The sequence below is a fragment of the Lagopus muta genome, chromosome 14 (assembly GCF_023343835.1).
Source record: "Lagopus muta isolate bLagMut1 chromosome 14, bLagMut1 primary, whole genome shotgun sequence".
NCBI lineage: Eukaryota > Metazoa > Chordata > Aves > Galliformes > Phasianidae > Lagopus > Lagopus muta.
The window spans coordinates 17,218,489-17,289,622 of record NC_064446.1 but is presented as its reverse complement, the minus strand read 5'-3'; the positions used below and the strand labels follow the sequence as shown (position 1 = coordinate 17,289,622).

At 49.8% G+C, this 71,134-nt stretch overlaps 2 protein-coding genes across 4 annotated transcripts in view; one reads left to right on the top strand and one right to left on the bottom strand.

The window, feature by feature from the left end:
• Positions 1-20,935: 20,935 nt before the first annotated feature.
• KCTD16 (potassium channel tetramerization domain containing 16) lies at positions 20,936-63,635 on the bottom strand. Of its 3 annotated transcripts, none has more exons than XM_048960910.1 (3): positions 63,564-63,635; positions 61,201-62,342; positions 20,936-26,911 (listed from the first exon to the last, which is right to left on the bottom strand). In XM_048960910.1, the coding sequence occupies exons 2-3, from the start codon at positions 62,030-62,032 to the stop codon at positions 26,460-26,462; spliced, it is 1,284 nt and encodes a 427-aa protein (XP_048816867.1). In that variant the 5' UTR covers positions 62,033-62,342; positions 63,564-63,635; the 3' UTR covers positions 20,936-26,459. The 3 variants fall into 3 exon arrangements, with proteins under 3 accessions (XP_048816867.1, XP_048816865.1, XP_048816866.1); XM_048960908.1 differs by lacking the exon at positions 63,564-63,635 and adding an exon at positions 62,609-63,556; XM_048960909.1 differs by lacking the exon at positions 63,564-63,635 and having other exon boundaries at positions 61,201-63,556.
• Positions 63,636-70,226: 6,591 nt separating this feature from the next.
• The window catches only part of YIPF5 (Yip1 domain family member 5), a 6,755-nt gene continuing 5,847 nt past the window's right edge, over positions 70,227-71,134 (top strand). Inside the window, exon 1 of the mRNA XM_048960911.1 lies at positions 70,227-70,556. Within this exon, the coding sequence (XP_048816868.1) occupies positions 70,453-70,556 (104 nt within the window). The 5' untranslated portion in view covers positions 70,227-70,452. The remainder of the gene's footprint in view (positions 70,557-71,134) is intronic.

Below are 71,134 nucleotides of genomic sequence, written 5' to 3'. Positions count from 1 at the left end.
TCATTTTCATTGTGCTATGCATACATTAACAAATAAATCTCTACAGTGTCCCAGTGAGAGTGGTAAGTGCTGTTATTTTTGTTTTATGGACAGCAAAATGAGATACAGAGAGGTTAAGCAAGTCTAATTGAACAATAATTGCCCACTTACACACTGGAAATTAAGAAATAATCCTCCCATTGTCATCACATCAGCAGAACAAGGAGAGAGCAGCACTCCCATCTCTCCTGTCCCACTGCTCAGCCAAACAGCCCACGTGCAATGAAAGCAGAGGGAGCACGAGAACAGATAAAAGCTGTTCTGTTTTGTTTAACGTGTATTCCCCACTGCTGAGTCACTTCAGGACAGAAAATAGTTGTGCAGTTTCCTTAGAAATGCATTAAGAGATGGTTTAAGTGAGTCCTGCCCATTTGTGAGATGTGTGCTTTGGAGAAATGGAAAGGAGGTCCTGCAGAGCTGCAGGGCCCCATCTCACACTGCTGCACTCACTGCCTTTTCCTCTTCTCTTGCTCATAGCAGCAAAGCCCAGTATCACTCTGGGGGTGGTGGTGTGATGTCAGCACTGGTTATCCTGAAAGAAATGCAGGTTGTGTGAGGAGGGCACTGATTGCAGCAGCAGAGTGCTCTCCTCAGGGCTGGTGATGCTCCTCACAGCACTGTCGCTGCAGGACCTGGTGTCAGCTTGGGGAATGGCAGCAGTTGTGTTTTGTGACACCTTGGCAATGAGATCCAGAACCTCTCCTGCCTTCTGCTGCTGCATGCTTCCCCTGTGCTGATCAGGGAACCGCGGGAGGATACAGGACCTGTGTGCAGCAGCAGGGTGCTGAGAAATGCCCCACTCTAAGCCTGATTTATCCCCCGGACATGAGGGGCTGTGAGCTCCCCACAGCTGCGTCCCCACTGGGATCAGTGTGAGCAGCAGTGCTGGGCACACCTCAGCGTGTCCCTGTCCCCAAAACTTGGCGTGGTGAAGGCAAACAGCACAGGTGTGCTCTGCGTGCTCCTGACCCGCTCCGTGGATGGCAGTGCTCACACCTTGCTGCAGGCTGCCCTTCTCCAAGGGGTTGTTCTCTGTGCTCTGTGCTTTGCTGCACACTGAAGGAGAAACTGTATCTCAGTAGTTCTAAAGGCTATAAAGTAGTCAGTGGTGAAGGAAGGCCCACGGTCTCTTGTTAGTCCTGATCTGTGAGCCGATGGCTGCAGGGGATGCAGGGGCTGCGTGGCGCTGGGTGTTTCCTGAGGGCATTCACTCCAGAGCTGAGTGTTCCTCTGCCACCCGTCTCCTTCCTAATTGCCTTCTGCTGGATGTGTGGGAATCCTGGGTTCTACATTAAACTGATTCACAGTTCATTTACTGCACGCTTCCATATGTCTGTGTATCTGCAAAGTGTGTGAGCGTGCAGTGAGACACCGGTGTTGAACCAATAAGTAAAGCACTTTGTATAACGTGGTAACTATCTGGGATCTGAAAAATGAAAAGGAATATAAATGGAAGTGTTTTATTTGTTCTGACCCCTCCAGCAGAGGAAAGCGGGGCAAAGCAGAATAGTTTAAAGGACCACAGCTACCCAAATACGAAAGCACACCTACCCTATGGTTAGTTTCCAATGGAAACACTATGCTAATTCATTTCTTCTGAACATTTAAGCTTTATTCTACCAAGTAAATAGGACTATTACACAAGTGACAGCCACTATATTAATGTAATGTTTTGAGTATTATTTCCCAAGTGGCCCGTTTCAAAACAAAATTTTTTCTTCCAAATCAGCATTTCAAAAGGTGTTTTGATACACAGCGGAACTCGACTTTCAGTGTTATAAATAAAAGAAGACCAGCAGATATATTGGAGATGTTATGCCTCTTTCTGGGTTAGCATTTGAAGTTGGCTTCATCTTGTTTCCAATTTTTAAAGCAAAATGCCCATTTGAAAGACGGCGCCTAACAATCCGCTGTATTGAAATCATCCATTTGAGTTTTCCCATAGGAAATGAGAAATCCAGCTTGAATTTGGGTTTCTGTGGGTGAGCGTAACTCTGCTGGACGGCTCTGCTGTCTGGGGCTGCGCTGTGGGATGAAATGCTGAGAAAAACTTCAGGGTGTTCCGTGTGATTTTCATTTCTTTCTGACATAAAAATGCTGCTCGTTCTTTGCCCATCCTCCAAAGGCATTCTTGCAGCATCCATCACGTTGCCACGTCTCCATTCAAAGAAAAGAAGTAAGGCTCACTTGTAATTGATTTTTTAATTCACAAAGGCAAAACAGCTGTAGCATTGTGCCCAGGTTATTCACTGTGCAGCTCTTTTTGATCGAAACTTTGCAGTACCCGATCCTCGCTTGGGGGCTGCTCCTGGTCTCATTTTTCCAGGTGTAATAATGTGGTTGTTGGAGTTAAGTCCTTAATTTGGATCCCTGGGCTCACGTGGTGCACTGCAATGGTGCGTGTCTGTGCAGTGCTGTGCAGTGCTGAGGCAGCTGCAGCAGCTCCTCCTCAATGCGTAGGAGCAGCATGGCAGCACTGCATTGCTTCACGTAGAACAGAACACGTGAAACTCAACAGAAACGTAACAGTGTTTTCCAGATCTGTATCAAAAATCGATACTGGACGATGTAAAATCCTCTTTGTCTGGAGGTGAATTGTGTAGCGCTAATGTAACTTTTGATTAAATTCTCTACAGGAGATAAATAAATCTACAGAAATCTATTATTTGCAATTAAGCTCCATAAAGCTGCTGTATAAAGTGCGTTCACAAACGGGGAGCTCAGACAGCTCGGCCTTTTGGTGCGCCCTGTTTGGATGGGAGAGCTCCTCCTGATAGAAAGTGATGACAGAAATAGATTTGCTGTCACGGATAGAACAGCCTTTTTTTAATGCACTCCGAAGATTTCCATGAGGCTTCTGCTCTTTAAATACGTGCTGCAGTACATCAGCGGAGCTCCATGAAAGTCAATACCCCTTGCCAATGAGTAACGTATTAAAACTGATGAGCTGCCCTGCTCCTCGCTGAGCTATCCGTCTCTCCGGCTTTGTTCTGCTGCTGGGTGCCCCACATCGGGGGGTTTCCTTGGGGCAGTGGCTGTGCTGTGCTGGGGGCGGTGCTGGGGGTGGGTGCTGCGCTCCCCCCTGCAGGCACTATCCCTTCCCCTCCCAAAGAGTGAATTGAAGTGCTCTGAAGTTGGCTTCTGTAAATCAATCTGTTCAGCCCGGCGCTGGAGGAACAGGGCTCCTGCTTCTTGCTTACACCGGTGATGCTCGGAGTGGGAAAAGCGTGTTTTTAGATTATAGATTTTAATTAAGACTGAAAATACCCTCTCAATTATATAAGTAAATTGGATGGAAAATTCAGTTCTGCATATGTCTGAATTGCTTGTTTCAGTGATTTGGGTGATTGAAAGTTGAATTGGAGATGGGAGATATTTGTTACAGGATATCTTAAGTCCTACTTAGTGCTGTTGTGAGTAAATAAATACAAGTGACTATCATAGGGTGAATGAAAGGAATTACCTGCAGCTCTGCCTCCTGAAAGCACTGCACCACCCAGTGACATAGCTCAGTTTTAAGCATTTTCTAAGTCACCATCAGTGCTGCTGAATCCTGGAAAGGGCACTGAGAGCTGTGTGCCAACTCCTGGAACGGAGGAGAGCTGAATCCGAGGGGTTCTGCCTGTCCCTGACCTACCAGCAGATCTCCTTCCTCCTGCTGTCTCCTGGGGTGCATCCAGAGGCCTCTGCAGCCCACCGACCTGCAGGGGAGGAGCAGGGTGCTCTGGGCTGCGCTGAGGCTGCCATCAGCTCAGATCCATCATATGCTGAGCATCAGGAACACATCTGCTGTTCTATGGGAGAAGGCAGTGTAGAGTCTGATCCACCTAAGAAGGCAGTGCCTTGTCTTCTCCATATTCCATAGTCCTTTTTTTTTATCCTCAAACTGTGCTTTCCTGTGTGTAACCGTGCTCCCGCTCAGCTCACCATGCCCATGCTGACAGCACCCGGATGGGCAGACAAGGTGCAGCTCTGCAGCAGAGGCTACAAATGAGGTCAAAATGCCCAGGTGACTGTTTCCCACCAACCAGAACTGACTGCACCATTTCTGTGTTTCACCCACAGAGTTTAGTGTTAGAGGTTGCATATAGCACTGTAGCAGAGGGATGTGCCAGCAGGGGCACTGGGTGGCACTTTGCCCCCTGCCCAGCAGCCAGGAAGGGAGCACTGCCATCACAGTGCTGTGCAGGGATTGGGTGCAGCTGGCAAAGTGCAGGCTTTTCAGGACTAGAAAGGAGCTGTAAGCCAAATTGCCAGCAGGGAAAACTGGGAAAGGATTGTTTTCTTTCAGATCAAGACAATTTAACCCACATTTCTCAAATAACTTGTGTGTTATGTTTTGTTCATCCTTGTTTCTCCTGGAGAAGGACAAGCTGCCATCCAGCACTATCTGCTCTGGCACAGGGAGCATTATCTTGCTCTGCAACCTGTTCTGCATTTCATAGAGCAGATAAATGAGAGAAGGTGGCTGACTCTCTGCTATTTACATGTGTACCAGCTTTGTTTCCGCACACATGCTCTGTCTTGAGGGCCAGCCATACAGGGGCTGCAGGTGCCAGCAGAAGCATAGGATCTTGCACTTCAGGAGAAGAGAAAAGAGGGGAAAAAGTCCATAGTCTGAATGTGTGGAAGGGATCATGGTTTTCCAGATGCATGGAGCATTGTTCAGAGTGCCACCTGCACTGCCAGGCTGGTACCTCAGGATCGTGCGGCTTCCCCGAGCTTGTATGGTACACAGAACATTTGATGGAGTCTGCAGTTTATGGATGCAGGAGGCTTAAGAACCAGAGAATGGTAGATGTGTGCCTGAAGGGATTCTTTGAGATAAAAAGAGGGAAAGGTATCTGCTTCATCAGAGTAACTATCAATTTTTATGACTTAGTGGATGGAATTCCCAAATGTGCCAAACCCCACTGGCTGCTTGCAGCCCCAGGATGGTGCTCTGGGCACTGGCTGGGTATCCCCATGTCATCTCCCATTTTCAGAGGTGCTCTGCAGAATGCAGGCTGGGGGTCTGGCAGCAGCCTGGGGCAGGGGAGGGCGAGCAGTTCTCCACACCTTTGGAGGTAGGGATGGGCTGCGCAGTCACTTAAATTGGGTTCAATTCTACTCTGTTCTCTGTAATCATTAACAGTGGTTTCTAATCACAGTGACATCTGCTGATGGATGATAATTGTCCCCCGGAATTGAAATGGATACCGACTGATATCTTCAGTTCAATCCTTATTAAAACATCAGTGAGCGCTGGTTTTAATACACATTTTCAGACGTGAAAATTGTAGCTATATGCATTACAGTCAAGCCCTAATGTGCTCAACTTGGGACAAAATATCGTGGAAAACGCATTTCAAGCTATTGCCTGGACTCTCACCTAATACATCTTACCTGTAATAATTGCTTTCCCTTAATAGATTGGGTCATACTAATATCACTGCTGAATTTTAGGAGAGAGAATTGGAAATAGAGAACAGGCATTTTTCCATGCTTGTACTCTGGCGTGCATCAAATCCTGCTTTTATAACTTACTAATGATAAATTGATCTCGGGAGGTACTACCTCTGTATTTACAGAGTGTTCAGACGCGCCAGAGGCTGTTTTCAACGTACCAGCATCTCGGTGCTGATTTAAGCACACAGCTGTTCCTATAGCACAGCATTCAGATCTGGTGCACCCCCAGCGTGCAGTGATGTGAGCAGAGCAGCACAGCAGCAGGCAGCCCATTGCCCCTGTGCTGCTCAGGCTGGGGGTTGAGGCCCGGCTCCAGGTCCCCAGGCAGTGGGGGTCTCCCAGTGCTGTTCCCCAGGTGTGGTGCAAGGGCAGGGCATGGGGCTCGATCCTGACTGCGTCCAGCCTGACTGGCACCAGCTCTGTGTGGTGTGGAGCTGCTGCTGTCCTTCGCTGTGTGCTTGCAGCTCTGTTCTGCCCTTGCTTTGTGTTTTCGAGGCACAAGCTGTAATGGGAGATAATGTTCAGTGGTCTTTGAACCAAAGGACTGTGTAGTAATGATGGCAAATTGGTGTCTGGCACAGTGAATTGCACGGCATGGAGATGTGTCTGAATCACTGCTTGGGGGGGCAGCTCCACACAGCTCCTGGTGTCTTGAGCCCCAGCCCAGGGTGACAGCCCTGAGCCTTCATTGCAGCACGAGGGCAAGGCTCTGCCCTCTCCACAAAGCAGCAGAGGCTGTCATGGCACTTGTGAACCAGCCCTGAATTCCCCCTGAAGTTTTAGTGTGTCTTCATTGGGGAAGAAAAGTCATTTAACTCTTCCTGCTCTATTGGCTACTTTAAAACAATCTTTCTGTTGTTAAGCGCAGTGAAAACTTTGATTAACAGTGAAAGAGCGGTCAGCACCGGCACAGCTGCCAGGGAGCGGGGCAGTCACTGCCCATAGGAGGGCTCCATAACACGGAGATGTGCTGCTGGGGTTCGGGGTCATTGGGCCTGGTGAGGGGCTGAGGCTGAGCCTGGGGATGTGAGAGGTCTTCTCCAACTGGAATGAATCAGTGACAAAGTCCTTCTGCAAAGGGGCTGCTTTCTGCAGGCTGGAGTGGGATGAATTATATAAGGTTTCACCAGCACATCTTCATTCCAGATCAGCCTCAATCCCACTGTGCTCCCATGGTCTGCATGGCACGGTCTGAATATTTTAGGCCAACATCTAATTTTTGCAGGGGGATTTATATGGCCTTCCACTTCTTGTTCTGACAGTGAAACCCCCGGATCCCACCCCCAGCCATTTCCTCACAGTGGTGGTTTATGTACATGTGCTTCCTCACATTTATTTTTGATCACCGTTCCTCCTGGCGGAGCAGTGAGCATGCTTGGAGCAGTTGATGTGTTTGAATACCTCCTGGGTTTGGGCTGCATGCTTTCAGCAGCCAGAAGAGATCAGGGCCGTGTGAGACCCACAGTGAGTGGTTTGCTGCTCCTACACCTCACAGCAGCCATCCAGCTGCCTGGGGAAACGGGAACTGAGGCCAACAGAAGGGCTGGAAATGACTCCAATCGGTATCTCGTCAACGATCTGGGAAATATCACAAAGAATAGAACAGGGGCTCAAGAAGGATTTTCCTAGACACGCTGTTATAGAAGCCTTTACCACCCCCTGCAGAGGTAATCAAGACTAATGGGAACATTAGTGCAGCAGAAGGCTGCATATCAAAGAGCCCCCGGAGCAATCACACCCAGCAACAGAGCATCGCTGGCGCTGCTCCGAGCCACCCTCCTGTCGCAGAAATGAGTAAAAGGGTCATAAACAGCAGAGACAAAATTTTTGCCTTGTGACTGCAAATAAGCACCCAACAGAGCTGTTAAAAGTTACTTGCTGAAGAGAAAAATACGATTCTTCCCATTTTATGGGCCATGTTCAGATAGCTCTTACTCCTATGCCATAAATCCCATTCTCACATAGATCCCACAGCAGAGCTGTCCCAGATCCTGCGGAGTGTCGCCTGGATTGCCACACATCCAGCATGCTGTGCAGCCAAGCTGAGCCCGGACTGCCACCCACATGTGGGGAATAAACACTGCAGGGGCCCCTACAGCACTGCTGGGAAAGCACAGTTCTTATGTCAAGGCCTGCTTGGATCCCTCTGTACTTTTTAAATCTGAATTTAATGAAAAGCAACACCAACAATTCCTGCAACCTCGTGATGGAGGTTAAGCTAAAACCACACCTCCAGAGGTGGCCTGGGGAGCACCTGCTGCCTCCAGAGCAACACGGAGCTGCAGGCGGAGCAAAGCCCTGGGCACAGGTACTGGAGCATCAACTGGGGTGTCCCTAAATGTCAGCAACAGATCCTGCATCCGAGTGGTCTTCAGTGTGTGGTGGGGTGTGCTGTGCTGCATGGTGTGTTGTGTTCCTTGCTTGATGCTGGATGGAAAGAAGCACCCATTGCTGACTGGTGATCTGAATAGCTGAGCAGGTGGTTGATGCAGCACGAGGCGTTCTGGGGGTCGTTTCCCACCATGTTTAGAACAAAGGAAGGGATAAATCTGCAGCTCACCAGGTTTTTTTGTGCCCTTTGGCAGTTTGGGAACCCTTAGAAAGATCTGTGCTGCTTGCACTGTGGTCAGCATGCTCCTGTCCCTGTGTTCAGCTCAGACCACGCTGGGCTGTTACCAGTGCTCAGGGTGTTGTTGCTTCTGCTCTGCACGTTGCATCCCTGCTGGCGGTGGTAACTCTGCAATCTGTTCTCACTGTGATTGCTGATCCTCTGCCGTGTTTGTTGGGTGCAAAGCCACCAGTGAGTGTGTTCTATACGGCTGCAGCATTTACAGGGCTTTAAGGGAGGGCTTAAAGACAACTTGACTTTCTAGCTGCATCTACTGAAGTGAAGAGCGAGATCCCTGGCATGATAAAATCAGTGGGGATGGGGTGTTCCTTCGCCGTGCTGTGCCCCATATCACCCAGGGGTGCTGAGCCCATGCCCTGGTGTTCCCCAGCTGCTGCACCCACCGGGAGCTGTGGGGGGGCTCTGGGCAAGGCGTCCTGCTGGAGCAGCGCAGTGTGGGTGCAGCGGTGCTGGCTGTGCCCACAGCTCAGCGCTGAGTGCGTTTCGTTCCCATGAGCCTGAAAGCTTTGGGCTTGAATCTCGTGTGAAAATGGGTGGCTAAAAATAAACGTGGCACGGTTCCTGGAAGCGGCGCTGGGTGTGGGTGGCAGAGATGGGGGATGTTTCTGAGATGTCACCTTTTTTCTCACTCAGAAAAATTCAAATTCAAACAAATTTACCGAAATTCAGCACTACGTGTTTGATTTTGCAGCAAGATCATCTCACTTCGGTGTTGGCGCATTGAGAGTGTGGGAATTGAAGGTTGTTTCTGCATCAGAACAAAATAAGCATTTTGTTAATTTCATGGCATCTGCTACCTTTATTAGAGCTAACAGTTCTTTTCAGGGGCCTTTCCACTTTATTGGGGTTCTCTGGTTAGTTTTCATTGCTAATCCCCTAGATAAATCTTTCCCAACAACACATACTCAGTACATAAGTAATATGCATGTGTATATATATATATATATATCCATAGAGATTAGGTAAGGTAAGTGAAATAAATTATAAGCACAAAAACTGAAGCTCCTGTCTGTCCAGCCATCTGAAAAACTTCTGGGCCTTCAGTTAAAGGGAAGCCAGATGTAATAAATATCTTTACAAATCAGAAGCCCCTTGATGTTGGAAAACTACTAGCTTTTGGTGCTGGATAGACAGGACCTGAGTAATAGAGAATTAAAGGGGGAGAAGTTAAATAATCAAAAGCATATATATAAGCTAGTAGCAACTTATGTATAGCCAGCGTTGAAAATGTATGTCACACACTGCAAGAGTATCCTGGGCAAATTAAAGGATAATTTGTTGCATGCCTCAGGGAGTGCCTGAAGAAGGTATTGAGGAAGATGGGGCAGCTCCCTTCTCTACTCCTTGTTTAACAAGGACTCTGAAGAAAGTCACCATATCAACAAGAAGAGTGTTGAGACATCTTGGGGACGACATCAGACAAAACAAATTAACAAGTAATTAACAAATGTAAACTTTCTGATAAGGTTGTGAACCTGGAGTACCCAGCCAGTGTGCAAACAGGGGAGGCAAGGGGGGAAAACAGGGTATGAAGACTGTCATGTTATGTCCATAGGTGCTCCTGCTTGCTTGCCCACCATTGCAATCACGATTAAAATCTGCTTTTATCAGAAATACCGTCCTGACAAAAATTATTTGGGTATTTCCAACATGAGGCGTTTGGGTTTGTCCTTGGAATGCTTTAAAGTCACAAATGAGCAACAGCTTCTAACACGTGAGGTCTCTTCACAACAGAAACCATTTATCCAAAGCATCTGAGGTGTGAGCAGCTCATCACTGCCCATCATTCACTGCCACAGCACAGCTCAAAATGTGGCTGACCAGCTCCAACGTGATGCCCAAACCCTGCGTGTTGTGCGGCCACACGTGGGGATGTGATCTGTGGGACAACGTCCACGTGTGTCCCCTGGCCCTGCTGCACTGCAGCTCCCACATGGAGTTCTGTGAGAGCTCTCTCAGCACAGCACCGATCCATTCGTGGTTTCCTCTGTCTCTGATGTGCAGGCGTTGCCTCCCCTGGGCTGCAGCCCATTTGCACACCAGTTGCATGCTGTGAACGGAGCTCTGCTTTGGGCTTGGACTGAAGGCTTACAGCTCTGATCAGATACTGAGTGCTGGTTGGTGCTCTGCCATGCACAGAGGGCTGCGTGGTGCCTGCAGGTGATGGGCAAAGCCAGAGCAGCAGAAGTTGTTTCCTTCTCCTTTCTGCTATCCTATGTGAGCAGCCTGTGATGTGAGCTGAAGAGCTGGGAGGATAACTTGGCACAGGGAATCTCCAAATACAATGCCTCACTCTAATAAAAAACTGATAAAAGAACAGTACAGACTGTTACTCATAATTAGCCCTATCTTGAACTGTGGAGGCCAACAACATCCAAAACAGCAATTTAACTCCAGAACAGCAAGCATCACAATAGGTGGCACAGCAGAGACAGAGCTGCTCGCTGCCTGGTGCTGGGCTTGGCATCATTGCTCTGTCCCAGCCTGCAGAGATCTGCCTGCGTTCCCCTCCTTCCACAGCTGGAAGTGCTGAGGAGCAGCAGCTCCAGGTATTTCCCTGCTGGGTTTGCAGCACTCACCCAGAAACCTGGATTTCAGCATTGCTGTAGCAGAGAAGGAACCGTGATCAAGGATCTTGCAGTGGAAGAGCTGTGATCTACTTTGAATTATTCTGCACCAAACGCAATCTTCAAAAACATCATTTTTGTCTCTACTTGAAAATTGCATTCTCTGCTTTTGAATTAAGCAGAAGAAACACGGAGCGGTGTTTGCGTGATGAATGAGAGATTTCTTTACAACATACAAAATGAAAATTCATTACAAACATAATGCAACAACAAAGAAGCAAACGTTCAGACATGGGTAAATGGAAAGTACCTTCAGCAGAAGTTATGCACTTAGTGGGAAATGACACAGCAGCGGGGTGCCTGCATGACTGAGGTGGGAGGCAGCGCATCCCCTCAGAGCAGGGCTGCAACTGGCAGCAGCACGCAGGAGGAGCAGAGCTGGGCCCTGTCTGCTGGCTGCGGGTCTGTGCTGCACTGATGGCCAGTGGTGCATCGGGGCTGCTGGGCCAGGCAGCCTGGCTGGGGAGCATCCTGTGCTGCAGGGCCTGGGATCATCAACCTGCACTTCTCCTCCTGCCCGCCCCGCTGCTGCCTGGCAGATCTGAAGTGAGCTGCATAAATCAGCACAGAATGGCTCTCATGCAATTGCTCTGCTAGAAATGATCCCTCGGAGGTTCGAGGAGGTTGGTTTCTCTTTGCCCCCTTTAACCTTTTTTCTTCTTACAAATGAAAAGAATTGTTCCAATCAGCTTCTCTTTCTTATTCAGGTGAGTATTCCCATGCTGGGAGATGGAGCCATGAACCAGCGGTGGCTCCGGGGCAGTGAGCGCTGCGGGACACGGCCATGTGTGGTTGGAGGGCTCTGCACCCCACACAAGGATGGCCCACAGCTCTGCAGCTCAGATCCCAGCTCGTTGGACTCCGAGGCGCTGATCCTCTGCTGACTGTCTCAGGAAAGCAACAGCCATAGGGGACATATGAGGTGCTGTGCTCAATTCAACAGCTATTTCAGTGTACTCCAGCTTTCCAAGCGCCAGAGAGGATCTCATGTAGGGCTATCTGACTGCCTGATAATGAATCTGGTGGAGAAAGCACTGCCATGTATCTCATGCATTTTTAGGGTAAAGGGACCATTATGTGAAGATGAACCATTCTGAAGCACCAACACAGCATGAAAAAGCATCAGCACATTCAGGAGTGCCTCTTGCTGCCAGCAGCAACCTGTTATATGGCTTCAGTTAGTTATTTTTGATATACCTGGGGACATTTTCATGAGTACATTTTGTCAGTGTTAACCTGGGGCTGAGAGGTGGTTCAGGGTCACTGCAGGACATTTTGCATTCATCGTATTTGGTGCTCATCACTCCATTCCCTTCTGCATGGAGCTGCTTTGCAGGGGCTGATCCCTGCTCCTGCGGGTCTGACAGCAGCAGGACCTGCTCCTTTATGAGTGGCACCTAGGAACAGGATAGGGAAAAGATCCAACTAATTGTCTGCCATATCTTGCAGCCACATTAGGATGAGATCATTGTGTTGACACAGAGGAAGTGTCTTCCATGGCCATGCATAGATCAGGGGAATATTCTGAGAGCTGTCACATCCCGATTCTGCTGTTCATTGCAGCTCAGGCTCGGGCTCCTGTCGTTCCCGTCCCTTCACTCCATTAATTCTTCTTCCTTACAGCAGCACTGAGCTCTTATCTCCCACACTGGCTCAGCACATCCATTTGTGCTCAACCTGCCTCGCGCCTGAGCCCATGTAAAAGCCTCCGCACTCAGGGGCTTGCTGCAAGGTTTTCCATTTCCTTTTCTTATTTACTGTAGAAAATTGCCGATGAAAGGAAAAAAAAAAAAAAGAAAGAAAAAGTAGTTCCTCTTTTGTTCACACAAATGTATCAGAAATCCAGCGTGGCTTCAGGGCAGAGCTGAGCTCCGTTTGGTACAGCAGGAGGGTGGCACCGAGGGGACGCAGGCACTGAGCTGGTGTAACACAGCACTGTGGGCACCCAAATGGAGGCACTGAGCTCCGTGTTGCAGCAGTTCCTGTGCCTCGAGGAACAGCTATGGAAGCTCTCTGAACTGATTTGATGGGAAATGCTGTATGGCTGCTCTCTGCTCTCTCCTCCCACATTCTCGTTCCTGATCTGTCACAGCACCTGGAGCCCCTTCCAGTCCTGGCTGGGGAGCTCTGCACTCCGGGACTCGGCAGTGGGGTGGATGGGTGCAGCTGCGTGTCCTGTTGGGTCATTCTTCTGGTGCAGATCAGCATCCATTAGGAGCTGTACCCAAATGGCTGCCGAGCACATTTGGCACTCTGTTCTGATGGGAACACAGCAGCATCTCCTGGGGTGCAGTAGGAGCACTAAATCCTGTACTGACACTGCACAATTCTCAGTATCTGTGAATTTTCTTCTATGTAGAAAGGCACTTTCTGCACAGCAACGTGCTGAACAATGCTGAATAATTCAAGTGGCCGCAGGTACTGCAGATACAGGCACATGTGCTTCAGCTCTGCGTGCCCCTGGGCTCCTCCCTGAGCACTGCTTTACCTTCAGCCCCAGATGAGTCTTCCTTTGCTCTCACCCCATTGCACACAGCCCCTGCAGTCCCATAGAAGAGCACGAAGGCAAACACAGAGGTGTGCTGCAAGGTGCTCCCTGGCTGTGTCCCCACATGCACTGCTGCAGCTGCTCCCGCAGTTCTGCAAAGTGGAACAAGCACTGGATTCATGTGTATAACTCTCACTGGAGCACCGCCGGCTCTGCCTGTGCCACGTGCTGCATGCAGAGCACTGCCATCAGCTGGGTCTCCCATGCTTGGAGCACACGTTCCAGGCATATTGATGGGATTCCATATGACTCAGCCCACTTTGTGCATCTCCTGTGTCTGGAGGCCACAGTCAGAGCCCCGGAGCCACCGAGGGAGCAGTGTTCCCTAAAGTGCTCTGCCCAAACCCCAGCCAGGCGCTCATGGCACCTCCCTGGGTGCTCACTGGGGACAGCGGTAGTTGAGCACGGCCAGCAGCAGTGCCCATTGAAGTGCAGGAGCAGGAGTGTAATGGGAAGTGAACAGTGTTGTGTGTAATGGCTTTTCACATGAATTCATACCAAATTCTGCAATGAACAATGAATACCTTTATGGATAGGTAGCAATAAACCATGCGCTCATTTCATAGGGAACAGCAGAGCCTGGTAAGCCTCAATTCCACAGCTCCCTCACTGCAAGGCCAACAAGCCAGGTGTTTAATTGCTTTTTTTCCTCTTGGCAGATTCAGAAAGCAGAAGAAGGTGCCGCAATGTCCCCAGCACAGGGCAGCTCCCACAGGCAAACCCAGAACTGTGATGGCACCTGCAGGCCCCAGCTGTGGTCTGTAGCACTTAATTTATGGGAAACCTGGGAAAGCAGAAACCTTTTTGTGCCTTTTCTTCAAAATAATTTTTTTTTGGGGGGGGGGGAGGGATGGGGGGGAGGAAGTATAGCTTTAATTTAATACTGCTATTTATTTTTCTCAAATTGCAGAGGGCTCAGAGGGGTGGTAGGACACAGACATCTAGGCAAAATAATTTAAAATAGTGGGCTTTTTTGTTTGTTTTTAATATAAAAATAATTTCAAATCCACCTCCCCTCCTGGTTTCTCTTGTAACACGTGGGGGGCCAGTGGTGTCTGTATGGAGCTGTGCTGGAGGTGGTTCTGAGATGAAGGGCTGCCTGGGCATAAAGGCTGCAGCTGGAAACAGCAGTTCCTGTCCCCACTCACTCTGCTCTTCTGGGCTCTCACTGGGGCCATGCCTGTGGTTTTCTCTCATGGCCGGCAGCAGCAGCAGCCAGAGATTCCTCCCTGCACCAAACAGTGCAGAGGTGCTGGGGATGGCTGCTGGGAGCAGGCAGTGCCTGCAGGCACAGAGCGCGGCACTGCGCCCTGCGGGGAGGAGGAAGGGACACTTCCCAGCATGGGGAGGACGATTCCAGTCCTTTCTTGGGCAATTTTTTAAGTATTAGCAACCATGGTAACTGAATAGAAATGTAACCCCTGCGCTGTGCATTCAGCTTGACACAATTATCTCTGCAGAACAGCCACGTTAAAAATAAACACAGCTTGCACCAGCATCCCCAGCCACTGCACAGGGCCCTGCCAGAAGAGCACAGCATGCTGCAGCCAGCAGAGCGAGTTTGGGAAGGAAAAAGGGGTTGGGGACTTCATTTTGTCACCAAACATACCGCCATGTAATATTCCGAGCTGTTTGGGTTTGAAATTCCTGCCTCACGTTGGTATATTCCCTATAAGAGACAGCAGAATGCGGGGGGCAATCACTACCAAGTTAGTTTGGAATCAGCAGTTCTTGGTTTGTGCATTTCAACCTGCACTCACCTGGTGTGTTTTTCTCATCTGTGAACTGGTGACGAAACCTTCCCCTGTCTTCAGCAGTGGATGGGATTGAAGCAAAGCACTCCATCTGTGAGCAGACCCTGGCTGCCGTGTATGCTTAGGAGGAGGTCACCAATAAAACCCCAGTGCCAAACATTTCAGAACACAGTGAAATATACCGAAACCTCTGCTGAGCTGTCGTGGGCTCAAGTGCAGTGCTGAGGGAGCGCTGCCCTGCATCCCTCAGGTGGGGACACCAGGACCGAGCGCTGTGCTGCCCGGCTCTGGGTCACAGCCGAAATGAAAGTGTTAGACAAAGACACACAGAAGAGGGAGAGCGTGGGCACGAGGAAGTAGGAAAAGGATCTTTTTTCCTGTGCTGTTTTAGTACATGCTGGGGAAATCGAGTGAGAGGCATAGATTGCCAGCTCTTAACTGCTAAAGATATTTGCAAGAGCCATTTCCGCAAATGTCTCCCGTTCCATATATAGATCCATAGAGCCTGTGCTTCTAATGGACTGACAAATGGACCATAACCCCCGATGACTGTTGCTTCATTGCTTGGCTATACAGATAAGAGGGATGCTTCCTTTTGATTGAGATCTTAAATCAATTGTTCCCTTACCCAGTGTCTAGTGGTCATTATCCAAGGAGAAGATAAAGTTTAGGTGGTAAATTGTTAATATTGTAAGAAAAATGCCTGTTGTGTCGTGCTTAAAGTTCCCTGTCTGGATGAAATACACCCTCCTGTAATATTTAAGACTGCACGTGATGCATCAGTGTGCACGCTGGCCCTGCTGCTCAGTGCTGCTGCCTGCTGTGAAGCACAGCACTGCAAGGCCTGCAGAGGGACCTTAAAACACTGCCTGGGATCACCATCCCTCCTCAAGTTCTGGGAGTGGAACAATCAGCAACACCTCTTGGGATGCTCCTCTACGACTTCTCCACATCCACGTTACCGCGTTCCAGGTTCCCTCTCAGGCAGAGGGCATACACAGTCCCACGTTTGTTTCCAAAATGAGCAACAGATGTAATCCTTCCTCTGCCCCTCTCTGAGTAGCTGTGGCCATCACATTTCATGCTAATTTGTTACTGAACTCTCACCCACATCACCAAAAGATGTCGTTCTGTGGTCTCCTGTTGGGGACTCCTGTTGCACCGAATGAACTTAACCCCTCCGGGTCACCCTCACTGATGAATGTCTGTGGGCTGCCCATGTGCTTACCAGTCCTTGGGCAGAGTGTGTCTTTTGCTGAAGAGTAAAACGATCCAAGCATTAAAATCTGTGCTCCGTCATAAGGAAGGTGAAGTCGTGACCCATCCCCAGTGCCGGGCAGCCTGGAGCTGCACTTTCACACAGCAGTGGGTGCTCACATGCTCCTGAGCAGAGAGCTGGACTGACCCGGGGGTGGGGGCTGCTCCCACGTGGGACACCCCCAGCAGTGCCCCATCCCTACGTGACGCCCCACTGCTTTCTTCCTTTCAGTACAGCGCTGGCAGAGCTTGCGCTGCTGTCTGTGCCTTTCCTGCCTGGGGAACACGCAGCTGCCTGTTGCCAGCCCAGGACACCTCACCACCATTAAACATGATTTTTTTTCCTTCAGAGACACTTTGGGGATTTTAAATGATCTGTTTGACCTACGTGCTATGCAGCTCCATTGCAGTCACTGCAAATATTCACCCGCAGCAAGTGGCTCTCCTGATTCTTTTCCTACTGACAGTAATCAATAGCAGCAGATATGAGGATGCAGATAAATGTACGTACAGTTGATGAGGGGTGAATGGCCCTTCAGAGCACGCTACTCTCACAGATTTCTGCTCCTCTCTGCCTTGTTACATGCTTTGGCTAAATGCTCTGCGCGTTATCTCGCTCACCTTGAGTGCCTGAGCTCTCCCATCCCTCTCCAACATGCTTTCAGCATTCTGCAATGTCAGATGTTGCTTCCAGCTGCAAGAGAAATTATCTTTTATTCTTTAAAGGGAAAGCAATTCAGAGCATTTCCATCTGCAGAGGCAGCAGCTCCTGCTGCAGCCCGGCCCTGAGAGGCGCTGCCCTTGCTGCGTGATCGGACTCCATCGGAGGCAGCGCTGTGCAGCGGTCATTCACCGCCTTCTCAGGGCCCTTCTCACATCCTTGCGTAGTGCCTTTATTATTCATACCAATCTGTCTTTCAGATCAGCTTCCAGAGACACTCCAGATTAAATTTTCTTCGTTATCATTATAGAGCTAGATGAGTAAGTGGCACATCTGTTCACGAAGTGCTTTATTATCTGTTCTGATGGGCTTCGGGATGAATAGCGGAATGGCTTAAATATGGAGCAGGCAAACGCATACAGGTTTGTGCACAGTCTGAGATGTGCAAACAGCACTGCTAACTCGAGGAATCTGACTCCATACTAAAGAGACAATCATTAACTAACGATCCAGGTCAATTTATCACAAGGGAAAGCTTAATGAAGGGACAAGAGGAGGCAGAACACAGACGTGCATGTGGAATTGCACTAATGAGGACCCACACATTGTGCAACTGGTTCTCATTCCATCACCATAGAGGAAAACGATAAATATTTTACAAACACAGCATTCCAGCCACGCAAAGCCAAATTGCACCAATAAATCTATTTATCCCGAAGTTATTTCCCAATTTCTTACAGCTGCACCGCTCACAAAGGAGGACAGGACCGTTTGTCTCTCAGGCAGAGGCGGCGCTCCCACTTTGCACCCACACATCCCTGCAGTCCCCAGGAGGACTCCGGGTGCAGTGAGGGCAGTGGGCACTGCTGGGGCAGAAGGGAAATGAGGCAGCAGGGAAACAAGGCAGCATGTCGCCTTCGTGTTGGGGAAGGGAAATGTCAGTGGATTGTGCATAAAGCATGGGCCCATGTAAGACGGAGGGCTGCATCATCTTGAGATCCAAGTGACAAATCACTCGAGCTGCAGGAGCTGTCACAGCATACAAGGTTGCCAGGAACAATCAATGAAATTATAGCCCTGTGCTACATGGTTGTTTATCTGCTATTATGGAAATAAGGTACCATCAAAACTGTTGAAAAAACTTCAAGATTACAGTAGGCACAATTTTGGGAGATGACAGCAACATTTTATCATGTTATTCTGACAGGTCCCGTTAAAAAAAAACCCTGACTTCTGCTGTTGTTGCCTGCATCAAGCCGGGAGGATAACAGGGAATGCTGTTTGTCAGCTGTCGTGCAAGAGCAGACCTGGTGTTCCACATGGGGTCTCAGAGCAGCACGGTGATGATGTCAGCAACACAGAGGTGCTCACGGCTGGTACAGTTCCTACCGAGCCCATGGGAGAGCTGAGGCACAGCACGGCCACAGAGCATCACATGTAGGTGTCACACAGCATCTTCTGAAATAACTGAGAGGCGTGGAGCAGCACGCCATCAGATGATGAATCCAGACCTCCCCATCCCTGCTTGGAGCCACACCTAATGGGTCATTGCAGGAGTCAGTGGCTGAAGACCCCCAGCGGGGATGTGGGGCAGCCTGAGCAACCCAGGGAGCATCCATTAAACACGACTCTATTGACTGAAGATACCAACAAGTGGATATCAACACTGTCAGAAGCAGTGCAGACAGATGATTTGTCCCAAGACTGTATCTCACCACACCGTTACCTGCATATTTTGAGATGTTTTTATTATCTATTCTCCAGCTTTTATGAATCACAGATCACAGAATCACCCGGGTTGGAAGGGACCCCAAGGATCATGTAGTTCCAACCCCCAATCAGAAAGTCAAGAATCAGAAAGTCTTGGCTCTGGCTTTTGTGAGGAGGTATGATTTATTATGATTTACACCTGGATTGCTGTTGTTGGAATTTTAAATATTAAAAGCTAATGTTCAGTCTGGATTAGCTCTACATCATCACTCCAATGGGGAGCTGCTGTGCTGAACATTTCTGTCTGTTTCTGAGCACAGCGTCAACCACCTCTGTCCTTGACAAGCCCTAAGGAAAGGAACATCTACCAGACTCTATGAGAATGATCTGAAAAATATCTGGAAATAACATTTTATGAGAGAGTGTGCTCTGGCTGGAAGATATCAGAAGGTTGGTGTCTTGCCTTAGAAGTTCTGTTTCCTCCCTATACAATCGCTGTCATCACAGCACCCCCACCTCACTGTGCTTATTTTAGGAGATGCTTTCTCTGTGCTCTCACGTCAGCCTCAGTGGGGAAGCTTCCAAAAGGGGCAGGCAGGAGCTGCAGTCTATTTGTGGCTGCCACAGCACCTCCTGCACCGCGCACTGCTCCATGCTGCCCGCAGAGCTGCTGAGCACGGCACCCACTGCACTGAGCAGTGCCCACACACAGCAGATATCACTGAGTTTGGGCCCAGGTGCCTCTGGAAGTTTCCCCACATCAATCACAACGATGCAGGTCTCTCCTCTATGTTCATACTTTAAATTCCCATGTATTCCAGCCGTGTAACACAGAAGGAACACCTACCATGACAACTTCACAGGGATGGGCAGCATGATGCTCCCTTCCCTTTTGGCTGCTTCCTGGCTGTCTGTGCTTGCAGGCTCTTAGGAGACCTCTGTGGTTGCTTTGAGGAGTACCCTTCCTGCATTTGTCCATACGTGGTCATCTAAGGACGAGCCAGGCAGGTCTCCTCTTGCCAGCTTGCCAAGGAGAATGGTTGCCCTTAATTAATCAGATAATATCAACGGCCAAGCTGCACTCGTTGGTATAAGCAGCTCTCGACCAAAGGGTTGCACGTCCATGATGATTAGACACAGCCAGTGGCCCCATCCTTCCAAGGGAGGGTCGTGGTTTCCACCACATGCATCTCCCCCCTTCCAAAGGCTCAGACCCCCCCGGGATCCATCTGGGGCAGCCGTTGCTCTGGCTGTGTCTGTAGCACATCCAGCCCCATGGCACTCACTTCCCTTTCCCCTCACTATGGCCCAGCCGTGGCCCCACATAGCAGCACAGCAGGGCTGGCACGCGCTGCTCCAGCAGCACAGCACTGCGTGTGCAGGCAGCTGTGTGCCCAGGGCCCTGAGCTGACACCGCACGCTTGGCTCTAATAGTAAAATCAGGGGACTATTAAAGTAGATTATGCACTAATAATTATGCAAATATTCCTTCAGTGAAACTATAAAAATCTCATGAAGATTTAGCACCTGGCTATTATATGGAGAGAAATATGTGGAAATGAAAATGAAGATCATTAACTTTAAGGAGTTAGGGGAATTTTTTTCTGCTATCATTTAAACACATGGCTTGGGATGCCTTTGAAGGTTTAACTTGGAGGAGATTATCAGTTATAACACTGCTGAGATGCAGCTGCAGGCTGACAATGGGCTCTGCTTGGAGGAGGGAGGGCAGCAGAGAGGAGCCCACCCAGCACATCGCCTCGGAGAGAGAAACAGCACCACAGAACTTACAGAGAGCTGAACGTGGGCATCCCAGAGCAGTGCAGGAGCAGCTCTCAGGCAGCAGTGAGGACAGAGCAGCAGAACTCAGCCACTCAGCAGCCCTGATCCCCACAGAAGAACCCAGAGCTACACCACGTACTGGCAGATGTGAGGGAATTTGATAGGAGCCACCTGAAGGAGCGAATCAATTACCTGATTGCAGCTGGGTTCAGCACCCAGGTCCTGCCATAACAAAGCACTCCATTAACTTTAAAAGCACAGGAACCTCTGAAAGCCTGGATACCAGCTGGTAGGCGAAGCTCAGAGGGGGGTGGCTGTCCTAATGGAAGAAATCAAAGCAAAATCTTTATTTTATTATGATTAAGCACCAGCGTGGGTGCGCTGGGGGCGGGGCACGCAGTGCTGCTCGGTTTTTGGCCCCAGCACGGTACAGCGGCAGCTCCCCGTGGTGCCTGCAGGGGTCTGCGGTGCTCGGAGCACAGGGCGCCGGCTGGACTCCCTGCACGAGGCCTCTGTGCTCACCTGCTGGGGGGGGGGGGCGGTGAGAGGAAGCAGCGCTGCTTCCTTGCCAAACTGTGGGGGCATTGGGGCTGTGATTGGCAGAGCCCATACAGTAGTGCTTGGGAGCTGCAGTCTGACATGGTGCTGGGTGCAGAGAGCTTGCCTGCTGCTGATGGAGGGGAAATAACGCTGTTTATGAGTTTATTCACTCATTAATAAACAGAAAATGCACAGGCAGTTCCCGAGGCAGAAACAGAGACCAGAAGTAATGCCCCACTTGCTCACTGAGCTGTGCTCCTTCCTGAATATTCAAGCTTTCTGGCCTGGTGAGCCTCAGTGCTGCGCAGAGCTCTGGGTAGCGGTGACTGCCCCGCTCCTGCAGTGCCTGGGGCTGCCTGACCCCGAGTGCTGGGCCAGGAGATGCCCATCCCAGCTGCACTGGTGGGTGCTGAGCTGCAAACAGGGCCTGAGGGGGTTGCATGGAATCATAGAGCTGCTGGCATTGGAAGGGGTGCTTCATGTGCATGGATTCCATTTGAAGGACTTCAGTATTAAGAGTCATGGAATCATTAAAATTGAAAAAGACCTCTAAGATCATCAAGTCCAACATCCAGCCCCTTCCCACCACGTCTCCAATGGAACCTTTACTCCCAAGCTTCTCTTTGGGCCGCGGCTGCTTTATGCACAGTGGTGTTGCTTTGTGGAGCTTTCTCAGTGTGCTACGAACCCACTGCCCTCTGCTTCCCACCACCCAGCAGCTGAGCTGCCTCTGCCTCCCACCCCACGGCTGCTGCCAGCACAGCTTTCCCTACGGGCTGGGGGAGGACTCCGGATTGCAGCCAGGCTCTCCCTCCCCTCATTTGGAGGACACACACTGCACACCATGGGGATTCTCTCCCTCTGTCCAGGCCTGGGCTGGGTCACACACAGCACCCAACGCCTCTTTGTCTTTGGTTGGTTTTTATTTACCAATAAACGATACTACAAAACATGGGAAACATCTCCTTGAAATACAGACTGCAGTCACACTGCCAGCCTTTAACCTGCTGTATTTACAGATCTCCCCGCCCCCTCAGAGGAGCTTCAGCCTCTTCTTCTTCCTCCTCCTCCTCCTCTGGGCGCTGCTGTTGCTCACTGCTCTGTGTTGGGGCACAGCAGTAACTCAGCCCCACTGCTCCGGCCATGGGGGTCAGTGCCACCACCAGGCAGAACGGCCGTGGGTCCATCAGCATAGGAAAGAGATACACGTGCGTGTGCAGATACGTCTGTATATAAGTGCTTTTAATTATATAGTTGTAAGGCAGATTAAAATTATTTTCTGACACCAGCTGGTATCAAAGGACTCCACTCCTACCTCCCATGCACTTTGTGCAGTGTGTATGGGAGGTAATTAAGTCTGCAGTAATTATCATCCAGGTACTGCAGTCTGAACAGCCTCTGCTCCTTCACTTCCATCCCGTGTGAGGCTCTTGCTCTGTACCCCAGGCAGCGCAGCCCCCAGCACTGTGGGGCTCTGTGCTGCTGCCCCTTGGCACATGTGGGCATCAGGGTAGGTGGGAGGCGATCAGAAGCCCCAAACCCTTCTGTGAGCTGGGAGGCAGAGGGCAGAACTGCCTCTGAGTAGGGCTTCTCATTACCACTGGATTGTCCTCATCCCAGCTGCCAGTGAAGGGCAAGCTTTTTATTTCTTTGCACATGAAAAGAAATGAAGACAATAATGTATTCCAGAACAGTTCCTCTTCTCCCAAGAATTATTATCAGGGAGCTGGAGCCCTGCTAATTGGCTTTGTTCTGCAGCACCGAGTGGCTCCTCATGCACACAGTCCCACAGCCCCAGACCCTGTGGCACAGCCAATGAACTTCACAGCAGCACCAGGTTCTGGACAGACCTCCCCGAAGATGAGCCCACGGTGCTCCTCAGTGCTGCTCCAGGCAGCAGTGCAGGCAGTGCAGCAGTACAGCAATACAAGAGGTGCAGTAGCACGAGGTGCAGCAGTGCAGGAGGTGCAGGTGCAGCAGTGTAGGAGTGCAGCGGTGCAGGAGGTGCAACAGTGCAGGAGTATGGGAAGTGCAGCAGTGCAGGATGTAGGAAATGCAGCAGTGTGGGAGGTGCAGGTGCAGGAGGTGCCATCAGACTGGGCTCTGCTGAGGAACAGGCAAGTACAAAAGACTAACAGTAATTTAAAAACCCTTCTCCTGGAACAAGCAGCATACAGGTGCTCAGCTGCTGCTCTTCAAGCTCTTCTGTCCCAGCGTTGCTAACCCCATTGGAGTCATGCTGGTGCAGAGCAGTGACTCCGAGAAACTGTGCAGGGAGGGCATGAACAGAAACCCACGTCCAGCGGCTGCCACCCGGAGGGCCCTGCAGGGGGGTACAGCAGAGGGCTGCTCCCAGCTCCAGCAGCTGCCCGACCCATGAATGTGACAGAGCCTTCCCCTCACAGGGTGCCTCGCAGGACACAGGAGAGCTGCGTCGTGGTGCTCTTTGGAATGCTCCATCAGGTGAACCCGATGCAGCACCAGCTGCTCCAGATGAGCTGCAGCTGTGGCGGTGCTCCCATCTCTTAAGGTGGAGGGAGGAGGGCTGCAGCTCACCGTTGCTCTGTGCTGCCTTCAGTTTCTTGTGGGTACAAATGGGGCAAAACAAAAAATGTTGGGGGAGAGTGATCCCCATTCTGCAGAGACCTGGTACACACAGGGCAATGTGGAATCACAGCAGGCGAGGAGGCATGGGGGCACCCGTTGTGCATTTCTGTGTGTGTATGTGGTGGGTGAAGGGCACCGACTCACTTAGCCCTGCCTGCACACTCACAGTGCGTGTGCACAGAGCGGCGCTGAGCAGCTGCAGGTCTCAGCCCTGACACAAAACGCCGAGAGCTGCGCTCCCCCCAGCACACAGCTGACACCCCCCCATGCAGGACCATTCCTGCACCACCACACTGTGCTTATCGGGCTCCTAAGGCAGAGCTCAGCTCTCTGCCACAGCACCACCCCCTCCCTGACCCCCAGCACCTCCCCAGAGGGACGCAGCCCCAGCAGCCCCCAGGCTGTGCTCAGGCACTGCTATTTCCCCCCAGTTCCATGCTCTCTCCCTATCTGTCCCAGGGAAATACAGCAGGCTAAAAGCTACTTTGTTGTTGCTGTTGTTTTTTTTTTAACATACCACAGTAGAAACAGTAACTGAGTTATATTTGTCAGAGTCACAGCAGTGTATGCGCATTTGCTATTCACAGACCGCAGAATATTGCCAATAACCTCACTGGTGGGACTGACGACACGGAGATACATGCATTCGTGTGAGACCACAACCGATGACGTCTATACTGCGTTAAGCACATTCACTGTTAAACACCTTCCAGTCACATCGGTTCCTTTACATTTTGTCGTTAAAACTTTAGTTTTTTTCTTCCACAATTAAGCACAAAGTAACCTGTAAACAAGTTGACATTACACTTATATACAAGTGAACCACGTCGGAGAGTAGAAGAGGTAATTCGGTGGGTGCCACTTAACCTACGTCGATGTGCAATAGATGGACCCCGCCGCAGCGGAGTCACTGCGTGCCCTGGGAGGCCTGGGCTGGGAGGGGAGCGGGGCCGGGAGGCACAGCCCGCAGCCCCCACCGCCCCACCACGGCCCCCAGAGCCGCATCCCGCGCTTGGTCATTGCTATAGATTAAAATCTGCAATAGCGTCCTTACAAACTGATTTGTAGCTAAGTGATATCGATGCCAAGAAAAATAAAGAATGTCTTTTCGTAATATAAATAATTTAAAAGTGCTTTTTTTTGTTGTTGTTGTTGTTGTTGTCATCGTTGTTCTTTTACTATTAATCTACAAAACCCCGCGGGGGCATAATCTATCCATAGGACTGGACAAGTAGTTCGTACCATGGTACACATGGGGCTGACACGTCAGGGACTCAGAACACCGCATGCAGCAGTGCTGTGGGGCAGGGGGGGGGGGGGAGGGGCTCCCTCCTGGGCCTGGGGGCACTTGGGGGGTGCCGGGGGGGGTCCCAGCTACCACAGTGCCTGCCGGCACCAGGCAGCCCAGCACTGCCCTCTGCACACAGCTTTGAGAAGAAAGGAACAAACCGGCTCCCAGGCTGGAACTAAAACCCCACAGACTGTCCACTGGAGCGCTGTAAAGCATCTTTGTGGTGCATATAGGAGAAAAATAGAGGGGAAAAGTATAGGGGGAAAAAATTATTTGGTCCACATAGGTCTGTGCTCACCCTCACCAATACCCTCCTGCAGCTGCACCATGGGTATGATGCTCTGTTCACACAGCCCTTATGATCCGCCTGGCAAAACAAAAGCTCCCCAATTTGGGAACAACAGAGCCCTGCAAGCACAGAGGAGCCCCTCACTGAAACCGCCTTAGGATCAGCAGAGATAATCTGTGCACACTGACATCATTTCCCACAGCGGACTCAAACTCAGGAGCTCTGGAGCCTGGATGATGCTACATAGGTCTGAGACAAGCTGCCCATTCCAGCCAGCCCCATATCTGTATGTTTCACTCTTTCTGTGCTGTCTGACAGTGAATAATTTCTCTGAGCACCTCAGTGCTCATTTCTCCCCCTGCAGCGGTGCCACTCTGCACCCACAACAGCCCCTAGGACACTCCATGCAGTTCACTTCCAGTTCTCTGGAATGCACACAGCTGCTGACCCAGAGACCCATTCCCTTCCAGTCAGAGCATTAAGCCCGTCTCATCAGGCCGATCATCTCCAGCATTTGCTTCCATACCAGATGGGAGCCTGCTGTGCCTGCCCCGCCACCAGCATGGGCTGAGCCCATGGCCCCCACACAGCCTGGGGGCACAGCAGGGGCGAGGGACAATGGAGAGACAGCACCAGAACCACATGGAACACAGCAACAGAGAGCCCTGTCCCTGTCTGCGGGGAAATGCATTCATGGTGCCTCAGAAAGGGGAAGGGAGAAAGAGACAGAGCCAGGGGGTTCTGCTGCAGCCCTCAGAGACTGCAAAGAGCCGACCATCCACTGCAGCTGACAGTGCTCTTTCCTGAGAAACTGCAGTGATCAGGAGGGAGCCAATCTGCCAGCAATGTATTCTGATATATATACACATATATACACACGGAGATGTATATACACACATATATATCTATGCACACCCACACCCAGGCGCTGAAGGCAATGCTGTCCTGGCACAGTGCTCCCAAAAGCCCTGCTGCCCCCAGGCACGGAGCTGCACACCCCCAGAGAGCAAAGCAGCGTGCACTGCCGGCCCTGCGTGCCCTTAAGGTACTCTGCTTGTGTAAGACTCAGAGTTGACAAAGAAAAACATTTGTCATTGTGCTTCCACAACTGGAAAAATATCATTACCCTACGACTATAAATGATTAAGGTGAGATAGGCAAATTAGGCAGTTCTATAGAGATGGATTGTTTTTTTGTGACCTAACACATAATTACTATCGGGAATTATTTCCGTATCACTGCGGATCCCACTGTAACAGCAACGGGGATCATCCCACCTATAGGTGGTACTTCCGCAGCAGTTCCGACTGCCAGGGATGCTTTCTTTCTGGAAACCTGTCTGGGATTTTGATCTTGAGGAAATCCTGGATGCACTTCTCCAGCTCCTCCTCGATGGAGAGCTTCTCCTTCACTGCCTTCTTCTTGCCGGCGGTGGACTCGCGGGAGCCCGAGGTGAGCGTCCGCAGCAGGTCGCTCTTGCGCCGGCTCTCGGAGTGCTGCAGCAGCAGCACGGGGCCCTTCTTGGCCGGGCGGTCCAGTGTCTGGATGTTGGGCTGTCGCGTGACGGGGCCGCAGATGACGGTTTCCTGTGGGGAGCTGCCCTCCGACTGGCTGTCACAGCTGGACGTCGACAGCTCGTTGCAGGACGTGCCGCTCTCACCCTCCTTCTCGCCTTTGCCATTCTTGCAGCAGCAGTCGCAGTGAGACGAGGCCCAGCGGGACGGCTCACCTGGAGGGAGAGAGCGTGGTTAGAGCCTGCAGCAGCTCCCTGAGCCCACGGTTCCCCTGGAGCGGAGCCCTCGGGCCATCAGTGCCACAGTTCCCATGGCCACCCACTGATGGCGCTGCCCCGTGCCCTGGGCACATTTGGGATGCTCAGCAGAAACGGATTTGCTGACGGTGCAGGGAGGTGGTTAAGCAGCTCCATGAAAACTGAATTTTCCGGGGCTGATGGCTGCAGTGACCGAGGCCCTGTGCACAGTCCTGCTCACTGCACTCCTTGCATGCACTGCCTGGAGCCACATGGGTGTCCAGTGGCACAGAGCATTAGCACAGTGCGGTGGTCTGATGGGAACAAAGCATGCAGGGAATGCCACTGCCTGCCCAGGGCACTGCTCACTGTCACTGCAGCCTGTGCTCACTGCAGCTTCATGCTTTCATTGGATCCAACGGAACTACTTGTTATTTCTGAAAGTAACAAATCAAAGCCATAATGCTGAATTGGAGGCTGCATCACTGACATCCACCCCGCAGCAGGAAGGATAAACAGAGCCCTCTCCAAAGGCCTCGACTCGGCATCACAGAATCACAGAACCATAAAGACTGGAAAAAATCTCCAAGATCACCAAGCCCAACCCCAGCACATCCCTGTCACACCCTCTGAATCATGTCCCTAAATAGAATCCCAGAATCATCAAATTGGAGGTCTGGGAAGCAAAGCGCGGCTCTGGGGCACTCTGCCCTCAGGCCATTCCTTTTGCAGCCCAAGCACAATGCACATCATGGGTATAAATGGGGAAAGAAACAAACAGCTGAAAGCCTCCTCCTGTCTGCTTCTTGCTCAACAGTGGAGGAGTCTCCCAGTCTGTGTCCCTGTGCCTGAACTGAATTCAAGGCTTGCTTCAAGACCTGCTCTTTGTCTTGTCTGATGAAAGTCAATAATGGCCAAACTGAAATTTCTCATTATTTGCTTGGCAGTGACAGAGGCACAGAACCTTCCACCATGCAGCCCCCGTGCCCACGTCTCATCCCACACAGGGCAGCGCTGCCACCCCCAGTGCTCCTGAGCAGAGGCACACATCAGATGCCCCATGCACAGGGCAGTGCAGGGCAGTGCTGGCCCCCCGGCAGCCCCCATCCTCGCAGAGATGTGCACACTGCACCGGTGTGATCGCGCACTTCGGTAATTACCTCCTGCCTGCTCAGTGATGCTGGGATAAAAGGGGCTCATTAATCCCAGCCCGGCTCTGCTGCCTCTCTCCCTGATCTTAGAACATTTCTCTCCTACTGCCTTAAGAATAATTACTATTAGAAGGTTCTGAAGCAGCAGCAAAGCCTCTGATGTGTAAGTGACACACAAGCATCTGTCGCATGCCTCTTCTCTCCCTCTTAGAGCAAATGCACTGTGATCTGGGAATGGGAAACCTGAGCTGCTGCATGCAGCAACCCCATGGACAGGGAGCACTCATGGTCCGAGATGTGCACGGGGCCTTCAGACTGAAAGCAGTGAAAATGTGTGGGTTTCCTGCTGATTTTTGTTGTTGTTAGAAATGGTGCACAGACACCAATTCCAGCACCACACAGCCCATGGCAGACACAGAGCTGGAATTTTGCAACCTGAGCATGGGGCACGTGGCCCCATGGTGCTCCTCCTGCTCCTGTCCCCCAGCACAGCCATACTGCTCTGAAGTGCTGCCATGCTCCAACGCCACCCCACAGCGTGGCTGCAGCACACGGGGCATCTGCTGCCCACCTGTGTGGGCTCCGAGAAGCACAATTTGTGCCAGCTCACCAAAGCATCGATTATTCAGGTGCGAGTGCCACCAGTCCCCAAGGGACCCCACAGCAATGCGGTGTGAACACACAGTGCCAGGGCCACATCTCCACGTGGCCCAGCAAGAGCAGGAGCCCCTGAGCCAGCCTTGAGCCCACGAATCCCGGTGAGCAGGGCTGACAGGATGGGCTCTCCATGGGTGAGTCCTTGCCACTGGCACTGCCTCCTGGAGCTGCAGTATTCCAAAAGCAGACAGTGACTTTGATGACATTTGCACTGGGAAAGCACTCAGCTCTTCACCACCTCCTTTCTTTTTGACGTCTATCTTATAATATTAGTTTTAATACCACACTACGTACAGTCAATTTTCTTTTTAGTTTCAGATCTATAAAACTCATAATGTTGTGATATTTCAGAAGGAAGCTGCCACAGATTACTAAGATCACCAAGGCCAGACTCCAGCCTACCCCCACCATGACACCAAGCCACTCAATAGAATTTCAGCCCAGTGCCTCACATCCCACTCCTTCCCCTCCCAGCTCCAGGGCTGAGGCACTGGAAACTACCACACATTATTTGGCAGGTAAATAAAGCCTGAATGGCCCAGGCCTTCAGACAGGTGATGGTGGCCCAGTGACAATTTGATGTAAATCACTCATCCTCACATGCACAGTGCCTCAAATGGGTTCTGCATCCGTGCATGAATTAAAGGTGTTGTGATTGATGAGAGACTGAGGTCTAATCGGTGTTTTAATAAATACGTTCTGAGTTGGTAAGCTAGCCAGATCAGTGGAAAATACCTCTGTCCAAATAAAATCACCAAGGTAAAGCTCAGGAACAACGACAAATGCTATGCAGTGATTGGCTCTGGTACCAGCACTGGCAGCAGGATGGATGCACGGCAGATTCATGTGCATTTTGGTCTGTCAGACAAACAGACCAGGGGAGGCCCCAGCAGTGACAGCACTGCTCTGAATGTGCTCATCTGCGCTCTGGCCGGCACTGGCCGAGCTGTCTTCTCTCCCTCACATCCTGCTCACTGCCAAACTCACCACTGGGCTTTGAGCTGCTCTCCACATAGATGCCTGGCTCCTTCCCAATCCATTTTAATGCTTTTGAAGTTCTGTCTGTAATGTGCTTTTACCATATACATTTTCTGACGTGGTGCAAAAGCAGCAACGTTTGCTGAGGTCCCTGTGTGGGGCCAAACCATGTGCAGGATGACACAGCCCCAGCCTGCGCACACACATCAGCCTCCCAGCATGCTGCCATTTATCAGTGCTCCCATGGTCGTGGAAGCACAGTACCGTTCAGGTTGGAACAGACCCCTCAGACCACCAGCCCAGCCCACCTCACCATGCCCTCCAGCCACATCCCCCTGTGCACATCCCCACATTGTGGACGCCTCAGCATGGTGACCTCCCACTCCCTGTACAGCTGTGCCACTGCTGATCACTTTTGATCACTGATCACTGCTGATCTTTTGGAGAAAACATTGCCCCTAACATCCAACCCAAACCTCCTGTTCCCTATAACACTGTGCTTGAAATGCAGTCCCTTTCCTTTCCAAATACTGCAAGTGGAAACAATATCTGGCCAGTAGGACTGTGGCATTAATCTTCCTCCAAGAGAATTACAGTGAAATGAAAAAATGGTGCAGAAGTTTTCTTCCACCAATAGCATTTACTCTTCCTGCCCTCTCTCAAACATTTCCACCTTGTTTAAGTTGGGTGCACCAGGAACCAGCAGCTGCCATTACAACATCTTCCCTTACACCCAGCCCTGCCTCCACCCGTGTAAGACCGCTCTGTATCTTTATTACTATGGTTTTAATATTTTATCTTAATACAATCCTGTTACTTGAAATTTATACTCGAGTTCTGGAGAGTGAAGTTGGAATAAAGGAGCAGGGGCTGCCCTGCCGCAGGGTACGGAGGCGGAGCATCCAGCAGGATGCAGACCCCCAGCTCAGAGCCCAGCAATGCAGTGCAGGTGGAAGGTGGATGGAATCCTCAGACATTCAGCGCCGACGTGCTCCTGCTATCTATTGAGAAAGGAGTTAAAATCCTCCATTAATTAAAACAGAGGTAAAACCATCCAGGCTAACCAATCAGAAACAACATCCCTCTCAGTGCCCTAATTTTAGAATTACCCACACGAGCATTGCTCCAGACTCCCTGAGTGCATAATGCAAACATTCAGAGCCAGCTCAGTGCCACAGGGCACCACGGCCCCACTGCGGGCACTGCCTGCCCTGAGCTGCTGCAAAACACCAAGAGATGCACACGTATAAATACATGCATTTGCACACATGCAGGTGGAAACTCACTCCCATGTTTTCCTTTGTTCTGCCCTTCACCATTTACATTTGATCTTGAGCCCCTTCTAGAACCTGTTTAATTAGCAAAGACAAAGCACACGGGCGTCCTGCTTCTGGAAGACTTATGCTGCAAATTGCCAACAGATGGTTATGATAATGTGGGAGCCACAGATTCTGAATTTTTAAAAATTAGGACTCATAACAGATAAATGCTCTAGAGATATGAAGGCATCATGTCAATCTATGTTGTTCCAATTAATTGCAATCAATTGCTAATTGAGAGCTATTTTAAGACTCGTCATTACTTTGAACATAATGTGGAATGATCTGTGTGGATCCCTTCACCTCCTGCAGGTGCCATCGGTGCAGAGAGCTCTCGGGACAGAGAGCAGAGCAGCCCAGCAGTCTGCCTGTTGGCAACCCTCTGCTTCATGGGCAGAAACGGCCAAATATGCAGCTGTGGATTCCAAACCTTCAGAGACGGGGCACCTCAGTCACTTGTTGGATTTCTGCTTGCAAAGCTTTCCAAAGTGGCAGCTCTGATGTTACTGAACAAATATATCTGCCTCCTCTTTGGGTTTCCAAATGGCACCAACATCTCTTTGGGCAGCTGGACCAACATCTCCAAGGACACCCGAGCAGTAACAGTGGCACGGTGCTAAAGGCAGGAGGGGAAGAGGAGCCCATTTTTTTTTTATTACAGTATGGGAAAGGGTTATCCGAAGACGCATCGCAGATTCTAAAGAGAAATTAGGAATTTCTCTTTGCTTTTGTGGACAGAAAAAATACCAAAATAAGCCCATACTTGGATGATGTGTTGGCAATGGCAGCACTCATACAGGGCCCAGCAGCCACCAGGATCCAGAAGGACACAGCAGGAATGGCACGGCTGTGAGCAATGGGTTTGCTCAGTGGTGTGCTATGAACCATGGAATCATAGGATCATATCATAGAACCATCATGAAATGGCTGGGTTGAAAGGGGACCTTACAGCTCTCCCAGCCCCACCTCTGGCATGGGCTGGCTGCCCCCCAGCTCAGGCTGCAGTGCTCCCCATCCATGGCCTCGGGCACCTCCAACTCTGGGCAGCACTGCCAGGGCCTGACTGCCTTCTGAATGAAGAATTTCCTCCTAACATCTGACCAAATCTCCCTTCTTTCAGTTCAAAGCCATTTCCCCTCGTCCTATCACTACCTGTGTGTAAAGAATCACCCTTTCTTTTCCTTATAGGCTGCCTTTAGGCACTGAATGTGAAGACAAAACAAAGTCCACAGTGCTATTTACACGGCTGCGCATGCGCCAGTGCTGCGCCGCAAGGATGTGTCCCCAAATGGCTTTTCTGGTCACCAGGAACCAGTGCAGCAAGAGGACAGCTGAGTGCAGAGCTGCCAGCAGGGTCTGCAGGGTGCTCCCCACCCGTGGAGTGCTCAGCATCACAGAGAGCTCTGCATGGCACAGCACAGCAGGTGCAATACATAACTCATGTTCTTTGCTGGTGCACTGCATTTCCAACAGCACTGAAGCAAGCTCCATTTTTCAAAAATGGCATTCTCAGGCTGGCACTGCATGGCTCTGGCACAGCAGCAACTGATCACCTGCTGCTGCCACCCCAAGCTGGCCCCACTGCTCCAAGGCCCCACTGCTCCACGGCCGCACTGCTCAGCCCTGGCTAACATGGTGCTACATGGCCATCAGGGCACATGGAGGTGGCCCTTTCAGGGCTGCTGCTCATTAGTTATCTGGAGCCCAGCTCTGAGAAGCAGCTCTCTGAGGCAGCTGCACTGAATAAAGTGGGGAGTGGAGCCCTCAGCACCCGGAGCTGATACTGTACTTCTGGAGGATGGGAGAGCCCTGTCCAGAGGGGCACACTTGGTTTTTATGAGCTATTCAAGGCACTCTCTCTGGAAGCTTTTATATTTTTTTTTTCCTGTCTGAACCTCATAAAACAGCCTTCTGCTCTGTAGAGATAAATGTGGTTTATATGAGAGAAGCGTTCCCAGCCACTGTGGGTTTTGCCTTAAACCCTGTATCTCGCAGTTTAATCTTGCTGTGGGTTAGCTTGGTTTATTTACTGTCCTATAAGTGGAGAATTGAACTTTAGGAAATGAATGGCGTGGTTTATCCATTTTAGCATCTAGAGCAAGGCACTTTCGCATTAAATGAATGCATGCAGCGGGATGCCCTCCAGACACAGCTTGGAACAGCCCAGCACTTTGCTCACAGCGTTGCCAGCAGAAGCACCAGGCTGCTGCAGGCACCCACACCCTGCACTCCAACAAGGGCACTCCGTGGGCCAGTACAGTGCTGAGCAGGTCACCGTGCCCCGTGGCACAGCGAAGCCCTGCTTCTATATCCAGCCTCTGCTCTGCATTTGCAGGAGAAAATAGGGTTATTTTTGTTCTTTTGCTGCAGAATCAAATAGATTATTAGAAATTTTCTTCAATGTGTTTCTAGTGGAGGATGAAAAAGCTCTTTAGGGATTGTTTAGCGGCTCCTATTGAACTCTATAGGGTGTTAGTGTCATTTAAGGAGTGCCTGCTGCTATCTGCATTATTAAATCTCATATAACTCCTTCATAAGAAAGTAGAAAATCTCAGCGATTATAAACCCAGCATCTCTGCAGATGAAAAATGTTCTCACAAGAAATCTCAGAGCATTACAGATGTATTCAAAATAATAACACCAGAAGGACTTTCTACAGGCCATAATGTGGAAAGCATCAAACACGGAAAAATGGGACTAAGTGTCCTTTGACCCAGAGGAAATGTTGGAAATGGAGCTCTCAGCTCCATCACGGCCTGATCCTATGCTTGTGAGAATAATGTGAGCACTGCTGCTGACTGAAGGACCTCAGAGGAGCACAGGGCTCAGCTGCAGCACGGCATGCACACACTGCTTCCTCAGAAGTCACTGCACTTCTTCTCTGCCTGGAAGCCAGCAGAGCCCATCTCAAGGCAGGCTGAGCTGGGGAAGAACACAACTCTGGATGGCAGCGCTGCAGGGACAGCCCAGCCGCGGGTCTGCAGCAGCACTGTGCCGCCCAGAGCAGGTCAGAGCGGGGCTGTGCCTCCAGGCTCTGCTTAGAGAGTCAAAGTGTCACAGAACGGCTTGGGTTGGAAGGGATCTCAAAGACCAGCTAGTTCCAACCCCTCATCTATTGCTGCAGCCCAGGACACAGCTGGCTGTCTGAGCTGTGAGGGCACAGTGCTGGCTCATGGCAGAGTGCCACCCACCAGTAAGGCAGCATGGCAAGGCAGCAAAAGGAACGGAGCGCTGCCAGCCAGGAGCTCACACACGCTCTGCCTTCTCACAGCTCTCTCACTGCATCCGAAAGCCATAAAATAAGCACCAAAGTAATTTACTTCTGCTTCAGAGCCCCTTTACAGAGTCAAAATGATTGATGGGGCCCCAGCGCACATGACCGACAGCTCCTTAATATTTAACTGCAGTAAAAAGTAGTGCACAAACGATGTGTTACGGAGCCGCTTTTGGCCTACAAACACATTAAGGTAACTCTGCGTACATTGCAACTGCTCAAATATTAATCATTGAATAATTTAGGCTGTGAATTTATTTGTTTAAAGAAATACTTCAGCAGATATATCCATCCACCTTAGTGCAAATCCATATTTATGATACGGTTATTGGTCTAACGTGTTTTCCAATATCCTTATTTCAGGATGTTTACTGTAAGAGTCAAACCCAGCACTGGGAGTGCACCCACCTCTTGGGGCCCCTCTCCCCCAGCTCTGTGCCAGGTGCTGCTCACCCCCCTGTCCCACACAGGCACTGCACTCACCCTGGCAGCCCCACACCCAGAGCTGTTCCCAGCACAAGGAGCCCAGCAGAGCCGCCCCCCCTCTCCTGCACCCCACGGCACCGCAAGGCTCACAGCAGCATTTTGCTTGTTCCATTTTATTTCTCCATTATGAGCCTGCTGGCAGCGCTGGGATGTTGTCTTGGGGCAAGAGCTTTCTCCCAGGTTGAATGTGCTGCTAAAACCATCCCAAAGATTGCTGAGGAGAGAGCTGGAGGTCCAACTGGGGCTCAGAGCAGAGGGCTCTCCTCAGGGCAAAGCTCCTGGGAAGCGTTCCCAGCCTGTGCCAGCACTGCATCATTCAGACATTAAAATCAGGACTGACAAGCAGCAACAGCCCACAGCAGCCCTGGAAGTGCTGGCATGGGAAGCTGGAATGTGGGGAAGTATAAGAGGTCCCTGAGCTCCCCCCCATCACAGCAATGAGGCCTGTGTTCTGGTAGGAAAATACAAACTTCATTTTAGGTCCCCTGGGAAATTCTGCGAAGCGATTTATCATGCAACTGATGAAACTGCTATTTAACTTCAAAGCCCTACATAGCATTAAGGAAAGCCTTGAGTTCAAATGAACAGTAAAATATTTGGCACCTGAAATTATGGTAACAGCACATAGCTCTGCTTCCCCATTACCTGGCAGTGCGGATTGCTGTGGGGGCTGGCATTCAGCAGCTGGGTACCGAGCCCTGCACGGGCTGAGCCAGGGGGGCAATAGGATACAGTGCTCAGCCAGCGAGTGCTGATTAGAGCAAAGCCACCTCACATTGGTAGCATGAAAAGGAGGTTCTGCTCTCCCTGAGGCTGGAGGAAGGAAGGGGACAGACTCTTGTATGGGAACTGCTGAGTCACGGCCTGAACCTCTGATTAATCACCTGAGGTGAGCCATGAGTCAGCCAGAGGAGCACAGGTGAAGGCAATTCTCCTGTGCTGCCGAAAGGGGTGGAGCCAGGCTCCACTCCTCCTGGACCTATTTAAGAGCTGGCTACCAGAGGGGAAGGATCTCTTCTGGAGATCCCCTCTTTTGGTGTCTTCTGGTGAGCTCAACCCAAGGGTAAGCTCTTCTACTTATTCTCTTTTGTGATCCTTGTTTGCTTTGCCTTACTCTTTTGATTATATTGCAATTATAGCATCTTGATATCTATTGATTATACACAATTATATTGTGATTATAACATCTTGGTTATACAGACTCTTTAGGGGAGGGTCTGAGTGATGGGACAAAGGAAAATGGTTTCAAGCTGTAACAGGACATTTAGATTGGATGTGACGAAAAAGTCCTTTACGATAACAGTGGTGTTATGGGCACGCTGCTGAAGAACAATTTCCAGCACCATTGAAGAGATTTGTGATTAAATCAGACAGAGGATAGCTGAAAATAGCTAAGGTGAAGTTGTGCACAGCCAAGCTCTCTGGCAGGCATGTTTTATTTCAGCCAACCAGCAGCGATGGCAGGAATTCAAGCTTTGCAGGTGCCCAGATAGGAGCTCAAATCCCCTCCTAAGCCTCCATGCAATCACGGCACACAAATTGCGCCCTTTCCGCATTGCTCAGATTTAGGAAGGATTCGTGGTTTTCCTATTTTAGACATGTTTTAAAAGACACAAACAGCTGCTTTGTGTAAGATGGAGTGGCAGCCAATGACATTTGGTCCTTGAGAGTCGTATGTCCTCCAGTCTGCACCTCTATGATTACTGTGTTGTTTTATTGGCTCCTTTCTTGATTAAGTGGAATCTGAGTGACAATTGTGCATCCCATCACTACTTTCTATGGAACTCTACAATTACATATTTTAATTAATATTCTTGTTCAGAAAAAAAACTTTGGTTTTAAAGCTGCTTTTTTTTTTTTTTTTTTTTGCAATCAAATTGCATCCACAGCACAGAGTGAGGGCTTTTCTGCTGCAGCCTGGGACAAAGCACCAATCCCAAAGAGTGCCATTCAGGAATGATGGTTTTCCACAGTAAAACATTAGATTGAGGCCATGCAAGCAGAGATCCATCCTTCCCAGCTGTCCTGCAGTTACAAGGCTGCAGCAGGTGCCAGTGGCAGCAGGCAGTGCCCCCAGCTCCCTGTGGTGCAGGGCCCTGCAGTGCTGGTGCAGCCATGGCCCGGCCCCAGCAGTGCTGGGTGCTTCCACTGTGCACAGTGCCGAGAGCCATTCCTTAATTGCTTTGATCTGTGTCCTTGTGAGATCTGTGCACTGTAATTATATTCTTGCTTTAAAAAGAGTGAAGAGGGAGAGAAAGTGTTATTTTGATGTTTTAGTGTTTGTTTCTCAGCAGCATGTGCTTGAAGGGAACTACAGCGATTTATCGTCCCCAATCCCTGCTCTCTACATCTAAAAAAAAAAAAAAAATAATGGGAAGAGCTGCTGTGCATTTGCATCTCAATTTTAGCTCAAGCAACGTGACAAGGGTTCAGCTAAACGCCTTGGCACAGTTAGCAAGGAAAGCACTGAAGTAAACAAAACCTCCAGGGATGCCGATGAAAAAAAGCAATGAAACCAGGACCTGCTCATGGAACAGGAAGCCCAGCACAGGGTGGGACCCCAAGTGCCTGGAGCCAGGCCAGGACCCAAAGGCTCTGCACTCACTGCTGCTGGGCTGAGCGTGTGGTCAGATGCAGAGCCCCAGGGTTTGTTCCACAATGCTCTTTCAAAGTTTCATCTGAAATGGAGAAAAATCTCTTTTTCAATTCCTGCAAGTTAAAAATGCTGACTGTTTGCAGGTTTCTGGGGAAAGCATTATCCAGTACAGACCACAAAACCCACCATGACAGCACCATTTACAGGTTCAGACACCTGTTTGCATTTCACAAAGAACATGCACTGCATCCAGGTCTGGGGCCCCAGCACAAGAAGGACACGGAGCCATCGGAGTGGGTCCAGGGGAGGGCAAGGGGGTACTCAGAGGCTGCAGCACCTGAGGAGGTGCAGGGAGGAAGGCTGAGGAGGCTGGGGATGTTCTGCATGGAAAAGAGGAGGCTCTGGGGAGGCTTCAATGTGGCCTTTGGTGCCTGAACTGATGAACAGCAGGAGAGCGACTTCTTACACAGGCAATAGGACAGGGGGAAACAGTTATAAACCAAAAGCAGAGATTAAGGCCAGATGCCAGGAAGAGGCCGATGAGGACCTGGCACTGCTGCCCAGAGCTGCGGGTGCCCCAGACTTGCCCACTGCCTGCTGTCCCCACGCCTGGGGGTGCATGCAGGTGTCACAATGTGATTTCTCCTACAGACCACTGCAGATGTACTTAAAGCTTTCACTGCAAACACCTCACACCCAGAACAACTTCAATTTCTGTTGCTGTGTTGTATGGGAGCTGCTGAGTCATGGCCTGAACCACTGATGGAGCACCTGGGAAAGGACCGGGCAGCCCTGGGAGCACAGCTGCAGCAATTTACCTGTGGGACAGGAAGGGATGGAGCCTGGCTGCTCCTCTCTTAGACCTCATTTAAGGGCTGGCTGCCAGCAGGGAAGGATCTCTGGTTGGAGATCCCTCTTTGGTGGGGCTTTCCTCTGTGAGCCTGGAATCTTCTAATGCAGGTAAGCAATCTTCTTCCTTTATAGAACCTCTCTATTATGCCAGCCCTTTGTCATCACATCTTTGTAATAATGCCTTTCCCATTGTATTGATCTGTCCCATTGCTACACTGTACTAATAAATGCTTCATTCAAGGCTTGGTTTTCCCCAGTGCATCTCAGGACAGATGTTTCTGCAAAGTGAGATAGGGCAAGCAGCACCAGCAGCTACGGGCTGCTCCTGTCAGAGTGCCTGAATAACCACTGTTCTCCGAGGCATAGGGGAAGAAAAGCTTCAGGCACTATTTCATAAAATACCTCAGAGCACACTGAGCTCCAGCAAACAAGAAGCTTCTCTCCAGCAACAGATTGCTTTCTAATTCACAGAATGCAAATGCAGATGCTGTTCTTGGCTCTCAACCAAATTATTGCACATGTTTGTTTCTAAAGTAGCAGCATTTAATACAGTAACGATAAAAGGGAAAACAACATCCCACATCCACCTGTGTGTGCCTGGCTTTGTCATTCCTGCATGGCACTATCAAGATCCCGAACGTAAGGGAAAAGCCAAAGCTGCAGGATCTCGAGCTGCCTACCTGCAAAGGGCAGACTGGGAGGAAAAGCAACACGCCCTGTTTTGGTACTAGCTGTTAACTGCAAGGGTCCCCCCTATTAAGCTGCACATAGCAATTCCCCTGGCTTTCTCCCCCCAAGGTCAGCCCAAAGCCCTCCATCAGAACCATCCCCTCCCCTCCAAGGTGCTGGGATTACCAACTCCCTGTCACCTCCTGCAAATTGCATCTTATCGAGGAAGCACAGAAGTACATAATGCAATTACTCAAAGACCATCGTTCTGCTGCCAGAGACAGCATTCTATGCATGCCACTCAATTTACAGTTTAAGAATAAATACAGTCAGTGAGCACTGATGTGATAAAAGTTCCTCTGTTTGTTTTCGTCCTTCCTAGCCCTGACTCGCACTGACTGCAGCAGGACCCAATGGGGGTGAGGTGATGCCCAGGGATGCTCAGCAGCCCTGCTGGGGGGGCAGAACCCACAGGCAAAGACCCACTGCAGGGCCCTTGGGCTGAAGGAGAAGCCCCCCACAGCAGCTTCCTGCAGCAAGTTGCACAGGAAAGCATTCAGGTGGGTTTGAATCTCTCTGGAAAAGAGACTCCTCACTTCTCTGTGGGCTGCTTGCAGTCCTCATAGCTGGGCTTTTATCTATCAATCTCAATTTATACAAATACAGTAAGTGCATTTGCCTCGAAAGGCTGTTGTGTTGATGGGCACTGTTTGAACCCTAAACATCACTACTAATAAAAATATCAGCTCAAAAATCAATTAAGTCCCATGTAACCAAGCTCTCGGCAGAGATGAGCCAGTTTATTTCTGCTGAAGTCAATTAAGTTAAACTAATTTACACAGCTGCTAATGCCATCCAGATTTCTGAACAGTAATAAATAGTCTGTTCTCTCCTTTATTTAAACAAAAATGCATTTCTTGTTTAAATAGCAGAAGACCTTTCTGCATTAACTGTGGAGATTTTTGCTTACATCAGATGCTGCCTTATTCACTTATTTTTAAACAGACAAGGCTAAAACTGTTCTCAGAATTTTTCACCTTCTGTAATAGAAACTACACTTGATGTGGTCATAACAAAACCAATGTCAAAAAGGCAAAGTGTCCTACTTTGGTCTCTGACTGCTTTCAGGATGGAGGGAGCATGGCTGCAGGCATTGCACCGTGCAGGGCTGTAAGCAAGGAGCCTGCTGGAGGCCAGCAGCTGCTGTTAATTGTACCTAATGAAAGCTGCCACATTTTAGGGCCCTGTGAGATCTACCAAACCAGGTCTCATGTCTACTTTACCAGCCTGGGCTACGAACTGTGGCAGCTTAGGAGGATAGACACAAGTGCTCCACTGCTTGTGCCAGAGCAATGCACACCCCAGCAGAAGGCGTTCGCTTGGAGCACAGCCCTCACGTGCCCCCCAAATCTAGGTATTTTGTAGAGATGAAAGCTACACCTCGTCACGATTTAATTACAGCTGGTTAATGGGAATTCATAAAAATCCCAAGGTAGCATGAATAAATGTAACAAGAAACTTCTGACAAACATACACTAAGATTGAGTGTGCTCTGAGTAGAGCACTGAAGGTCTGCTTAACTGGACACATCCGGGTTAATTAAATCATAGTTATTACGAGCTGCTTTTTTTTTTTTTGTTTCCTGTTTGTTAGAGAACACACTGCCAAGCACGCTCCAGTGGTGCTACACATTCAGTAATCATACATACATTTTGATAACTTTTTGTTTTAGCCTTTGTAAACTTGGGCAATTGAGATGAGAGAATGTTACACCAGCTTGCATCCTTCAGAAGCTGAGATGCTGCTCTTGGTTTAAAATAAGAAGCTATGAGCACATTGCCAGCTCGGGGTGAGCCCAGAGCAGCTCCCCAAACACCCACACTTCCCCAGGCTGCCAAATCCCAACAGAATCACAGAACCATGAATGCTGGAGAAGACCCTTCTGATCCCCAGCCCACCCCACTGTGCCCACTGACTGCATCCCCACAGCTCTGGAGCACCTCCAGAATGGTGCCTCTCCACTCTCTGAGCAGCTGTGCCAGTGCTGACTGCTCTTCGGAGATGAAATTGTTCCCAACATCCAACCTGAACCTGCACTGGTGCAACATGAAGCCGTCGCCTCTCGGCTCGCCAGCAGAGCAGCTCTGAGCAGTGGCTGCTGTGTGTGGCTGCTGCACGGGGCCACTGCTGGGCTGTTCCAAACAGTGTAATGAATTGGCTTTTTGTTTCAGTTAGCAAGATCAGAATGAGTTTAGTTGTGGGAAAGAATAATTAGGCACTGACTATGAAATCTGAAGGGGGATGGAGATGAGGATTTTATTACATTTATCACAGCTATAACATTATCTCCACGCAGGCGATGGGAGCTTTAAACTGAGTTTAAACTCTTCGGTGGGCTACAGAGCAAGTTAATAATGCTCTTAAGATGTGGTGCTGTGTATCGTTTGTGATCTTTAAACTATTATCATAACATGAAGCAATTATCAACACGCAGAACTAGAGTAATTAGCACACGTTAACAAGTAAAACAGGGTCAATGAATGAAAATACCTTGTAATTACAGTAAAGAATCAAAGAGTTATAGAATGCTTTGGGTTGGAAGGGAGTTTAGAACCCCCAGCCCATCCACTGCCCTGTGCTGGTTGCCCCCCACCAGGTCAGGCACCAATGCTGTTCTGCACAATTACCATCAGTGCTAACCTGGCAGCCCATTCCCCGTCCTTGTTTGTGGTCAGGGGTTGAAGGCATTGGATAACATGAGTGAAGGACAGAGCTGAAGGGCTGAACAGCGTGAGTGCAGAAAATAAGGATGAAATTTGAGACCTTATCACAAGTCTGCTGAGGTCCTCAAAAGCTTTTTAAGCTGAAGGTCTACTGCGATGCCCGTGGCCTTTCTAGAATAACAGCTTACTGGCATCGATTGTTTTTTTAGATCCATTTGTCCTGAACACTTGCTAGGGCTATAAATGCAAATCAGAGCAGCAGTAAATGGAAGGCAGCTCCCTGTCTGCTACAGGGGACGGGGTCACCTCCACTGCACTGAGCCCAGCAGGAATGCGCCGTGCCCGGAGCTGGGAGCAGTGTGGGACAGCGAGGGGCCCATGCAGCCACCAAGCACGTGGAGCTGCTCACCAGCACGTCTGCAGGGTGCCCAGTGACCTGGATGGAGAGCAGGAGTGTGTGTGTTCCCACACAGAGCTTCAGGTGACACCCATGGGTAGGAGGCAGTGCGTTATGGAGTGCCAACTGCAGCCATCCGGAGACCCACGCGTTTACAAGAGGCTTTTGGAGGATCCTCTTCACCGCCTTTGTTAATGTTCTGTGCAGCTCTCAGAGAATGACCTGCTTTGTCTTTGCCTTTCATTTGTTCCTGCAGAACTTCATCCACCACCCCGTCTTTAGTGCATTATCTGTGCCAATGACTCACAGCACAGCTTCCAGCTCCAGAACTTTCCCTTCCAGCAAAGGCTGCCCTGCTCCGTCCCAGGGAGTTTCACCCTTTGCAGCCAGAGGGATTTGGAGCATCTCCACCTTCTCTTGCTGCACCATCATGCACTTCACTGCTATGGCCAACATCACGACCATATGAGCAGCTCTATGTAAGCAAAATTCTCACCCTAGACCTGCAAACTCACCCCTCCAGCTATGGGGGATAGATGGGCTGGGGCACCCTCTGGTCCTGACACCTGCAAACAGGGACCTGAATGGGAAACAACCTCAGCAGCCTGAGTGAGCCCTAGGAACACCCTGCCAGCCTGCAGCCCTGGGTGACATCAGCCAAGCTACCTGCTGATCCTGCCTGTCGTTATTCATAGGAAGCAACAAAGAGAATGGCAGGCTATAAGGCAACTCACTTGGGACTCATTAAAAAACCATGTGTGCGGGGGGCGGAGAGGGGGGGGGGGGGGAGGTCCTTCCTGTGTATCCAGTGCAAGTAAAAGGAAAGTGAAGCTTTTGCATCTTTATCACTCAGAAGCCAGCATCCAAAGAAGAGGATGTTCTTCACACAGCAAAGAAACTGACACAGAATGAAAAAAGACACTGGAAAACAAAGGAGGAGATCACATGCTGCACTGCATGGCCAAGGAGAGAGGAAGGAGAAGAAAAGTGAGAATTAAAGAAGAGATTCATGATTTGGTTTGTTCCTTTTTAAAAAAGGAAAAAAGGGGAATCTTAAGCTGGAATGTTTTGGCTCAGTGCTGAGCAGTTGCTCACCCATGTGCTGGCACTCCTCTCTGCTCTTCCCACTCATGGAGAAGCTGCAGCCCAGGGGGCAACGCCACCATCAGTGATGGGGGAATGCATTGCTGCTGCCTGTGCTCACCTGTGCCAAGGTGGAAACAAAGTCATGGAAATTCCAATCATTAGGGTGAGGAATTGTTAACAATCAGTTGATGAACACAGTGTTAATTTTCCAACACATTTCCTACAAACTGTTTCCTGAGGAATTTTCCCCAGAGCCCAGAAAGCAGCTCCATGGAGCCCTTGTTAAGAGCTGCCTGCTGTGGGACCGTCGCACTGTGGTTGGGGCAGTGTTCCCAGCACAATCTGACCGGGGCTGATGTCTGTTATGGGCAAAGCTTCTTCTGCCCCAGAATGGAGGGGTGGGGGGAAATTCCCAACACCAACAAAAGGCATTTTCAGCCCAGGAACAGAACACATGGATCTCAGCAGGGAGAGAGCAAGGTTAAGACATGGGCTTGGTGTAGAACATGTGTTTGTGACACCCAGCAGGACAGGCACTGCTACATCTCTTTCTTCTGAATGAGAAAGCATCAACTTAGCAACGAAACCCATGGATAAATGGCTCAAAAATAATGTCATTTTCCAACATGATCTGCACTGTGTGCTGCAGCTCACGCACTATAGCTGAGGGAATGCCAATTCCCCGATTTTCCAGGCTCTGTAAGCTCATAATGAAGAGCACACGTTGGGGATTTCAGTCAGCTGCAGAAGCTGTTCTTCCTCTCCGGCTAAGAGGGTAGAACCACAGCCGTGCACTTCTGCACTGTGTGCCATTGGTGTCAGACTGAGGCCTGGGATGCAGCGCAGCAGCAGCAGCCCTGGTCCAGCACCCAGCTGCAGGAGGAACTGGGGAGCTCTCTTTGGACACGGGTTTCCCCTTTCCCTGAGGCCCCCTGGCACAGACAATTCCTTTTCTGCCACTTACAGTTTACGATCTGATTTCCAGTTTTCCCCAATAAAGAAGGATTTCCAGGGAAGGCAGAGAAGAGCAGCACAAGAATACAGGAGCTGCAATGCTTCCCTTCTTTTTCAGCTACTGAAGGACACCAGTGGCAGCACGGCCCTTGTGCATCACTCACAATTACTGGGGCGTGACATTTATTTCCATGCAACACAAACGCTGTATGGAGGAGGGAAGAGCGACCAGGTACATCTTCTATGCTGGATTCAATTTTCCTGGTAAGACTCTCTGTCCAACATCACTATTCTGGCTTTTAATAATTGTAGTTTGGAGATGAAAAAACACTTTTTTCCTTAAAATTAAAATTCGCTGATGATCCATTCAGCAGCTACACAGCTCAGCTCTGCTCATCATCATCAAGAAGCATTTGACTGATAAAGCTGAGTTTAAAAGCCTGATTAGCACATGAAACTACAGAGAAAAAAATAATCAGAGAAAAGCAGAGCTTTTCCCCTACATACCTGAGTCCTTGCTTGTGGGGTATTCAGCATGAGAGAGGAGGATCCCCATCGGGGGGAAAGAGCAGGGAGATGTTTCCAAGTGTGCTACACATCAGCCATGAATGTAGCGGACATGGCAGCGTAAGGTGGCAGTGAGCTGCAGTCGATCTTGTGATCTACTGAACAACCAGGGCCCATTCCACGTCCTTGAGCACCATCCACCTCTGTCCTGAGGCCCGTGCCTGGCACCAGCACCCTGCCCTGCTCCAGCACCCCCAGCACAGCCCTGGGAAGCAGTGATAAACCCGGGGTGGTGGAGGTGACGGAAAAGTGCCTTTTGTCCCCTCACATCTTCCTGCAGGAACTTAATGAGTGCAGCAGAGCACGAGAAAAAAGACCTCATTCAGTTTTAAAGACATTTAAAGCCTGTTGTTCCTAATGGATCATCGCGCTTTAAAGTCAAACCAGCTCAGATGCGTGCAGCTGAGCTCATCCCATAGCACCAGCAGCTTTCAGAGCTGGTCTCAGGGCGCTCCCATTAAAACCCCATCAAATCACTACCATCCGTTTGGCTGAGGACAGAGTTTTAACCTTACATCGTGTAATTCGGGGGAAAACTCAGACATGTGGATGCAGCCCATTCATGGTATTCATTTGTTCTGTTGCCTCTTCCTGGCTGCACTTCAGGGGTGTCCTGGAGTCTGCACACATGGGCAAGGTCAGGCGCTGCCGCTGCTCCCCACAGGTTTGTTGATGACCTCAGGGCCCCAACCGGGCACGCAGAGCCCCCAGGGTCCCAATGAAAGTTTCCATTCAGGTTCTACCATGCACTGCTACAAACCCGCACCAGACGTCCATATCAGATGGGCCCTTGCAGGGTCAGGGGGCTGCACATCAGGGATTCACCCAACCCTTCCCACTCCGAGAACACTGAACTGCCCCATCTAAAGCTCCTCTACATGCTGCCGGGGTGGTCCTGGCTTTGCAGAGATGCACAGTGGAGGCCCCTTTTAATTTCAGCCCATGGATCACACACTTGTTTGGATTTTAATATTGAGTCTACGTTTCAGTGATTTGCATTTAAATGTGTTGTCAGAGAACTTCCAGAAATCTTTAATAACAAGAGCGATTTGCATTTTAATGTGCACTTAAAGAATTTCAAGAAATCTTTTCATGTGAATTGTGTTATCTGAGCGGCGCTTCTATTTGAGGGCCATGAGAGCTGCCAGTTTGTGAAGTAAAAGTCAAACCAAACCATTTTTGGAGATAGCCCAGATTTGCTGTGCTCTGCTTGAGAGCTCCTCGCTGAACACTGTGCTCCCAGGGGAGAGGTGGGCTGCTGCCAGGGGGGCTGCAGAGCCCAAAGCGCTCCATTGCACCTCCCTGCCTGCAGCCCTGCACAGCCCCTATGTGGGAGCTGCTGAGTCCCAGCCTGAACCACTGATGGAGCACCTGGGAAAGGACGGGGCAGCCCTGGGAGCACAGCTGCAGCAATTTACCTGTGTGATTGGAAGGGTTGGAGCCTGGCTGCTCCTCTCTTAGACCTCACTTAAGGGCTGGCTGCCAGCAGGGAAGGATCTCTGGGTGGAGATCCCTCTTTGGTGGAGCTTTTTCCTGTGAGCTTGGAATCTTCTGATACAGGTAAGCAAGCTCCCTTCCCTTATAGTGCCTTTCTATCACGCTGATCCTTCCGCCATCACACCTCTGGTGTGACACCTTTTCCCATTGTACTGATCTGTCCAAGCACTACAGCCCTGCTCCTCACATGCAGTCTGGCCCCCAGGAGGCCTCAGCACCTCTGTGGGACCTCCCAAAAACCTTCCCCAAGGCAGCCCCAGAGGGACCTGTGACCCATGGGTGGCTGGGGAGCAGCACAAGGCTTCACAGCCAGTTCATCACATTGATCATCGTAAGCAGCATGGCTTCAGAAATCAGAAGACTCTGCTCTTTTGCCTATCTGCTTGATCTCATACATGCTCTTACGTAGGAAAGAGCCCCTGAGGTGGAAACAAGTTTTTCCTTATACTGGCAGTAGCTTCTTTGGCTTGGATTTTCTTATGGATACTTTGTACGTGGCTACAGATGATGTCAGCAGAAAGTTAAGTTTCTGTTGCTACTATGGCAATAGCTGCTACATTCAATAGAAGAAATCAGACTCGTAACTAACAACAGGTGGAAGAACTTGAAGCCCATCACATGATACAAATTAGCTCTTTTGAAGTGTGTTTCTAGGTTATAAGAACACAGAAAGCAGATCACCCCCAACAACACACATACGCTCAAAGTACTGAAGAAACCCAGAGTCCAACCACAGCTCCAATTCATCCCCAGCACCAACCCCACTCCAAAAGGTGGCTCAGACCTCATAAAATGCAGCTGCAAACAGAAACTGAGCCACCACAACAGCTGTGTTCAATAAATAGCTGAAAGCGAGCTCACATGAGCAATAGGTGGACAACCTTAAGGACCACTGCATGATTCAAAGCAGCCCTTGTGAGATACCTGCAGCTGAAACAATGCCCGCAGAACGCAGGAACTCCGTGCTGCTGCCAAACAAATGCAAGGCTGAGGCATTTATCAAAAATGAATGACTTCAGGAAAGCAGGGCACTATTTTTAGAAGGCACAGTGCTGCCTGACAGCACTGCCATCAGTTTGCATCACTTCACACAGATTTGTGCAGCTGTGACCCTCCCCAGGGCATGTGGGCACACACACACACTGGCTGCTCGCTGTGGCCACCACCCCGTTCTGTTGCTGCTGCTTTTGCTTCCTTTGGATGAACAGAATTGCTCAGGACCAGCATCGCTGCGATGTTCTCACAACTTGAGTTGTGCTGGAAACCTGAGTGCTCCTGAGCTGTGCACGCACCCGTTGGTAAGCACTTACAAACAAGCATGCTTTCCCAGCAGAGCTTGCAGCTTGCAGCCCGCAGCATTGCGTACCTGCAGATACTTTACAGTGCAATCAGAAGTTAAAAACCTTAAATCAGCAAGGTGGGGATAGGTGTAAGGAGGCAGCACGATTTGTGAAAAGCAACCAGATATTTTGGAGCTTAAATGATCTAACACATAATCTGTAGGTAAGTAAGAATATTTATTTGCTTTCTGTGGGGTCACCCATTGCTTCCAGGGAACAAAGCTGTCAGTGACTCTAAGTGCAGCAGGCTTCTGTTTTCCAGCCAACTATTTGCTCACCAGAGATCAGAGCATCAATAAAAATGAGCAATTAAAGCAGTTTTTGATCATATAAAGCTTTGTTTCTGTAGGATTTTGTCATGTTCTTTATTGCATAGAACATGAACAGAGCACTGCCTATGCACAGGCATTGCCAACTCGTCGTTTGTCTGAGTGCTTCATGACAGCTGATGCGTGTCCTCATCCACCTGGCTGGAGACACAGCCGTGGTGGGCTTGGAGGATTGGGGATGTTTTTAAGAACAAGTGACTGCCTGGGGACACATGAGTGCATCCCTGTCCCACGGAGGGGAGCAGTTCTGTGTGAGCCGTATGCAGGTAGACGTGCACAGAGCTGCTCAGCGTGGCTGTGAGCCATGTATAGCCAAACAGCTCCTGGCAAGTTATGTCTAGGTGGGTTTTTCAAAGTGGCTGTGTCAGTGCACACAGCACAGGATGTGATGGAGCTGTGGTGACGGGCAAAACTATGGAGGAGCTCTCTGACGAGTACACAAGCGTCTCCAAGTTTGCATTTTCGAATAGGAGTAAAGGAAAATGCTTTGGATTAGAAATGAGGTGTCTATAAAGGTCTGTAGCCTGCAGGCTGCATCCTCACAGCCCTGGGGATAGCAGAGCTGCATCCACAGAACCCTTCAGAGGAAGGAAGGAGGTAGGAAGGAATGGAGGGGAAGAGAGCAAGATTCAGGCACCAGCCCTGCCTGCATTGCCCTGCCTGCATTGCCCTGCCTGCACCTGTCCTGCATGCACCTGTCCTGCCTGCACCATCCTGGTTGAAGTCACGTGTTTGTGAATGTAGAGCTGCAGGATTCGGGGCCAAGAGGCTGGTGGCTGTGCCCTAGCAATGAGCACGGTTGACATGAACAATGGGAAATGCAAACCATCAGATACCAGTAACCTTACGCAAAGCAGTTTTAAAAGGAATGTGATTTTTCGCTAAGAAAACATTCTTTAAGGTTTAACTTCATCTGTTCTCCTCAGTTACTTTGTCCCTTGGGTATAAGCACATTATAACGACGACGATCTGTACAAGCAAGAAAAGGCATTACAATGCCATTATCAATACAAACCAATTTAGAACGCTTCCAGTATTTAGGGAAGAGTTACAGCAGGATTGCAAACAAAACCTCTGATCATTTTTTTAAACAACACTTAATCTGTTCTACAGCCATGGCTCTGTAAAGCTGCAAACAAAAATTACAGTATGTAACTGAAGTTGTCACCACAGCTGAGTAAATGCATTCCAGCTAATATTTCACATATTTTGCTTCTTTCAAATCTATTGAAAGCCACAGCTTTGCAGTGCCTCAATCACTGGCTCTGCCAGGCTGTTCCATACAGCTCTGCCCTGCAGGAGCAGCTCTGGGAGCACAGGAGAGCCTGAACCTGCTCTGTGCTGGGCCAGATGTGCAGGGGAGCAGTGGGTTCCTGAAGGCTGTGCACAAAGTGCAAGGCATTATCAGCATTGAGCTTTTCATCACCTCCCTCAGAAGCAGCAACACAGCTCTGATATTTCTGCACTTGGGGAGAGGGCAGGCAGTGGGGGGATGTGTGGTGGTCCTACTGATTCTCCACATTCTGGTAAAAGCAGCACAGGAAAAGCATAGTGGCTGCAGTGAGGAAGCACCAGTGCATGTGCAGTGATGTCGGCTGCTTCACATACAGTCTTGTAATGGCTTTTCATGAAATATTCATTATTCATCCCACCCCCATCAGGACGTGAGTATCACAAAGCTGCAGAATACGAGCAGTTCCGTGTGGCCTTCCCTGACCCAGCGGGGCCAGGCAGCCACTTCTTCAGGTGCTAAAACAACCCTGGCACCATTGGGCTGCTCAGCATCATCCTGGCCAAGATAACTTCGAAAAATGCTAATTATAAGTAATAGGGAGGGGGCAACAATTTCTGCACTCCAGGAGATCCTGAGAGCCCCAGGTGAATCATGGCTGCCCTATGGGGTGGGACGGGATGGGTCCTGGGGAAGCCCCCCCACCCCTGGGCATCATTTCCTGCTCCAGCTGCAGCCTTTTGGGGTGGGAGCAGCATCTGAAGGCTGCCGGTCTGACAGGCGCTGCAATGCTTGCTGTTTGCATGCAATGCACTGAGTAATGACAGCAGGTATGAGGGAAGAATAAATGAATCTGATCATGCCTCCACCTGCAGCTGTCGGCTTTGCCATCCTGCCATATGTTTTCATCATCTTTCGTGGAAACCTCTCAGCCGTTATTGCCAGGATGTAAATGTGAAACGCATCAAGGACAGGCAATAGATGAAGATTTATTTTTGCTTGTCCCATCACTTGACCACAGGCAAAGCTCTTGCTCTCCCACGTTAGCAGTGAGCAGGGTAATAATGCCTTCTCAGTCCAGGGATGGGAGCAGTCTACCGATGATCTTCAGAAGGAAAGAAGATAAAGAGTTGGGGAAAAGGCATGTCAGGTGGGCTCTGGAGCCCACATCCCCTGGAGACACCTGGGGAACAAGAAGACCCAGAGCAGCAGAGCCTCTTCCCTGCTCTTGATTACCACCCTGTGCTAGTGGAGCCAGATGGAAGCACAATGGCACGTGTGGGTGGAGAGTGGGGCAGGGGCAGTCGGGCAGCAGCACCAAACAGATCCCACTGAACAGCCACAGTGAACCACGGGCCCTGGCAAGACAAAGGCTGGCACATGAACGAGTCCTTCTCTGAGCATCAGACATGAGCCAGAGAGCAGAGTGGGAAACTCATGTGGGTGGTTCTGCAGAACACTGCTGGGGACACAATGCAGTGTGGTACAGGGGGTGCAGAGCTGCCCCTTCCTGCAGCTCTGTTCTGTGAGTGTCTGAGGGGAAGTGAGGGGCAGCAGGGGGGAGGCAGCTCCACAGGGGCTGTGGACAGAGCAGGGTGCTTTCAATTTACGAGGAAAAGAGATTATGAGAACATGGGCACATGTGTGCACACAGAGAAAGAAGAAGCGATGAGGAGAGCAGTAATAACAGTCAAAAAGTAATTTGTTCTTAACCTGTTCAAAATAAAAATAGCTGGTGTACAAGTTCACTACGTGGACCATCTGCATCTCATAAGCATAAGTTAAAATCCTGACACCATCTGTTCAACTGGAATTTTAATACTGTACCAATATGCCAAATCACAGTTATGTGAGCGAGGACGGCAGTCTCCTCACTCACCCACAGCTCCCTGCCATGCCTAAATGAGGCAGGGAGCTAAAAGCAGCCCCTGGGAGCAGAACTCAGTAGCCCAGCAAAGGGGAATGTGCAGAGCTGGTGGGAGGACCTTCAGCAGGTGCAGGTGGGATGTCTGGGTCTGGTGGGCATGGAGAACACATTGCCTGGATTCTCACAGCATGTCCAAGAGTCACAGAATCCCAGAACCATAGAGGTTGGAAGGGACATCTGGAAGGGAGCAGCCCTGGGACTCTCATCCTGTCCACATCAGGACATCCTCCAGGCCCCCCATCTCTGCACCCTCCTCTGGGCTCTCTCCAGCAATCCCTATCTGCCTGCAGCTGGGGAGCCCCACACTGTGCTACGTGGTCCAGATGTGCCCTCCCCAGGGCAGAGCAGAGGGAAGACCCTCCTTCACCCAGTTGCCATGCTCTTTGTGATGCATCCCTACGTTCTCAGTGCCAGAAGCACACTGTCCTCCTCCAAAGCTTGCTACTCCAACAAAGCCCTCCCCAAACAGAGGTCCATCACCACTGTGCATGGCTCTAGCCAACCGGAGGGCTGCTCACTGCAGTGTACGGTGGGGCTGCTGGGAAAGCTGCAGCACCTCAAGCACTGTGCTGGGATCCCAGCGCAGGGCCAACGGTCAGCACTGGGAATTCAGGTTGAGTTTGAAGTCGGTGGCAAAATGAGTGTTGTGAAGTGTCTAGAAAAAACCCTACCTTGATAAATGAGCCCAGCGAGACCTACGCCATCTTTTAACTAATTAGTACTAGAGAGGCTGTTGAAAGCTTTCACATAAATTTTATTGGTCCCAGTGGGAAAAAAATCCATTGTAAAATGGAAATGAATGTAGTAGCCTTCTTCTGTTTTGGGGGGATTTTTCTTAGCAATCCTGTATAGTTACAAAGCACATATCGTGTGCTTTATGTCTTAGGATCAATTTCTTCAAGAAAGAAAGATAGGAACGCATTCCTTCGGCACTGCAGGATGTAGAATGAATGAAACTGGCACAGGAAAGGGGAGGACGGCAGAACACTGCCGGGTGAGTAAATCTCCAAGACATAGCACACGTTTGTTTCCTGATCAATGGAACTACGTGAGCATGAGCATGAAATTTAATTAAGTTCTGCGCCTCAAAGAAATCTATGTGCGATAGCTCCCTGCAATTATTTATTTACTGTCTGCCATGTAGCTTTTAGCTTTCATCCAGAAAATGACTGGTTTCCCACGTGCCCGTCAGCGGGCGGCGGTGAGGAGGCAGCATCCCACACAGCTGGGAAGGCGCCCGCCTGCGCACCGCAATCTGTCGCTGGGTTCAGGCAGCTTCAGGCAGGCGCGGTTGGTGCTGAAGCCCTCAGCAAAAGTTCCCTCTGCAGACACCTCCAGCCCTGTGCTCTGCCCCTGAGGCACAAAGTGCCCCCAGCCCGGGCTGCTCAGAGTGGCACACAGTGGAGCAGCCGCTCCACAAAGCCGATGACTTTTTATTCCCTTTTGTTGTTATCTTTCTGTTTTTGAACTGCCATGTTTTCATGCAGCAATTTTTCCCAAAGGAGAAGATGTTTAGATCCAGAATTTGGTTTCAGGCACCACAGGGGGTTTGAACTGTCAACTTGGATTGGGTTTCAACAACCTCATCTCTTTGTAGGATGCAGATCTGTAGCACTGCATCAGTTCAGCTCGTCTCATCTGTAACACCCAGCTCAAACCAAAAAATAGCTCAGCAGCACAGGGTGCAGTTAGGAAGAGAAATGAATGAAAGAACAGCATCCAGCTCCGCCAGCAGACACAGGTGCTGTGGGAGCCATGGCTCCTGTTTGCATCCAGGGTCGGTTTGATCCTGGGTCTGTTCCTGCCAATAGCAAACATGAGCGCATCTCCGTGTATTGCAGGGAACCTATTTGGGCACAGCAGCCAGAGCAGCAGTGTGCAAAGCCTGGTGGAGGGAGGTGAGAGCGGGGCCTGACGCTTCCCACCCTGCCCAGTTATCCATACAGGTGTTACATTCAGTTTAGCTGATGACCCGTTTCCACATTTTCATGTGAGTATGCAAAGAGTGCATTTGTAAAGGCTGCCTTCGCCTTCCAGGCTTGAGCTCAGCCTCTGCAATCCTTCTGTTCCTGTACAGAACAAAATGCTGAATTTCCCCACACTACTGGTGCAAACCCTGAGCTGAGAAAAGATCCGTAAAATTCTCTTTGTAGGAGCACAAATAAACACATTTTCAGGCTCTCTGATGGCATGTTTTTGCTCAGTAAAGTTTTGCTCTGAGTTTTTGGCCTTCAGAAAATTTAAAGTGCAATATTCAGTCAAAATCAGCACGTTCCTCTGGGTTCTATTTCAGCCTGCTTTAATTCTGGTGCAAAAAATACATTCTGATTCATTTTGATAGAAATTCAATCTGAAGTTCTTAAAATAAGACTCCTCCAAAAAGAGAACGAACTTTTCTACAAGCCGGGCTCCCAGCCCTGGCCCAAGGTGTGCACAGAGCAGAGCACCGCCGCGCTGCACCCACGGCTCCGCCAGGCACTGCGCCCGTCCTGCTGCCCTCAACCCGAGTGACCCCAATCTACAAACACAACCCAAAACTCCAACTCATGATCCTGTGACCATGAAATTAAACATCTGGGGCTGCTGGATTTGTCCCAGGGCTCCCCAGGGCAGCAGGATGCCAGGCCGAGCCACCCCCACTGACCGAGCACGGCAGCAGTTGGTGCTCACTGTGATTTCAGGTGGATTTACAAAGCAAGACAGACACCGATTTCTCCACTCTATTTTGGGTAAGGGAATATTTTAGCTGCCTTAGCAGCTAATCAATGAGCTCCTACAAATTGCTGATCACTTTGTTGTGACTCAGAAGAAGTGCTACAAATTTTTTAGCAGCAGTAATTTACGAACTAGCTTCCAAAGCCCATGCAGTTCTTACAGCTGCACAGTGCTCACACCAACGCTCACTTAAGGACAGAAGGGTGTTTCACACAACAGGCAGTCAGTACAGAGTGGTCAACAGGAACACGTCCCAATCAAACAGTTTATATTTATGGGTATTTCAACGTTCATAACCAGCTATTGAAATGTAAGTATCATCACAGCCCCAGGCTTCTCACTTAAAAAGACATATAATTAGAAAACTAACACAAGAAACTAATTTAGAAAGCAGCCTACATGGTACTCTGCTGTCATTTTCCCCTACTTTATCCATCCAGCCCCTACAACAGAGATAAAACCTCTGACTCCAAAAGAGAAGTGCAAAGTTCTTGCAGGGCCATTGGCCCTGAAATAAATCCAGTCTCCTACACTGGACCAGTAAAATGAGGGATATCTTCTGTACCAATCTTGGATACAATATTTGAGTCATCAGATTTGAATCTGTATGGACTTGCAGAGCATTGCAGGTGTTCAGCACTCCTCACATCACCCAATAATCAGCTCAGTTACACCAGCAGGTTTAAAGCTCCGCATCCATCACTCCTTAAGACTCACCCCGATGAAGTACATCAGAAACGTGTGAATTGAAGCAATTGGTTTAACATTGTGATAATGTATGATAATGGCCCAAATGTTTTATTTTATTGATCGTGCCTTCTGAAAACAGCTGGGCAAAATCGCTCAACCAACTCATTCACCATTACACTTCAGAAGCAACTGAATTCCACCAACTCCTTTAGGTCTATTTTCTTCCTTAAAAAAAATCATTTTGAGTAAGATTCATAAGATTACTCTTAACTCTTTTCAAAGATGTAATTTAGGTTTTGCTGCTTGTCTCTATATTTACTGTACGTAAGTCTTGAACTTGAAAAGCTGGGAAAAAAAAAGGAGAAGAAACTGAGAAAATGTTGTGGTTACAAATTTAAACAAATCCAGGATGACTTGAAAAGAAAACCAAAAAACCAACCTGCTGCAAAGAAGTGTTTGTCTGTGTGTACAATATGTTGCTGGTATTCACTGAATGGCAATATCTGCGTTATGTTTTCATATTTACACTGCTTGCACTTTCTGATTTTGTTTTCCCTAAGTAACAGCAAGTTTTAAGGTCTGAACTCATCGGGCACAGTAAGGCTGCAGAGTGGCTGCTGGGAGAACCCTTCACTCTCAGCTGTGACATTTTCCCTCCAGCTCTGCAGCTCCACGTACCCATTGCCAAGCTGTCCCCTGAGCCACGGGGCAGTGCTCCCTGCCCCTATGGCCCCAGACCAGCAGCACCAGGCTGGTACATACAGACGTGTGCTTCCATTTATTACAGTGAAACCCTCCCCTGATCAGCCACCTGCAGGATCTGTGTGTCACTCTTAGACAGCGCCCAGCTCGAGCTGCCCAGCCGCAGGCACGGCACAGCTGTCCTACATGGCTGCTCCACTTGTTACCCCTCTGTGTGCTGCAGCCCTTCTCTGCCTGCGGAGCAGCACAGCACAGACCTTTCAGGGCAGGGCAGGTTGCTGGGACCATCCAACCCGGTGCAAATATCCTCATTTTCTCCCCTACTTGTACAGCACTGAGCCTGCACAGCCCTCCAGGTGGTTTGAAAAGACAGGAAAACCACAGACACTGAGCAACTTCACCAGGCCAAAGCCTCAGCCGTCGCTCTGGTTTCCTCGCATGACCTCAGCAGTCCACTGCATGCAGAGGCCAGAGGGACTGAGGGACAGATGGAGCAGTGCTGTGGGCAGGAAATCTGTCAGGCTGCCAAGCAGGGGTTGCAGCAGGGGAAGATGTGCGCCACTGAGATGTTCCTTAGAGCAGCAAGAAAACAGATCTATACAGCCATGCCAAACATCTCTAACAAACATCCGGACCAATGAAGATCATACCAAAGGGATGGGGAACAGCCAGCCGTGCCAGGAGAACAGGGGAGGGACACAGGGCAGTACCCCAAGCCAGCCTTGCTGGTGCCCGAACATCACTACTGTACATCACTGGAATGAACTCAGAGCTCTATATCCAACCGATCTTTTTTACTGAGCTGTGCTTCAGTTATCCACTGAGCTGAAGATTCTTAGACTCAGATTTGCTGTTATTGGTTTCCAATAGCATTTTTCATCTATGGAAGAACTCTAATCAGACTGACAACCTATGCAGGCCACGACAAAGTGGGAAAGTATCAACCAACACTCAGATATGACCAAAAAAGCTGACAGCAAGGTTCTTGTACGCCCACAAACACTCTAACAAACCCAGCACACTGCTCTGCACCCCCGCCATGTGCAGACGAGCATCCATGTGAGAATTCAGAGAGGTTTGCTCAGCAAGATGGACCAGATTCACTGATGATGTCAATAATTACCTGGAAAACAACAGCTCCTGTCAACAGGAAAGGAAGAGTGCATAATTCACTGGATTAGATTTTATTCTGTTATCTTTTGGGTCATTTTCTTCTTTGCCAGCTTAAAAACAGAACAAATTACTAGAACATAAAATGGTATCCGTATGAAGATGCAGGAAAATAGGCGATACTCATGTTCCACATCTAACCATTTGACAGCAGAGCTGTGGGTGTCCCTGTACAAGAGGATTCAGTCTTGTTAGTCAGGTTTCTACCACGCAGTTCATTTATGAGTCAGCCACATGTACATCGGTGTGCGATCTCTCAGCTCTGTTCACACGTACTACAGGGCTGGCTGTGGACGTTCTGGCATTCGCCTTTCCTCCTGCCCAGCCCCACCCAACAGAACTCGTCTGTTTATCCCAGCAAAATCCAAAAACTACTTCAGAAATATCTCAGCCTCCTAGCAGGCAAATGACAACCACACACCACCAGCATCTTCTTGAAAGAGAAAGGTGAGAAGGGCAAAATGCACCCTGCGCTGGAGGCAGCGCATGACCTTCCGGAGCAAGAGCCTTGTCAAGTCATTTTTTCCTTTCAGAGCTCCACTGCCAGGAATACCTCACAGTTCCCTTGCATCATTTGCAGGTGCTTGAGCTGCTCTGAAGGATGTGAAGTGGCCGGCACAAGGCAAGGCGTAAGAAACCAGGCCAGTTGTTCGTTTTTTTTCCACACTTGCTCAGACTTGAAAAATGGCCTCCGGAAGGGTAGGGGCAGCCATCTGTCTATATCTCTGCATTCTTTTCTGTAGTGAACTTGAAGGAGGTTTTCTCAACCCGTCTCCACCTGCTTGTTGCAGAGAAACATTTGTGATAAACTGACGGCTTGACGCTCCTAACAAATCCTCCCTCCCCACGCCCTGGTATAGCTGTCAGTACCTCCATCTTTTCCCTAGTTCTTTCCCCTCCAGATTGAGTGTGAATTTTCTCTTTTCTCCATCTGCACTTCTATATTTGATCCTTTTGCCTAGCAGCTCTCCTCTCACCTCCTTCATTGCTCCAGCTGAGCAGAGGGCAACCGGCTCCTCATGGTGCACCCTGCAGCCACCGGGAGCAGGGGCAGGGACTGATGTGACACGCTGGCACCAAAGTCTCCCCTCTGTACCATGAGCTGCTCTGAGAGCCTGCCATGATGGGGAGAAAAGCAGAGAGAAGGAAGGGATTCTGGGGGGAAACAGCAATACACGGTGGGGCTGTGCTGCAGTTTCTCCCCGTCCCATTCCACTGCTGTGACGCACTGCAGACACTTGCAGGCACCCAGCTGTGATGCTGACCTGCTGCCTGAAGCCAAAGCCTCCTCCACTCCCAACCTGTTGTTTTGCACTCTGGCACTCACAGTGTGCGCGTGCAGGACTGTTGTCACCAGCAGTCCTGGCAATGCTCTGTGCTGGGAGCCAAGCAAAAAGGGCTGCTGTGTAGGTTATGGGAGGAGGTGAGAAAGAGCCTGCCTCTGCCGCTGTCAGGGATAGGGCCTGGCTGAGCCAGCCCGTATGCTTTAACACCACCGCCCCCCAACATTCACCAGTTGTGCCAGTGAGCAATTTTGATTCATTCCATTGTAAAGGTTGAAAACATTTTAAAATGTAAATCCCAGCACAGGCGATAATCCTTGTCATAAAGGAATGGTTGGAGATGGGGCTTTACTTCAAGACTTACTTTGCTTTACTTTACTTCATTGAAAAAACAGTAGAGAAAAACATAACAGTGTTCAGTTGAGAAACCCAACCTTAACTGTTAATTTTTTAAAAATTCCTTGACATAAGAGAATCTGGAGGGAAAGAAAACGCATGTGCAGAACTCCACCTGCGAGCAGATGCGCAGGCTGCGGCTCCTGCCTGCCCACTGCAAAGCTACCACATTTCAAAGAGCTGCTTCATTATGGGCCTAATGGACCCGCACTGCCTGTCTCCAAATCGTCCTTTGCCTCGGCCTATTTGAAACTGGAGTGATGCCCAGCTGCCCTCCCAGGATTGCACTGTCATCCTGTGTGCAGGCTTTGCAGCCCATTTCACCACTCACTCAGCAAAACAGCTGCAGGTTTGCTGTTCTGGATACTCCCTGCGTGCCCTGCATTTCGGGAAAATCTCCTCCAAAGAGAACACGAGTCTCCCATTAGTGGTAGGAGCATCTGAACTTGAACAAGAGGAGAAAATGTCATACAATATTAATTGTCCAGTTTTGTTAATAGCACACACTGCGCCCACGTGAATAGCTGCATGATTTACGTCCTCACTCGTCCATCTGCTTTGCTTTCAAAAGGATTTGCACATGAAGAATGGTCTTTATCTTCAAGCCAACCACAGAAATTTGCTTCCTGAGGAATATTTGGAGCACATGATGCATTTGGTGCATCAAAACATTGTTGTCCCCTTCCATTCCTTCTCCTCTGGAAACAGTCATCCTTCCCCAGCTCTGGACTCCCTCAATCGCACATTTCACATGAGCTACTAAGCTGCTCTGCAGAAACCACCTTTGTACCTGTCTATCCAGCTGTATTAGGCACCTCCCATGCTTAGGACCATTAACCTGATCACAACAGCTTGATGAATTCATCCTTATACAGACACAGTTGGCAGCTTCTAATTAAATAATTATGAATAAACAGCTGCAGAGAAGTTGTAACGTTCCACTAAAAAGCCAGATGTCAATTTTATCGGTCCTCAAAGTTTAAAAAGATACGGCTCTGGAAGATTTGGAAAGGGACTTCTGCCACCACAGGTGAATGCTGGAGGCACTGCGCTGCCCTTCTGCAGCACTGCTGGTGAGCCCTGCAGCCCAGCAGCAGCTCTGTCAGAGCGAGCAGCAACCAGCATGAAGAGTAACAGAGACATCTGGGTCAAGATACAAAAGAATCACAGTCCTTGCTTTGCCTGGGAAGGATCCTTCGAAAAACCCATCGAAAAAGCATCAGTGTCAAAAATCCACAAAATTGGCATGAGCCAAATATGAAACTTATTGAACTGGATCAACCTTTCCAGGAATTTGTAGGGGAGCTGCTGAGTCCCGGCCTGCACCACTGACTGAGCACCTGGAAAGGAGCCGGTCAGCCCTGTGAGCACAGGTGAAGGCAATTCAGCTGTGTGATAGGAAGGACTGCAGCCTGGCTGCACCTCTCCTAGACCCCATTTAAGGGCTGACTGCCACTGGGGGTGGATCTCTTTCTGGAGATCTCTGTTTGGTGGAGTCTTTCCTACAAGCCTAGATCTCCAGAGGCAGGTGAGCACCTTTACTTTTCTTTGAAACATCATCGTATCTGCATTGGCCCCTTTGCTGTTGCATTCCCATATCACCCTTCTACCACTTTAAGCTTTCCCATTCTAACAGCACCTCTATTGCATTTGGAGTTCTCTGCGTTAGTGAGAGAAGATTTTGTGAAGCTTGTTGAAGTTTCACTGTCCAAAATCTGTGAGGTTCTTCTTATCTTGGTACCTTAACCATGATGATGTGGAAGCAATGAGCAATCCTTGAAGGTAAAAACGTGAGTAATATAGAAGTTATTAGTCCACGTTTCCTAACTGGTGTCAAACCTACTTTCATCCTCTCTTCAATTAGCAAAACACTGGGCCTATTAAAAACTTTTCTGATTTTATATTTAAGTAATTCATTCTAATTCATCTGTCTACACGAATTGTTCTTCTCTGTCTTGCACAGGGCTGATCTTCAAACATAGAATGGCCTGGGTTGAAAAGGACCACAATCCTCCATCCTTGTTAGCATCCTTTGGACTTTTTGATGAGGAATCCATCTAGAAAACTAATTTTAAGTAAACTATACACGTCAAAAATACATACGGCTTTTCAGGATGCTAACTTAAGCATCATTGCATAAGCAGATTAGGGCTGCCTGTTGAGCTGAGACACGAGTAGATGGCACTGAATCCAGTACTGCACACAAGCCATTCAATTCCTGATATATCACCTTTCACCTAAAACTTTCGTCAGCTCTCCATGTTACCAAGCCTGCTAAATGTAAGTGTTGCACACAGTGCAGCAGGTCTGCAGGCTGAGTAATTTTTATCCCTCTTTAAATCCTTTTGACCAAAGCTGCACCTAGCTAAAGCCCATTTGTACAAACGACCAGTGAAATGTTCCATTCTTCACTCTCCCGAGATGAAAATGGAGAACATCCTCACAAACTTCTTGCACATTCATGCATAGCAGCTGAGGAATGATTTTCTGATATAGGAATATAGAATCAAAATCATCCTCATGTTTCCATGGGTAACGGTGCCTCTACCTGAATATCAACTTAGAAAGTTAATGAGCCTGCTAGAGCGATCAGCTAAAATTACCACAACAGTATGTGATCCGATGTGATTGCAGGAAGCAGGGCAGATACTTCTCATTATGAGGACTGTTTTTCATAGGCATGTTGCATAACAGGGCACAGCAACTCGCCTCTCTCTGCTCTGAGCCCTCATCTCAGAGCACATCAGTTGGATCTGAGAAGGCTCCCTGTTGAAAAGCAGCCAGGGGGACAGGATTTTTTTTCCCTTCCCTGCGTGTAAGTGTGTCAGGCGCGTTGACAGATGGTTTGCTGGCTATGCTTGACTATTATCAAGCAGCTATTACCTTTGTAAATTAAACCCAATTTGAAGGTTTTCTGTAATTAAATCTGCAGTGTGTTTGCATGGCTTACATTGCATCCTGCTTGCACTCAGGAAGTGTGCAAGGCTGTCAGATGGCTGATTTACACAGCCAGAGACAGCAGCATCCTTCAGGCACAGGGATGGGGTGCTTTTGGCAGTCTGTGCTGCCACCTAGCCAAGACCAAGCCACAGAGTTCAGCCTGGCCTTATAGTTTGAAAGCTTAAACTGAAGCATATCACCTCAGATCAAAATAAAGCTCCCATCTGCAGCAGATACAAAGAAATCTGCACTTCTCATGCTTTGCGAACTGCACGGTCAGCAGAAGAGACAGGCTTCAAGCAGGCAGTTACGTTTCCCTCAGCAATGTCTCGTACTTACGGTAGAAGACATATTCAGTGTAGCTGGACCAGACCTTGTCATCAGTGTACTGATTGACAAAGGACGCCGTCACAGAGGAGTTGCAGGCCACCATGTGGAATCCACACTCAGATAACATGTCAAAAGCCCTCTCCAGATGCTTGAACTTGAGATAAAACCTGGAGGTGTACCTTTCTGGAGCTCTGTCTGGATCTCTGCTTTCATTCAAACTTTCTCCAAAGACCTCTTTGACCAAAGCGATCCTTCCACAAACCAAAATCCTTGGGACCCTCCTGAACTTGGCATCTGCTTGGCTCTCCCTGCCAATAGTGCATGACCCGCGGTACCCAATGGTAATGAATCCCCACTTCCGATCTGATGGCAAGAGAGATGGAGGGGGGCATATTCTCGTGTCACTGCCTTGGGAGACCTCTTCGTAGTCACTGTGGCAATAGTCATCGGGGCTTTGCTTGCTGTCATCAGGAGTCAGGAGTTTGACCAAGTCTGGGAGCTGGAAGTACTCGGCCTCCCTCTTGAGCCTTCCCTTTTCAGGGAAGTGGTCAGGCAGAACCACTTGCTTGTCCCTGAGATAGTCCAGAATATAGCGAAAAAGGAAACCATCTCTGTCGATGAAGAATCTTCCCTTGGAGTCCTTGGCCAGATCGTTGGCTGTGTCTCTTTTTGGGGTGAACATTTTCCACAGCAAGGAGTGAGGGGTGCCAACCAAGGTGGAGTGGCGAGTGAAGTAAACCTGGCCACCCACATTTAGCTCCACAACCTCTGGGAAGGATTGCAGCCCAGAGCCCTGCTCCCGGGCAGGGAGGTAAGTCCTGCAGTTGCCACTTAGTGCCATTGTACTTTAAGAAAGAAAACAGCAGCACGCAGCAGGAGGATGGTCAGTCACATCAAAGTCTAGAATAAGGCTCCCAGTACTAAGGAAAAATGAGGGGGAAGGGGAAGTGAGGAAAGAGAAAAAAAACCCAAAAGGTATGCCCAAAAAAATATTTGAATTGTCCATAAGTAATGGTGTGGTAGAAGTGTCTTATCCTAAGCCATTGGGGCTGGAGAGAAATCCCTTCATGAAACACAATCACATCATCAGATCTTCCAGCAAAGCCATCAAAATCAAGGTCAAGCCCAGCCTATGGTAATTCACTGGTCTTCTAAAAGGGAAAACAAAATAAGATTCAAATTAACCTCTTAAACATGCCGGCAATTGCAATAGAGAAAAACAACTCATTCTAGGAAGCTGGTAGCCTTCCTGCTAAATATATCTAATTTTTCCAAGTTCTCCCCCTTCTCTTTCAGAAATACTAATCAATGGAAGGACTTGGAGTGATCCTGCAGTTTAAAGAATACGCACAGTTTATCTTCAAACAAACATCTAATTTAAACATGCAGATGAGACAGTGAGAACATCAGCTCTTACCTTGGTTACAAATAATGCATAGCTCTTGTAAAGGAAAGCAAGATTTCAAGACACTCAGAACACACATACAGGCACATAGAGTCCAGATAGTATCGGATCCGATCCCAGCAAGGGACAGCAAAGGCAAGAAAAGTGCTCTTAACAACATTCACGTAGATCTCGAGAGTTAAACCGAGTCACGAAAAAAGTTAACCGTGGCAGGTGATGAGAAAACAACACACACAGCACGAAGGGGGAGAAGGGGGAAAAAAAGCACAAAAATCCCAAATAAATCCGATCGGGTTCCTTGAGAGCGGGGCCAAGGGAGAGCGGGGAACGCGCTGCGGGGGACGCTGCCTCAGATGACTTGCAGAAACCCCGCAGCCCGCGCTAAGGGCTGAGACGCTCCGGCGACTCCCGCGGCCGCCCGGGCAGCGCGGAACGCGGCTCTCCCACGTCCGCCCGCCGCGCTCCGCCCCGCCGCTCCGCTCGGATCCGCTCCGCTCAGCGGCGCGGGGACGGGAGCGCAGAGGGCGACGCCGATTGCATCATCCTAAAGGAGCCGGGACCGGAGACGGCGCCGGGAGCCCGGGCGGCGCCGGCACCGCGGACAGCGGCGGGCCGCGCTCCGCCGAACGGGTTGGCCGCCCCCGGGGCGCCGCCGCCGCGGCCCTGCGAGCCCGAGTTCGGGTAAAGTTCCTCTCGCTCCGCTCTCGTCGGCGGCTCCGGGCGGCGGCTCCCGGCCCCTGCCCGCCCGCCGACACGTGCCCGTCCGCGGCTCCGCGCAGGCGAGGCGGTGATTTCACCCAGCGACGCAGGCGGGCAGGGTGGGAGCAGCCGGTGGGTGGGCGCTCCCGGCACGTTCGCCCGAGGCTCTCCGGCAGGAGCGCGGTTTTATCGCGCTGCTCGCGCTCCTCATCTCCCCAGCAGTGACCCAGAAAGGGCAGAAACCAGCAGCGAGGCGCCGTGCGATTACCGCGGGGACGGCAGGGAGGAGGTGGGGCGGTTTGGCAGGAGCGCTGCAGGACTGGCTTCGTTTGTCGGACTGTGATGGGGAGGGGGCAGGACGGGGGCAGGACGGGGGCAGGGGCTGTAGCCGCGCCCCGCGCTCCTGGCGGCCGTGGCCGTGCTGGCACCGCCATCTCGCGTCCAGCCCTGGCCCTGCTCCCGGCTCTTCCCGGCCGCTGTTACCAGAGCAAACGCTGCGGGAAAGGCGAGCTGAAAAACGCCGGGAAAATGGGCTTTCGGAGCAGCGGGCTGCTGCTGCCGAGTGTGCGCTGCGGCTGCAAATCGAGCACCCTGGGATCTCCTCAGCGGGAACTACTCGTCTCGGGTTAAATAAACACGGTATGCGGCATAAGATGAAAGGAAGTGACCGGGCTGCTCAGCTGGCTCACAAAAACGGCACCACAACGTGCAGTCACCGATGATTTCACAGATAATTACACAGTGGTATCAGAAAAGTTCAGTGTATTTTGGCAGACATCAATTCTCGTTAAAATGGGGATGCTCAGAATGACGAACATGTGATAAAGAGCCCTGCATTCAAACGGCAAAGAAAAACCAACGGGGAAGTTTTAGAATGAAATCTTTGTGCACGGAAGTTACCGAGCTGTCAGTTTCTGCTGGCTGCACTGAAGCTGCAGATACTTCAGGAGGAGCGAAGGAAGGGAGGGACGGAGGACGCCGACTTAAACGGTGCAGTCCTATAGCCCGAGGGAGGAGAGCACTGATCTGTATACTTACAGCTTCTCAATTTCAAGCCCGAGAGTTAAATAGCATATCAAACCCTTGCTTTTGACCTTAATCGATTCATTAATTCAGAAGCAGCTGTGAGGATCCTGAGCAGAGGTTCCGTTTCTTACTGCTGGACTGACCTTTAATTTGCAAACCAGCAGAACATGGGACTGCAGCAGGGGCTGTACATTGTATCTCAGAAAACAACAAAGTTTTGTGCATCTTCACTTGCTGTTCCCACGCACCAGCTGAAGAAGAACTTGTCCGTGCTGCCAAGAAGTTTAGAATGAGGATTTTAAAGGGTTGGTGTGAGGACACGTTAACTTAGATGCCTTCATCACATGTTTAGGTCTGGTAGAGTCAAAGCATACAGGCTTTAACATCTCCATGACCAGATAGATGAAATGATAGGCATCCTGTAGGATTTATACTCATTAGTGCTGCCTTGGTTGACAGTAAGGAGTATTCTATCAGCTTTTTCAAATACTTTAGTTATTAATAGTAACTATTAACTTAATTAATAATATCTAAATCAGTTTTCATGAAGCCAGTGCTGTCCTACTGGCAAGGCTTGGAGAATCAATTCACTATGCGCAGTAAATCGATCCTGTCCAAGCAAACACTGAAGTCATTTGTGGTCTTATGGCATGATTAAGATCTGAGACCCCAAGGGAGGCTGATAGGATCCCCTGGGCAGAAGTCCTGAGGGCAGAGTGGAAACAAGGCAGGCTGGATGTGCAGGCAACAGCACGGGGATGAGTCCAATAAAGAGCTGTGATTCCTGACGAGGTGCTGTGAAGTATTCTGGCATCAATACTGTGTGATTAGTGAATACAGACGTATTTAAACTCCAAGGCTTTTTGAAAAATTATAATCAGAATTGTCCTTTGAAAAGAACAAAAACCTCAGAATTTTAATCACAACAGCTTTAGAAAAGCATCTGCACTTTTCAAATAATAAATGAAAGGAATTCAACTCCTACCTTTATTTCTTTACACAGGACGTTCCAATCATTTCACTGTAATACAATTCCCTTTGATGCAGTGATTTCAATTGCAGAAGCATCACGCGACGCTGCCTTGCTAAATAGAAGGCAGTGGCCAAATCCATCCAAACGCTGCCTGAGACAGGAGAAACTTGAAAACCTGGGCCAAACACACCAGTGACCTCAATGCAAAATGTGTGTCAGCACCACTAAGGACCTTCCTATTCAGCTGCGAGACTAAAGCAGCTCATCTCCAGTGCAGTTATAGTTCTGAGACGGAAAAGAAAAGCGGCATCTATCAGAAGGAAGAGGATGAAGCTTGCCCCACTTTTAGAGGTGCCTGTGTAACCTTCAATTTAGCTGGGGAAAATTTAGTCCAAGCTTAAAGCGTGTGTTCCAAAGGTCACAGCAGAGCTGTGCTGAAACCCAGCACACCAGTGATATGACATCGTTCACAGGTTTGAGGCCCTTCCAGTGCTATGTTAGCACTGCAGCTTTCACTACGCATGGGACTTCTGACTTCATCAAACTTTGTGGCTGCTCAAATAGGGTCGGCGTCTTTAAAGAAGCAGCAATGAATGTTAGGAAGGGCAGCACTCAGTTTGGTCTCTAGTAGCAGTGGTACGTTCACATCTCACCTTCCATCTCGCAGCGCCAAAGCACAAGCTGTAAATACCAATCAGGCCACCCACGCACAATGAGAAATGTAGGAGCTGTTTATCAGCATTTAGCTGCACCACGCTGAACTTCGAGGCACCCAGGGATACAGCAATAATTTCTAGTGGAAATTGAAGGAGTTATTCTGAGAAGAAAGAAACACTGAAGTTCCAGACCGATGCTCTGCTTTGGAAATCACTTGGCGGTGCCACCCAAGGAGCCCTCAGCCACATGTTCTGTCACTGCCAGTGCTCCTCAGCAGCCTCCTGTCTAAATACCAAGCCAAAGCAGCACTCCACCAGGGCAAGGCTCAGAGAAACCACAGAAAAGAGCGCAGTTGCTGAGGAGAGTGGCGTGACAAAGAGGAGCAGAAATGTATGTCCTCAGCAGGTGCTTTAGGCTTACCGTCAGAGCACAGTGAAAGGACACTGGTTGCAGAGAGAACCACCACCAGATCCTGCAGGCAGCTGGCAGCACTTCCAGTCCAATCTCAATCCATAGCTACAGACATTAACCATGTCCTGGTAGGAACTCAGCTGTAGCAGAGACCTTTAACCTAGATGCTTTCATGAAAGGTTTCTAGTACTTCTAGAGTAGAGCAGTCTTCACGCCCCTCAGGCAGCTTGAGCTCCCTAGAACTGAGGCAGGCAAGAAAAAGAATAATAGTGAGATAAAATAACTCATCCACTGACCCAGCAATGCGGCTTACACACAGTGCAGGTCTCATCTGCTGAAATCCAGCAGTTGGTGTGAAGTCATAACAGATCTTTCACTTTGCAGAATAAGCAGAAACACTAAATGATAAAATCTCCCCAGAAAGAGGTCTGCTAGCAAAAGAATGAGTGCCATAAAGTAGGGTTTATCACAAAGAACATGGTAAAACATTATACAGCTTTGCCCTTGATCTTTTATTTATTACTCAAGTGCGTAATGCATTTTCAACAAAAAAGGCAGAGGAAGAACAGCTTTCATGGTTGCTCAATGTGTAAGAATGGGCAAGCTTAAGCAAGTGTAAGCAAGGCAGAGAATTCAAACAGAAAGCATGAGACAACAATTTTTTTCCCTTATCATATAAGACACAGAACACAGCTGCAGCAAAGAAAACAGTTTGCACCTTTTATAAGACACCAAATCCAAAGCAAACTCACCGTACAAGGTGCTATATTTTCAAAGGTGGAGCATTTCAAATCTGCTGGTAAACTTCATCATTAGTGGATCATCTCTGAGTGTCCTATAGGCAAAAACTTGTGAACTATGAGGCATGCACTGGCAGAAACTGATGCATCTCCTTAACTGTCCTGAAGCTTCCCGTTCATGCAGCTCCTCACAAAATCATTTTTATTTTGCTTTACCAGAAAATGAAGGGTTCTCTCATCTGCATAGCTCCAGAGAGAATATGTTGGTGGAAAAGATGATGACAAACTTCACCCTGTTCCCATCAGCACCGCCTAGCATGATGCACTTTCCAAGTCATGCAAGTAGGAAATGGTTGACTAAGTGCAATGTCTTGCCTTCTCTTGGACCCTCAGGCCTGGACCAGACTACACTCTGATACAGATGAGGACAAATTTGTCCTGCAAAGCTGAAGCTGACAACTAATACCCTAAAAATATGTTGAGAAGCTCAGTGCAAACAGAGAGAGATAATTAATGAAAGCTCAAACCTAAGCTGAGGGTAAATTCTAATAATCTAAGCAAATCCAAATAGATTTCTAGCCAAAGAGCATTTCACCAGCAAATCACAATTAAACAGCCCACTGCTTGGGATTTGGGTCTCATTTCACTGTCTAGTGAACTGCAACAAAGTCACACAGTTCAGCAAAGTGGCACTAAGCCATCAGCATCAGATGCAGCCTGCACACTCTACAGGTCTTCCATGAAAGCTTGGATCTTCTCAGACTTCAAACACTAATTTACCTAAAGTATAAATCTGTGGGAAGCAGCTTATACCACAGTCACTGCTCTCTGCATTATGTGTGACTATAATTCCCCCATCATTATTTCATTCAGTTCTACAGACATGCATGTTTTCTGTGAGGCTGTTCTCAGGAAATACTGCATACACTGCGCCACGTCACGTTTTTGCAGAAGCTTATAACAGAACTGTAATTTGAATACAGTAATCTCACTAGAAGATTATATCCAAGAGTTCGTAACAAAATGACTGCAATTGTGTCCGGTGAATTAAAATAGATAAATAAATAAAATGATAGCAATAAGAAAATAAAGGGAAAAAAAAGAAAAAAATGTACTGCGAAACAGGGACTCACTTTTGCAGAAGTATGTGTACCCAAGGGAAAGATACTGAACCTGGAGACAAAACCGCCTCATGTAATTAAGCTCTGGCCTTGGAGAAAAAACAAAACAAAATGTAGAACCAACAAAACAAACAAAAACCAACACCTTCAGCAGACAAGGGCTGAGGCGCGTGGCACATGAGCCCTGCTGCATCTCTCCACAGGGTGAGCCCAAGCCCCAGCCCAGTGCTCCTCTGTTCTTGGGCAACCACCCATTAAAATGGGCTTCACTGCCTCTCCTCACTGCTTGCACAGCTCCGCAGACTGAGGTACAGCCGCACACACAGCACTGCCCTGCAGCATTGTGCTGCAGCGTTGCACTGCCATGCAGCATTGCTCTGCAGCATTGCCGTGCAGCATTGCATTGCCGTGCAGCATTGCATTGCCATGCAGCATTGCATTGCCGTGCAGCATTGCATTGCCGTGCAGCATTGCATTGCCGTGCAGCATTGCATTGCCATGCAGCATTGCATTGCCGTGCAGCATTGCATTGCCATGTAGCATTGCATTGCCGTGCAGCATTGCCGTCCTGCCCTCCATCACCCTGCACTGCCGCCCAGCTCTGCGTTTGCTGAAGCACAAATCAGGGTTTGTCTGGGCGCTGCTCATCCCTGTGTCTGCCCCATGGGGGCACAGCCCAAATTGCCCACTGGGCTTCCGTGAGCTTCTCACAGATTAACACAGATAAAGGGTTTGTAACCAAAATTAAAGAGTTTACATTTCATTGGTGGCTGCACCAGGGGAGAACACGACGATACGTGACAGCGATTTGGTGCATGGAGCTCACAGCTCACCTCCCATCAGCTCTGCTCTGCCCCACAGCATGAGCAGAGCAGAGCAGCACAGGAGGCTCGGAGTGCTGAGCGCCCCACAGACACAGCCAGGTGGGTCACGCATGTCTGTGAGCCGAGCTTTTGCTTCCCTTCAGGTTTTAGACCAACTGCCAGGTCCTGCACTTTGGCCACAACAACCCCATGCAGCGTTATAGGTTTGGGGATGAGTGGCTGGATGATTGTGAAGAGGAGAGGGACCTGGGGGTGTTGTGATGCTCGGCTTAATGTGAGCCCACAGCGTGCCCAGGTGAGCAAGAGGGCCAGCAGCATCCTGGCCTGCATCAGAAATAGTGGCCAGCAGGAGCAGGGTGGTGAGCATCCCCTGTACTCAGCACTGGTGAGGCCGCACCTCGAGTGCTGTGTTCAGTTTTGGGCTCCTCACTGCAGGAAAGACATTGAGGAGCGTGTGCAGAGAAGGGCAACGAAATGGTGAGGGGTCTGGAGCACAAGGCTTATGAGGAGCAGCTGAGGGAGCTGGGGTTGTTCAGTGTGGAGAAGAGGAGGCTCAGGGGAGACCTCACTGCACTTTGCAACTTCCTGAATGGAGGCTGTGATGAGGAGGGGTTTGGCCTCTTCTCCCAGGCAACAAACAGGACCTGGGGAAATGGCCGCAAGTTGTATCAGAGGTTGGACATAAGGAAGAACAACTTCTCTCAGTGGTCAGGCACTGCAATGGCTGCACAGGGAGATGGGGGAGTCACTGTCCCTGGCAGCGTTCAAGAGGCACCCGGATGAGGAGCTGTGAGATCTGCTTGGTGCTTGTGGTGGCAGCGGTGATGGGAGGACGGTTGGACTGGATGATCTTGCAGGTCGTTTCCAACCTTGTGATTCTATGATTCTATGATTACAGACAAAACGGTAGGAAATAGAAGCGAAGCTTCAAGGCTTCCGATCTTACAGGGAGACTGGAAAACATGAGGAAAACCCCGCGGGGAGCAGTGCGGCGGCAAGGAGCCGACCGAGCCCAGCAGGAGCAGCGCCACGGCACCGAGCGGCCGGCCGCCATCTTCTCGCCGCCCCGCGCCTCGTTCCCACGGCAACGCGATACTTCGCGGGCGCCACGCAGGCAGAGGGCGGTGCCGCGAGCGGCGCGTGCTCACGGGGGCGCCCCGCCGCCTCTCTTCTGCGCGTGCGCGAGGTCACCGCCCCGGAAGCGCTCGCGGGGCGCGTTGACACGTCGCAGGGCCGGGCGGGCGCGGGCCGCGCTGAGGCTGTTGTGAGCGTTCGTCGCTCCTGTCCGGCCGTAGCGGGGAGCGGCACCGGGAACGGCTCCTGAGGCTGCGGGAGCGCCCCGAGGGCCGCTGCCCGTGTGGAGATCCGCGGGTCCCCCGGGCCGAGCGCCCCGCGGCTGGCGGCGATGTCCGGGTTCGACAGCTTCAACACGGAGTTCTTCCAGACCAGCTACAGCATCGACGAGCAGGCGCAGCCCTACGAGTACGGCGGCGGGCGGCCCTACGGCAGGTAGCGGCGCGGCGGGGCCTTTTTGTGCTCATCTGTTCGTGCGCGGTGCTTCCCTTCCTTTCTGCGGCTCGGGACGCGTCGCGGGCGCGCGTTGAAATCTCTGTGTCACGCAGTCGGTGGCTGCAGTAACTCGGGAGTTTGTTCAGGGGTGGGACGTGGCTCCAAGGAGGCTATTCTTTAATGAAAGAAACGTGCACCAATATATATTTTTATGTGTGTGAAATCTACAAGGAGAGCCTTCCGAAGGCAGTAGAAATTGACTTAGTAGTGAATAGCTGAGAAGATGTGAAACAGAAACTGAAAAGCTGCTTTTCTCCCGTATCACAAACTGCAGGTATGCAGTGTTTGACTTCCAGTCAGTAACTCCTTCCTCTGTGTTGTAATGCTGACGCTCGTGATGCGGCAGTGGAAGGAAACGGCTTTTCATTTCATCTTAACTTTTTGTCTTTAATGTCCTTAAGCTTTAGAGTGGGGCAGAGGTGATAGTGTGAGCTGATGATGGCATCAGATGAGATGTCAGTAGTGATTAAGGTACGCGTTAATTAGTTTCTGACAGTTTTCCTGCTCTTACATGCAGC

Bases quoted from the DNA above. Each gene is read 5' to 3' on its own strand.
- KCTD16 (XM_048960910.1), bottom strand. From the start codon at position 62,032: ATGGCACTAAGTGGCAACTGCAGGACTTACCTCCCTGCCCGGGAGCAG. The intron at 26,912-61,200 runs GTAAGTACGAGA...CTCTCCCTCCAG, and splicing joins CACTGAATATGTCTTCTACC to GTGAGCCGTCCCGCTGGGCC.